This window comes from Xenopus tropicalis, chromosome 2 (genome assembly GCF_000004195.4).
Source record: "Xenopus tropicalis strain Nigerian chromosome 2, UCB_Xtro_10.0, whole genome shotgun sequence".
NCBI classification, from domain to species: Eukaryota; Metazoa; Chordata; class Amphibia; order Anura; family Pipidae; genus Xenopus; species Xenopus tropicalis.
In genome coordinates this window covers 70453579-70525667 of record NC_030678.2, presented here as the reverse complement: position 1 = coordinate 70525667, position 72089 = coordinate 70453579, and the positions used below count along the sequence as shown (strand labels likewise).

At 39.1% G+C, this 72089-nt stretch overlaps 1 protein-coding gene across 1 annotated transcript; it reads left to right on the top strand.

The window, feature by feature from the left end:
- The first annotated feature begins 43610 nt into the window (after positions 1-43610).
- Positions 43611-70905, top strand: prelp (proline/arginine-rich end leucine-rich repeat protein). The gene is given in 3 exon segments (NM_001102738.1): positions 43611-43665; positions 62717-63691; positions 67929-70905. Coding segments are annotated over 2 exon segments (1125 nt in total). The 5' UTR covers positions 43611-43665; positions 62717-62742; the 3' UTR covers positions 68105-70905.
- The last annotated feature ends 1184 nt before the right edge of the window (positions 70906-72089 follow it).

The window sequence follows — 72089 nt, the reverse complement described above, 5'->3', positions numbered from 1 at the left end:
ATACCGTTCCCCACAAACGACTGCTTTCTAAGCTAAGGTCTATTGGTCTTAGTGAAGCCGTTTGCACATGGATAGAAAACTGGCTACAGGATCGGGTACAGAGGGTGGTTGTTAATGGTACATTCTCTACTTGGAATAAGGTCCTCAGTGGGGTCCCTCAGGGTTCTGTACTGGGTCCACTTTTGTTTAATTTGTTCATAAATGACTTAGGGGAGGGTATTATGAGTAATGTATCAGTGTTTGCAGATGACACAAAACTCTGCAGACCAGTCAATTCTATCCAGGATGTGACATCCCTGCAGCAGGATCTTGACCAACTGGCAATCTGGGCAGCTAAGTGGCAGATGAGATTTAATGTGGATAAATGTAAGGTCATGCACCTGGGATGTAAAAACATGCAAGCCCCGTATACCCTTAATGGGACTGCACTAGGCAAATCCATAATGGAGAAGGACCTTGGAGTCCTTGTAGATAATAAACTTGGCTGTAGCAAGCAATGCCAGGCAGCAGCTGCAAGGGCAAACAAGGTTTTGAGCTGTATTAAAAGGGGTATAGATTCACGGGAGGAGGGGGTTATTCTTCCCCTTTACAGAGCACTGGTAAGGCCCCATCTAGAATATGCTGTTCAGTTTTGGTCTCCAGTGCTCAAACGGGACATTACTGAGTTAGAGAGGGTCCAGAGAAGGGCAACTAAGCTGGTAAAGGGTATGGAAAGTTTCAGTTATGAAGAAAGACTGGCCAAGTTGGGTCTGTTTACACTGGAGAAGAGGCGCTTAAGAGGTGACATGATAACTATGTATAAATATATAAAGGGATCATATAATAACCTTTCTAATGTTTTATTTACCAGTAGGTCCTTCCAACGGACACGAGGGCACCCACTCCGTTTAGAAGAAGGGAGGTTCCATTTAAACATTCGGAAAGGATTTTTTACAGTGAGAGCTGTGAGGTTCTGGAATTCCCTCCCCGAATCAGTCGTGCTGGCTGATACATTATATAACTTTAAGAAGGGGTTGGATGGATTCTTAGCAAGTGAGGGAATACAGGGGTATGGGAGATAGCTCTTAGTACTAGTTGATCCAGGGACTGGTCCGATTGCCATCTTGGAGTCAGGAAGGAATTTTTTCCCCTCTGTGGCAAATTAGAGAGGCTTCAGATGGGGTTTTTTTGCCTTCCTCTGGATCAACTAGTAGTTAGGCAGGTTATATATAGGCATTATGGTTGAACTTGATGGAGGTATGTCTTTTTTCAACCCAACTTACTATGTTACTATGTTACTATGTTACTATGTAACTATGTAACTATCTGTTGGTTAAGTATTCATTCATTCATGCCTCTCATAGCAATAAGGTAAAATTGTCTCACTCACAACACTAGATGCAGGGTCGGACTGGGGGGTACAGGGCCCACTGGGGCTGCCACCCCAGGGGCCCACACCCCAAATGGTGCCCCTGCTGGCCACATTCCTTGCAGCGCCCCCTAACACCCCCCAGGGGTCCCGCCCGATGTCCTCTCCTGAGCATGTGTAAGTAAAATGCATAAGGGGAGGTACACCTTTCCCAGTGTCCAGTCCGACCCTGGCTAGATGCTTTAACTCACAGATGCTGCTTCCACTAAGGTATTGGTTTCCATCTATAACTCTGATATCCCAAGTTTTGCAGAAGCTGAGAATAGAACCCACCTATTTAATTGTATTAGCACCTTAACTGCTTTACAGGGTCTTTTTTTTTGTCTGCGTTCATAGTTTATCCAGGCTTAAAAGCTGAGGGAAAATTGTTGTCCTACCTCCTTCGGCAGCAGAGATTAAAGGAAAAGTAACACTAAAATTTTAAAAGGAGCAGCATCCACTATGCAACGATCGATTGATCGAGCCTTCTGTATAGGAAGGAGTCAGGCTAGGCTCGATCAATCAATCATCACATAGTGGATGCTGCTCCTTCCTTCGTCGTATCACCTTATTTCAAATGACCGGAAGCCAAGTTTTAGCAGGTATTTTCTTATAAAGCATTCAAAATACTAAGTCGTTTGCAGGATAAGACAATTATTGGTGCAGGGTAGAATAGATTTTTTACTTAAAAAATGTTAGTTTTACTTTTCTTTAAAATCAGTAATTTGTACTTCTAGTGGTACATTCCACTGTGCAACACTTCCCTTTGTTTTTGTCTTTGAGCTATTTAGTATGTTTAATTTCTGCATCCATCCATTTGCAATGTAAAATATTTCAGTTGGTTCAGTTACGGGTTGTAGTTTTTTTCTTTCTAGCAGAGGGGGTATATATCCTATTGTCTGCATTCCATATTAAAGGTTATTTGAATGTTTAATGGTACAGAATCTAAAGGACTGTACTTTACAGGATGACAAAGAATTATTTCTTCCTGTGCCATCCCATCTAGATGAGTGCTGTCCAACTTTTTACAAGTAGTAGACTTATTATTTCTCATACAGCATGTTCGAGGGTCAGACTGAATTAAAATAATAATGATGATGTTGATGATGGTAAAGTCTATGGAGCCTTCAAGCAGACTGGAGGCCATAAGATCCTTTATTTATAAAATCCTGAGGGCCACATCCAGCCCACAGGCCTCCAATTGGTGCAGTTTTGGTTTCAAAATAGCAGAGCATTGCTTTCCAATTTTTATATATAAGCAGCATGAATAGAATTGAGTACTGCAAATCTGACCTAGGGTCAGTTTTGAACAATTACAAGACCAGTAATGTGTGCATGCCTTCTTATTTATATATAAATATTGAACGTGTAATGTTTCTGTAATGTTTTTAGACATTGTGATTGAGATATTCACTGCTAGATATGTATTTGCTCTGGATACCTAAAAAGAGACACAGAATTACAGTATTGCATTAATTAACCTGTACCTGTTATTGCTTAATCTGTGCTCCTGCCTTGATCAAACTCCACAAATGAAGTGCAGGTCTCTTGGGCTCCCTGGGTTCTGTAGTCAGAGTACTGTGTTAATAAAACTCAGATTTTCTGCAGTAAAGAAAGCCAAACATTCCACATTGCTATAGGATCAGGCAGACCAAAGAAAAATTAGTGTAGCAGAATGGGGAGGGGAGGGAGACAATAATAAAATACAGAAAATTGGGAATTTTAAAGAACAAGGTGATAAAGAACAAGAATCATTAAGAGAACTAGTAAGTGAAAACAGAATTATGAACTTGAAAACACTGAGGGGAAAAAGTGATGAGAATACTTTAGAGTCAAGAGAAAATGTTCAAAGGAGCCTGGCGTGCCTCCGTTTATTTTAAGTGATCTAAATAAATGTTACAGCACTGTCTTTAATTACCTGATCTTCTGCAGGCTGTAAAATAATCTATAAAACTTTCTGTAAATGGTTTATTATACTGTATTATTATACCCCAGTGCTGGTTAAATTCTGAATCAGGAAGCTTAACTGTTTTATTTTCTGAAATTTGTTGCCAACATGGAAACTTGTGGCCACAAAATGTTTGTGCTACCTGCCTATGATTTAATATCTGGCACATTATTACGAGAACAAAATGAGAAGCCTCTGCATAGAAGTATGTATATGTTTATATATTATATATTCATGTACGCAGCTGTACAGCAGATAAATAAATAATAAAAAGTAGACAAGAGGATGGAGGTCCCTGTCCCATAGCTTACAATGTAAATGGATTGAGAATAAATACAGTACTTTATTTAGCACTGGCCATATTCTATATAAGTATAGTTATATGGCATTCTTTTCTCTTAAAGCTATCTAATTTCTAATGTATCTGCCAATACTGCATTTTAAGATTCTTCGTAAATCAGGTGATGGGTCTACTGATGTATAAATCATCAGAGAACATACTAAATAGCACCCTTATATATTTATACATAGTTATCTTATGCCCATATGCATTACCATACATTTATTAACATTGATTCTCATCTCCACTTAAATGCCCAGACCAACAAATTTTTGATCCATATTCTGGATGGAATTAAAATAAATTCTAAATAGCCTGCTTAGTTTTGTCATTGGTAAACACAGATGCATTACTTACAAACCCCTTCCCCAAATTATTTACAAATTAAATAAAAGTGGACACAATTCAGAACCTATTGGCACCTCACTAAAATCCTTACTCCAATTAGAGGTTATACCCATGACAACCAACCTCTGTATATAATCCCTTAGCCTATGGATTTTTTGCAAAGTTCTGCTTTTGCCATTGACAAATATTTCTGCGGAACCACCAAAAAATTTCCACAAAAAATTGCCCATATATTCAGTATATTATGCCACCAAATAAAATCACTGTCAAAAAGTAGCTACTTTTATTGCAATATTAAGACAAACAGATCTTAGCTTAAAAAGTGAAGTTTAGTTAAAAAGCAGTTGTCTATGTGGCACTGTAAGAGAGCACCGCTTAGTGCTAATTTCCTAAGTACACCTCCCACCTGCCCAACTCAGAGGGCAAAGTGGAAAGAAAAAGTCAGATTACAGCCTTTTTATTTTTTATTTTTTTTGCACTTTCCACACTGTGTGGGGCATCGCAAATAAGGCCCAAGATCTTGTATTAGGAGTCTACTGAACCAGGACAACAGAAGTCAGTCTCTAATTTATACAACAAGGCACCATACAGGGCAGAGCCTGGCCAAGTCAGCGATAAAGACCATATCTATGCACATATAACATTAGGACAACATATCCAACATAAAGACCATATCTATGCACATATATAATTAGGACAACATATCCAAATGACATTATAGGACATGAAAAGGCAAAGTCACTTGGGGGTGCCAAAATGTTAGGCACCCCCAAGTGACTTTAATCACTTCCTTTTACCCTGGGCTGGTGCCCCTGTTAAGAGAGAACATCACCAGCCCGCGGTAGCTGCAGCTCTTCCGGCTTCCTGGTTCGCGAGCGCGCGCATGCGCAGTAGAGTGAAAAGCCGAACTTTAACAGAGAAGTCGGCTTCTCACTCTACTGCGCATGCGCCTACCACATAATCGCAGCTAAACGAAGCAGGAAGGAGGAAGCGCATCGCTCCAGGGCTGGTGCTGTTTTCTCTTAACAGGGGCACCAGCCCGGGGTACAAGGTAAGAGATTAAAGTCACTTGGGGGTGCCTAACATTTTGGCACCCCCAAGTGACTTTGCCTTTCTTTGTCCTTTAAGGTATATGTTTGAATATTCTCAAACGCAAACTGTGCTTTATTTAAGGGGGTAGCTGCAAGTCTTTGTGCTCTAAAATGGCGTGCAGACACCTGCACCAATTCTACAACAGAGAAAGATAGTGTGCTCAGTGCAAGAAAAGTTGCACTGCAGCCATTTTTTGCACTTTGCACAATGCCTTAAAGGCTTAAAGGACCCTTTATGTGTTTATTTTAGTTACTAAAAAGTTCAGATATGCCTAACCTCTGATGTACAACATTTGCATGTTTGCATTATTGTTTGTGATTTGAATATTATTCTTTAATTCAGTCTTAAGAATTGCCATTTTGCAGCAGCATTTGGATCACTCCATGACAGTGAGGAGATTATGCAAGGTAGGCCTTACTTGCAATATTTTACAGGTATGGCACCTTTTATCCAGAATGCTCAAGACCTGGGGTTTTCCAGATAAGGTAACCGTACCATACTTTAAATCAATGAAACATTAAATAAACCCAAATGGACGTTTTGCTTCCAATAAGGATTGATTATATTTTAGATGTGATCAAGTACAAGGTACTGTTTTATTATTAAGGCAATCATTTTTAAAAAATTAGAATTATTTGATTAAAATAGAGTCTACGGGAGATGGCCTTCCCATAATTGGGAGCTTTCTGGATAACCGGTTTCCAGATGACAGATCCTATACCTGTAATATGAAACGTAGTTTCTCACTGAGGTATATTCTTTATGGCATCCCCATTTAGTCGCAATAGATTTTGGCATTGAATCCTTCCATAATTCAGGAAAGTAAAATATGCCATGTTTAAGAGATGGAGTACCTGTCTGTAGGAATGAAATGGTTCTCTATGTGTTTCTCTCTCAAAGTGTCTCTTTCATTTCCTCTGACAGAAATAGTTCTTTCAGGAGACAAATTCCATCCAATTTCGCCAGCCCAGACTGTGATGGAAAATAAACAGGATGAATAATATCAGGAGCAGCAGTTAAAATATTCCATTGCCTGCTCAGAGTATGTTGTTCCAGTAAGAATCCTGCCAAGTGCACCTCCTGCTGCACTGTAACACCCTTTGTTATTCCTTTCCTCTACTGTCACTTTCTACTATCTACTATCACAGTAGTCTTCCTAGCCCAGTTTTGAATTCCCTTGTCCTGCAATCAGCCATTTTTCATCCACTTACTGCTCTTGCACATGCACCACCCCCGGGGTCAAAATGTCCCCTATAGATTATATAGCTGCTAAAATATTCTATATCTGAGCTACAAATGTAGAAATAACATATGGGTCTAATGTGGCTTTCACAGTCATCTGACCCTATATATCTGCCAAGAAATCTAGATTCTATTAACTACGGTATGCTTATAAAAAAATTTTCTTTTACTTTTCCAAAAGCTGGGTAAATTGAAAACTAAAGGCAAATAAGACAGCAGGCTGATGGCTGAGGAATCATTAGTTTAGTAAAGTGTTGAGGTAGGACAAAGGTATAACAGAGTAAAATACACTGGTTGATTGCTATGCCATGACAGCAATCTGCCTGTGATTTATTTTATGTAAACAAGCATGGGCAGATTTCAGCTGCTGATTTGGGTCCTTCAGACCGATTCGGCAGCTTATCTGCTCATGTATGGGCACCCCTGATGGGCCTGCCTGACTGATATCTGGCCTAAAATTGGCCAGATCTTGATCAGGTAGGTTTGATTTTCCCGTTGGATCGGGGACTACATATACCCACCCGATATCGCCCACCATGGGGAGATGATCCGCCCACCGTAAGTCACAGGAGACATTAGCCAAACGAGCGGATTGCACAGAGTATGGCCACCTTATTGAAACCTTCCTGAAAGCCAGTTTAGCCATACACTGCCAGATTTAAGCTATCCTTTAGATTCTGCAGTTTATATCTGCCATTGCATAGGGACCCCCGATGGCTCTACCTAACCGATATCTGGCTGAAAATCAGCCAGGTGTTGATTGGGCAGGTTTGATTTTTTAAGTTGGATTGGGGACTTTATCGGCTTATTGAAAGAATCTCTTGTTTGGTGACCTTGCCAAATCTTACCATATATGACCTTGTAATTTCACAATTGAACCTTGCCATATCTGATGCATGGTATGAGCTGTAGCTCTTATATGGACACATTAGTTAGGGGGCTTTCATTAGCAGAGACAAAACAGCTACAGTTATGCTGTGTGTACTGATTTGCAAAGCAAGTGCAAACAAAACAATCTGCATAAACTACCTTTTAAAGTGAAGTGGTAAAAAAACTTCAAATGCAGCTGCAGCAATCCTTTTACTAAGTAAGTCTATGTTTCTAAACTGGGCTCTTATGGTTTTAGTAATGTTGTTTGTACATACCTCCTAACTGTCCTGATTTTTGTGGGACAGACCCTGATTTTTAAAGCTCAGTGTGCAGTCCAGGATTCTTACTGAAAGAATTTCCCTCTGATCTCTTGCTTTTAACACTAAAAAGATACAATGTTTGTGGCAGAGAGCCTAAAAACGTAAGCTACAACTATCTAGTATAAATAAAACTAAAGCAACTGGACTAAAACTAAAACTAAAGCAACTAGTCCAGTTGCTTTAGTTTTATTTATACTAGATATACCATGGCCTTTATAGTCTTAAGCTACAACTACACTTATATACAATTGTAACTAATAACAGGTCTCTTGGGGGACCTGAGACTTGCAACTTAAAGGGCAATTTCACATTTTTGTAGCAAAACTGTAATAACTCATAAAACAAGACCCCCAAAACCCCCAGAAATGTGTTCAAACGTTAAATAACCTCCTAAAGGGTCCATTTTAGGGTGAATTTACTCCTCATCTAACTCAAGTCCACATCAGTACGTTAGGTGTATTTTTGTGGTGACATCACATATTTACTTAAAATTGTGCTAATGCCATTGCAAGCATAATATGCCTACATTTTTCTGGTGTCAATTCTCTGCAAAGGATTGCCAGTGTATTTTCCCCATACAGTTGTAGTGGGGAATTTACACTATAAAGATAATGGGGGATATTAGCATGGGGAATACTAGTCAAGCAGTGCAGTTCTCAGCAGGAAGGGCCAGCAAGGCAATACAATACTATTTATTTACAATTATATTAATTGTATTATTAAGTCATGGGAGGAGAAACTAATTCTTTGCCATTACAAAGCTCAGGCAAAGCCCCATCTAGAATGTACCGTGCAGTTTTGGTATTCAGTGCCAAAAAGGAAAATTACTGAAATAAAGTTCAAGGAAGAGCAACTAAGTTGATGTATCTAAGGTATCCAAGGAAAGAATGACTGGAGAAGTTGGGATTGCTTACAATGGAGAAGAGGCACTTAAAGGAGAAGTAAAGGTAAAAACTAAGTAAACTCACAGAAAAGCTGCATTCAGTTCTCTATCAAAAGAAACACAGGATTTCTTGTCTTCTTTTGCGTAAACATGTTCTTAGGTATCAGACTTCCTCTCCTTTAGGGCTCCTTCAGGTTTGGGGCACGAGTCTGAGCAGTTCTCTCCCCCTCCCAAGAGAATGTATGGTCTGCGCTACAGCACAGAAGTTACTGAGACCAAGATAAAATGGCTGCTGCTATCTTAAACAAAGCTTCAGGAGCTTCTAGGGCTGTTTACTCAGGTATAGTTAAGCTTTCTGCAAAATAAATATAGCTTTCTAGGTGGCACTAATGTGGCGAATCTATTGGCAGGTAAATGCCAAAATGCCTTCCCTTCTCCTTTAAGGGGGGGTATGATAATAAGGGGACCATACAATAATCTTTCTGATGCTTTATTCAACTGTAGATCCTTCCAGCAGACACCTGGGTTTATATGGACATTAGAAGAAAGGAGGTGTGTAAAAAGGTTGAGACGTTGTAGAGTTCACTTACTGAAGTCATTGCACTGGAGGATAGAAAATAAGAGAGAAAATAAACAGTTACTGAGGTTAACTGCAAGTAAAAGTTGATCTAGAACTAACTGTATGTATTTTTTTAATATGCAGTTTTGAATACATTTTCTACTTGAAATGACTATTGATTTTTTGGGGTTTTGGGATACTCTTTTTTTCTTTTTTTAGAGCCTAGTCTAAGTGCCCTCTCGGAGTCAGGAAGGAATTATTGTTCCCCTTATCAGGTAAATTGTTAATGCTGTCAGGTGGGGATTTTTTTTTACTTTACTCTGGATCTTATTTAGACTAAAAGGTTACAATTTATGGACATGTGCCTTCTTCAGTTTAAATTAATATGTTATTATGTAACCTATCTTATAATATGAGCTAGATGCTTTAAAACATTTGTTTTAATTACATTTTTTCTTTTGCATAGTTTAAATTAATTATTATGAATGTTAAAGGTTAATTTGCTTGGGCAGTTGTTCATTGGTAGTTAATTGTGCTGTTCACCTTCCAAACACTTTGTTCAGTTGTTTTCAGATAGTACATCAAATAAAGACTTTTTCCAATTTCTTTCTTTTTTTATTTTTGACCATTTATGATGACAAAATCACTAAATTGCATATGTACTGACCATGATTGTGCAAGATAAGACTGGGAATATTGGCAAATGTAGGGACCTGTAGGGTTTAATCCCTCTACTGGCTCACAAAGTCCTGGTTATGTTACCTATGCCTCGTGGTATGGATTGTTCCATCTATTGTCCCAAGGCAGGGCCAGAACTAGGGGTAGGCAGAAGAGGCACCTGCCTAGGGTGCAAAGATTGGAGGGCGGCAGGCAGGAACCTCTCCTGCCTACCCCTAGTCCGCGCTCCCTTGTCATTGCCCTCGCCAGTTGTCATTATGTGGTGGGGCAATGACCAAGCCTCCGACCCCTGGGCTTGACAGAAGCAAAGCGAGGGGTGGGGGAGGTGCAGGGGCGAAGGGGTCGACCGGGTTGCCTAGGGTGCCCGGTCGGCTTGGCCCGCTCCTGGCCCAAGGATCTTGTGACTGTGTCTTGCCCTCAGTCTATATAAGTGGAGGGAGCACACTGCTCTTTCTCTTTTCTTAGATTTCATCTTAACAGAATATGGATTTGTCCGAATGCCTGAGGTAAAGGTAGGTATCATTAAAGGAGTCCAGTCAAGTTTAAGTTAAAGAAAAGTTGTAGAACAGAGACACAGAAAGTGGATAGTAGAAAATTATAAAATGAGCACGTTTTTGACAAAAATGCAAAGCTCTCCAGGTTTTAGGTCCAATACCTGCTTGTGAGTATTTTGCAGTAAGCCAGACAATACCTTTCTAAAACACAGAGTGCAACCAGGGAACTCTTTTTATCAATCAGCTGCCCAACCATGTTTGACGATAAGTAAATCTGCAACATTTTTTCACCCATTGAAGTCTATGGGTGCTTTTTTGCGGCAAAACCTAGTGAAAAATAGAATACCTGCTACAGTTAATAAATCCTGTAGCTGGTTTGCTATTTAAAACAGGGACAGAATTTAGGAAATCTATTTTTCACACCAGTGTATTGCTAATCAGAAGTATGTACCATAGGCACAAAGGTTGGCAGGTTTTCATAAAACTATTATAGCAATTTGCAACCAGATTTGCTTTGTAGAACAGCACTAATGTTAGACACTGTTTTCTTACCACAGAACTGTCATTATTTGATAAATTTAAGCCTACATTAGAACCCCTTCTGTGTCTGTGGAATGTTCCTAAGCACCAGGTCAAACTTAATGGACATTGCAGAGTAGCAAAAAACTCAGGTTTGTGCCAGATGGACTGACTCACTTGTGCTAGGCAGCAGATCATATATCTAAACTTTTATAGATCTTGTTAAAAGATTGTTTTCTTATCCTTGTGCTGCTCCCTGTGGAGGGAAAGTGGTACTCTGCATTGAAGTGTCTGCCAGCATTTCATTATAAACAAAGCATTTAAATGAAATTAAAGTAAAATGAATAATAGGGGTTACAAAATAAAACAGGATTAGAAGGTCCATCTTCAGCAGAACTGCTGCCATTTGATGAGTTGAGAAACATGCCTCAGATGGCAGCACCTGCAAGTTACCAGGGGAGGCAAAAAAGACACTTTTGGTAAAAATTCAGATTTTTGAGGGGAGGGCGTCCTCGACTAGGCCAAATTAGGGCAGCACTGAGCCCTGAAATGCCCCTGCCCATCTTGCAATCACAATTGCAGTTGATCAAAACAGACACAGTTGTTTCGGGCTCCAATTTGTCTTGAAGGGGGATAAAAATTCCTTCCTCGCTCCGAAGAGCCAATTCCTGGATAAACTTTGTACTAGATTTAATTCCATTTATAAACTTAATAGCACTTGTTTCATGGACGACATTAATTGGATTAGATAGTTTTGTGTCATCAGGAAACACAGATACATTGATTACAATGGCCACCACACCATTAATAAAAACAAATAATGGACCCAATTCAAAATCAATGAATTAAAAGATAGAAAAGTGCCATCTCATGCATGGACTTAAGCCATGAGTATGCAATAATCAACTAAATAACAACTTTACTATGCTACACACAAACATTTATTGGTTACAAACAAAAATAAAACAACAAAGCGCATACCATACCAAAAGACCAAGGTGAATTCCAGTACCACATGGCCCCCATGCCCTTCTTAGGGAGCAAAACTATTAAAGTGGTCTTAACATCTTCTATCCTTCATAAAGCCATGCTGATTAACACTTATAATGCTATCCTCCAGAACATACCTTGAACATTATCACTTAACAAACCTTCAAATAGCTTGTCCACAATAGATGTCAAACATACAGGCCAGTAATTACCAGGCTGAGATCATAGTTTATTTTTAAATACTGTATAAAGAACAGTACTGTATAAAGAACATTTCTTGTCTACAACTTATCAAAACTTGGGAGGAGGCCCAGATTTTTTCGTACAGTTAAAACTTGCGCGAAACATCGCGCCTTTTAACGCTACGAAAAAGGCGCGACTTTTCGTGCAAGTTTTAACGCTACGAAAAAATCGCCAGATTTTGCGCAACTTTTGGAATGGCTACGAAAACTCGCGTTTTTTCGCGCAAGTCGTAACGGCTACGAAAAACTCGCGTTTTTTCGCGCAAATCGTATTGGTAACGAAAAAGTCGCAATAATTTCCGAAAACTCATAAAGGCGCCGAAAAAATCGCAAAAAATACGAAAAAGTCGCAAAATGTTCGTTTTCCAATCGGAATTTTTCCAATTCGGATTCGAATTTGTGTCTTAGTAAATCAGCCCCTAAGTGTTGAAATACATAATGCTTAAGGCTGAGTACCATTCAAACTTGTTTTGATTTTACTTTATGCCGTTGATGGGTCACTCATTGAGTGCCTGCCTATCTGCATACGTTTTCTTTTTAAATTCTGAAATTACATCAGTTTTCCTCCATTCCATAGGAGGATAGCATACCTGATAAAAAGTGGGTCTGAGAAAATTAGCTAAAATTAAATTAAGTCCACCAGGACCCAAGCCCATAAGGACCTTTACAGAGTTAACCCTATAACTCTGATGCATTAGTTGCATACTTTGAGGAAAATAACTGATCTTTTTTAAATGGAACCAAACTCTCACTACCTTTTTACTACTGATATACCCTGTACTTCATTACCAGGTTGTTTGTAACACCATACATCCTTTCATGGAGAAGAGCCATTTTAATCACAGTACTTTTTCCTTATATAAACAATTCTGTTACTTCAGGTTATTACAATATGATATGGCTTATAAAATCTCTAGCTGAAATGTATCCATATCCCTTATCATGTCTGAGTAGCCCTTTGGTCGAACCCAGAAAATGGGTCCTTAGTGGAGCAGGGCCCCTGATTGAGTAGGCAAGCTACCAATGTGAGTAGGGCTGGAGCAAAGAGAGAGGTATGTTCCAGCTATAAGAGGTGTTGACAGAGGAGTGAGTTGGTGGTTCTAAGTGCCTGGCGGCAGGGATGGGGTAACTGAGTACTGGAACTTGTGCTAAAGATTCCAGGGTAAGGTAAGTAAAATGGCTTGGTTGTGTCTGTTGGTTTTTTTCCCTGGGCTGGTGCATATTTCTTTTAAAAGGATCACATGCTGATTAAAAAAAAAATTAGCAACTGGATTCACTGGGGGTCCATAGCATATTAGCATCTTTTAGTGAATCTGTTTTTTCTTGTGCAATGGATCCACCATTCACCTGTTTTTTTTGTTTTTTTTATATTACCTTGCAAATCCTAGTGCCTTAGAAAAACATTGAATAAAAACCTCAAATGGATGAAATAATTTGTACTTGATTCCAAGATGAGCTGCCAGATCCTGAAGGACAGAAACTCTGAGCATTTGGAATTTTTGAACTTTGTTTGCAGTGCAAAAGCACACATGATTTCAGTCTGAAAGAATGAGGAATTTAATCATACCTCTTCCTTTGCCACTGAAAAACACATAACTGTCAGAAGCAGAAAACGGATAATTTTTCAGGAGGGATAGCTATTGGGAAGGAAGAATATTTTTATAATATTTACAATGGACTGGCAAGGAATTAACAATATATTCTATTCTATTTTACAGTCATAAATTATAAAATCATGTTCATGATTTAACTTATGTTCACGCATCCACCCTTGGGTAAGACTAGTATGTATAGGTAACTTCAGCACACTTTACACTTCCTTTCTTTGTCAGACTAACCACTCTTGTGGTTATGATTTTTTTACTCTTAAAGGAGGCTAGTAAAGAGTTAATCTCAAGCTGCAGGCATACCTTCGGTTGTCTCAATAGTGCCCTTAAGTCTCCCCATGTTTCACCTGTTTAGATGACCAGAAGCCAAACAGGAAAAAGCTGTGTATTGAAGATTCCCATAATGCAAGGCTCCTGCACAGACACTACGACCAGATCCTTAGCTTGCACATGCGCACACAGCAGGAGTGTCTGGTTGCCATGGCGAAGCAGAAGAGGACACAGCCGCAGGAGCAGCAAGGCGGCAGGGTGCGGGGAGCAGGGGGTGGTTGTGGCAGAAGTGGGAGACACATGCAGGCAAAAATATGAAGGGAGACCAGGGTGCAATATAAAAGTGCGGCAGGTGCGATCTAAGCGGGGGGGGGGGGTTTGAGGGTTTGTAATTGTGAGCCGGCAGGTGCAATCAGAGCGGGGGCGGGGGGTGGTTTGTGGTTGTGAGCCAGCAGGTGCGATCGGAGGGGTGGGCGGGCAGGGGATTGTGGTTGTGAGCCGGCAGCAGGTGCGATCGGAACACGGGGGGGGGGCTTTGTGGTTGTGAACCGGCAGCAGGTACGATTGGAGCAGGGGGGGGTTGTGAGCTGGCAGATATGCTGGACAAGATGGCCGCGCTGTTCACTGAAACAAGTATGTAGTTTCTAGTATGTGTATCTCTGTAAATATTTCATTAGGCAAGCCAGGAATATAGCGTTTATACACAGCAATAGTAGTACTATTTAATAGTGTGCTTAATAGATTTTGACTTTCCTTGTCCTTTAAAAAACAGCAGGGATCCGCATAAAACCAACACAATTAAGATGATAAGTATAGGTATATATATGGATATATAAAGGTATGGGTATAAAGGGTATGGAAAGTCTCTGTTATGAAAAAAGACTGGCCAAGCTGGGCCTAGCTCTAATGAAGAGGCACTCATAGGAACAACAAAAAATGACAGTGGTTTAAAGTAATTAAAATATTATGTATTGTTGTCTTGCACTTGTAAAAGTTGTGTGTTTGTTTCAGAAATGCTACTATAGTTTATATAATTAACTGCTGTATAGCCATGGGGGGTAGCCATTCATGACTACACAGCAGCTTATTCATATAAACTATAGTAGTGTTTCTGAAGCAAACACACTAGTTTTACCAGTGCAGGGCAACAGTGCATTATATTTTAATTACTTTAAAACATTTGTTCTGAGATCAAAGCAAAATGAGGGACTTTTCAATAAGAATCTGGGACAGCAGGCTGAGCTGTTAAAAACGGACCTGTCCTACAAAAATTGAGACAGTTGGGAGGTATGTATAAATGTATAACTTTATTTATAAAGTGCTACAAGGACATGCATCACTGTACAATCTTACAACATACACAATTACACACATGAAGGACAAAATAAATAAAACTACATAGAGATTAAGTGCCATGTGGTATGAGACAGTAGGAAGGAGGTCCCTGCCTGTAGAGCTTACAATCCTAGTGTATGCACTACTTCTCCTTGGTGGAGCACAGGACTGCTTTGGTTACTAGCCCTTCTTACACCACTAGCATGTACTATGAGACAAACTTTTTCATCATGTAAAGCAAGTTTGGTGCAAAAGACACATTCCCTTCTTAAGGTTTTCTCTCTCCCTTGTTCATCTTCACGTCTATGTTCGCTATGTCTATGGTGCAGACTCCTATAATAATAATAAAAACTAGAAAGGGAAGTTTGAGAACACACTGATCTATTGTTGGCTCCGCCCAATTTTTCTAACCTTGGACCACAGTTATAAAGTAAAAACCACTGTGCAAAGTTTGGGGACCCTGGTTTTAATGTCATTCATTTTAAGGTCAATAAAAGTGACATTTGATTGGCGGTTGGTGGCTCCGCCCCCTTTTTCTAACCTGGAACTGCAGTTACCCAGTGACTAACTCTGCAAAGTTTAGGGACCCTAGGATTAATAGTTTAAGAACAGTAGCAGTTTAAATTTAAACCAATAAACGTCAATAGGTAAATTGTGATTGGTGGTTGGTGGGTGTGCCCACTTTTTCTAACCTTGAGTCGAAGTTACCCAGTGACAAACAGGGGGCACCCTGGCATAAATAGTGTGAGAATGACAGCATTTTAAATTTAAACCAATAAAATTAATTGGATGAAATCTGATTGGCTGTTAGTGGCCCAACCCACTTTTCCTATTTTTGAACTGACAAACTTTGCAAAGTTTGAGACTGACAGCATTTTACACCATTGAAAGTAAATAGGTGAAATGTGATGAAAATGGCTGCTGGTGGCTCCACCCACTTTTTCTAACTTTGAACGGAAAATACCCAGTGAGTAACTTTGGAAAGTTTAACAACCCTGGAATTAAATAATGAAATATAAACCAATGAAATTTAATGGGTGAAAATGGATTGGCTGTTGGTGGTTCCACCCACTTGTTCTAACCCTGAATATGTATATATATATATAGCGAATGGCTGTGCAAAGTTTGGGAACCCTGAGAAAGGCAGCATTTTAAATTTAAATTAAAAAAAATCAATAGGTGAAGTCTGATTGGCTGTTATTGGCTCCACCCACTTTTTAAAACCTAAAAATGCAGTCCCCTGGTGACCCTGGTGTTAATACTGTGAGAATGGCAGCAGGTTCAATTTCCCTATAGAAAATCAATAGTTAAAATCTGGTGACTAGCTTTGCAAAGTTTCAGGACCTTAGTATTAATATTTATATGAACTTGGAACTTGGAATTTAGTCACCCAGTGACAAACTGTGCAACGTGTGCGGACCCTGACAATAAACATGTGAGAATGGCAGCAGTTAAAATTTCCCCACTGAAAACTGACTGTGCAAAGTTTGGGAACCCTGGCATCAAACTAATAAAATTCAATAGGTTAAATCTGATTGGCGGTTGGTGGCTCCACCCACTTTTCAAAACTAAAACTGCAGTCCCCTAGTGACCAACTGTGAAAAGTTTGGGGATCCTGGTGTTAATACAGTGAGAATGGCAGCAGGTTGAATTTCCTCATTGAAAGTGATAGATTCATTAGATTACGTCAGCGTGAGATCTACCGGATTTTTAAATTAAACACACTACAACCTCATGGTCTAAATATAGAGCTGGATTTGGCAGCATTTTAGTTTAGCCTTTTTTTTATGTACAATTCTGTGTTTTTGTTGTTTTATTTTCACTTATGAGAAGGAAAGGGGTGGAAGGTGAAAGGGTAAAGGAGTAAATGGTAAAGCGAAAAAAGAGTAGGGAAAGAGAAGGAGAAAAATAAAAACTGGCCAGGGGTGACTCATGGGATTTGTATGCAGCTCCTCTATATGGTGGGTGGATCACAATCATATGGGTTTAGGGCACTACTCCATCCTCCTTTCGTCATTGGTTTATGTCTTCCTCCCCATTGGTTTATGCTTAATGTGCACCTATGCTCTTAGGGTCAGCTGTTTCTCATCTTAATTACCATTTTATGCATGTGATTTGCCAGTATAAGATGATGTTTTTAGATCACATTTTTATTTCTCCTGATGAAGCGTGTCGGACACGTGAAACGCGTAGAGCTGTTTGTGATAGATTTTGTTCTTATCCAGATACTGTAAGTAGCCTGTACTGCAGTAGGACTATTTTTAATAAAGGGTATTACACTATATTCTGTTTTTATCTTTTGCTTTCCCAAATTGAATGGAGATCTTGAACCTACCTCTATTAACAGTGGATTTCATTTACCTCTGCATATCTTAACTACCATCTGGTGAGTGTGCAACTACACCACACTGCGATTTGTGGATTTTATGTGCACTTTGTTATTATTTGGAGTTATAGGCACAACCTTTTCACTTTAGTTCCATTAACTTTTGAAACATACTGCACTATTTTTTTATTTGTATTTTTATTTTTCATGGGCTTCCAACACATTGGTTCTGCACATGTTTTAATACCCATTCAAGAGGGGTATTTTCTTTGGAGGAAGCAGCAGGAGATTTGAGCACTGCGTTTATTGTCTACATTGAAGACTGAAAGTAATTAAGCACGAGGACACCTATAGCGCTGAGTATCACTCACAAACTGTACCTGCTAATTCAAGGTCTTTCTGAAGCTCTCCGCGCGTGATCCTTGGATCTTGGACAACTCTTCTTATTATTCTTTTGACTCCTCTGTCAGCAATCTTGCGAGGAGCACCTGGTTGTGGCTGGTTTAGGGTGAAATGCTGTTCTTTCCACTTTCAGATTAAGGCCCCAACGGTGCTTACTGGAACATTCAGAAGTTGGTCTGTAACCAATGCCATTAGTATGTTTTGCAACAATAAGAGCTCTTTGCTTTTACCCATCATGAGATGCTTCTTGTATGATAACTTGGTAATGAGAAACCTTTTTATAGACCATCAGTTAGGACTAAACCAGCTGATATTACTTTGCATTCATAGGGGGCAGGATTGCTTTCTAAATACTGACAGATTTCAGCAGGTTTCTTGGCTTTCTATGCCTTTTTGCACCTCCTTTTCTTCATGTGTTCAATACTTATTCCCACTTTATTACACAAAACTTAATTTAAAGACTTATTTTTTTTTTTAATTTGATTTCTTTGTATCTGTGGATTACTTGGGTTGTTATTAACATCTGGTGTAAAATTCATGTCAATAGCCCCATTATAAATATATTTACTGAGAATAACATTGATATTTTCAATATTTATTTTCCCTCCTGTATATACAGTATAATAATAATCATACATATTTTGTAAATATTTTATTTTTTGTTATACACTTGGTGGCGCCATGCAACTCACTTTACATTCTCCTCTACGAGTGATCTTAGAACTGTCAATAGCAAATCTAATGTGTGAATGTTACAACAATGCACATGCTGTCTGAGAACACAAAATCATTTTTCCAGTAATGAATCAAAAAACAATTTCAAATCAGAACACACAATACTCTTACAACTGTTTGATCATACAAGTTTATTACTAACTTTCTGTAACTCCATTAAAAACCATTATTTACTTGTTGGGCAAAAGAAAACACTTTTGAAACTGTAATTAATGTTAAAAATGTAATGAATCCGCTGGGGTAAGGAGATGCAAAAGATACACATTGCTGTCCTCAGTGTCTAGTACACCTTAAAGTGATACTGACACCAAAAAATTTCTTATAAAAATATAAACCTACTTCCAAACCTACCTATAGGTCATGTTGACTGTTTTTTCCTAAAATTCCTGTTTCTCTACATAAATCCTACTGAAGATCCTGAACCCGACAGTCTAGCAACCTGACTGTAGCTTCTCAATCTGTCAAAAGGAGAACATCATAAACTGGGAGGATTCAGCTTGCCGTTTGCTTCAAAGAGCTCCCCCTGCTTCCCCCGCATACATCACCTGGGGTTGTGAACTAGATAGCAGGCAGGCTTGATCTTCTACTTCAAAGGATTGTGCCCCCTCTCTGCTCTTCCCACGAAGAATTAAATAGCAGGCCAGCTTAAGCTTTCCTGTAGCTGCCTGCCTGCTTCTAAGGGCTCTCCTTCCCCCCCCCCATCCTCCCCATTACACATAGACAACGGAGCTGAGTTTGTCACACACCGGCTGAAAGCCAAAGGGGAGTTGTAGGTTTGTGATTGGGCATATTTATTTAATTGGGAGGCATTTAAATTAAAATCCGGAAGAGGGGAACAAACATGGCTGCTCCATGGGTATGTAATTTGTGCTATCATAATTATGAAGTGAAAAAACTTTGCAGATTTAGTTTATAAGGAATTTAAAGCTGATACAAATTAAAACACAACAGCAGGTGTAAAATAATTTTTAAGTGGCTGTCAGTATCACTTTAAAGCCATCCCTCCTTTCAAATAGGGAGTTCAGAGGTCAGGGGTAGACTAATCCATTGTGAATCGGCTATCTTGAATTTTGGAAAAATGGATTTTAGGTTGTCGGAAAGTATGTGTAGGCAGCCATCTCGATGCACTGTGCCCGATTTTGAGCATTCAGAAGTGCTACATATTAGAAATGCTATTATTTATCCTACTGCCATGTAACTGGAGTAGTCCCAAGCCAGACTTGGATTTCTTACTATTGAGTGTGATTCTAATGTCTACTGGGAGCTGCCATCTTGCTACTTTCCCATTGTTCTGCTGATTGGCTGCTGGGGGGGTAAGGGAGGGGGAGATATCAGTCCAACTTGCAGCACAGCAGTAAAGTGTGACTGAAGTTAATCAGAGCACAGGTCACATGGCTGTAGCACTCTGGGAAATGAAGAATATGGCTAGCCCCATGTGAAATATTAAAATTGAATATTAAAAAATCTGTTTGCATTTTTGAAAAACAGATTTCAATGCAGCATTCTGCTGGAGAAGCTCTATTAAGTGATACATTTTGAAAAAAACATTTATTCCTTTGACATCACTAGTATGGTCAGTATTAGCAGGTTTTCCCAATGAGAACAGGGTTGATTTGCTTTAATTAACCTAAAATCAATTTATTGTCTCAATATGGTGTCTAAATTTGAAAAACCCAACATACTATTCTTCTACTTCAGCTTATTCTTCCGCTTTTTCTTCTTATTATTATTCATAGCGCCCCCCATTTTCTAAACGCTACTCCTCCTACAGTTTTATGGGTACAACACCCAAACTCTCCACACTTCTTTGCCCTATAGCAGAGCAGGTTGCTTGTGATTTTCTAAGCGATCCCAACCCCCATCTTTTTGTGGCACCGCTCTGAACACCCCAATTTTCCCATTGACTTTGACAGGGAAGATTTTTAAACTGCTGCCACACTTACAGCTTTGAAGCTACACCCCCCAAACTTGAATAAAATAATCATGGGGTCATCCTGAATGAAAGAGCAACATTTGTTGGATGACCCAAAGTGGGAGGGGCCAATAACAGCCAATCAAATTTCAATCATTGATTTTAATGGGGAAATTTAAGCTGCTGCCAATCTTACAGCTTTAAAACTACACTCACCAACTTGAATCACATAGTCATGGGGTCAGCCTGAATGAAAATATGATGATTATTGGATGCCCAAAAGTGGACGGAGCTGTGAACAGTCAATCAGATTTTACCTATTGATTTGACGAAAATTTAACCTGTTGCAATTCTCACAGTAATAAAACCAGGGTCCCCAAACTTTGCAGAGTTAGGCACCAGGTAACTGCAGTTCAAAGTTAGAAAAAGTGGGTGGAGCCACCAACAGCCAATCAGATTTTACTTATTGACTATCAATGGAGAAATTCAACCTGCTGCCATTCTCACAGTATTAACACCAGGGTCCCCAAACTTTTCCACAGTTGGTCACTAGGGACTGCAGTTTTAGTTTTGAAAAGTGGGCAGAGCCACCAACCGCCAATCAGATTTCACCTATTGAATTTTATTGGTTTGATGCCAGGGTTCCCAAACTTTGCACAGTCAGTCACTGGGTGACTATATACTCAAGGTTAGAAAAAGTGGGTGGGGGCTGCCAAAAACCAATCACATTTCTTAATTGCTTCAGTGAGGACATTTTAACTGCTGCCATTCTCACATGTTTAATGTCAGGGTCCCCAAACTTTGCTCAGTTTGTCACTGGGTGACTAAATTCCAAGTTTAGAAAAGTGGGCAGGGCCAACAACAGCCATCTGATGTCACCTATAGACTTCATATGTTTTAATTTAAACTGCTGATATTCTTTAAATATTAATACTAAGGTCACCAGGTAACTGTGGTTTAGAGTGAGAAAAAGTGGGTGGAGCCACCAACAGCCAATCAGATTTTACCTTTTGATTTTCAATGGGGAAATTCGAACCTGCTGCCATTCTCACAGTATTAACACCAGGGTCACTAGGGGACCGCATTTTTAGGTTTTAAAAAGTGGGTGGAGCCACCAACAGCCAATCCGACTTCACCTATTTTTTTGCTTTAAATTTAAAATGTTGACTTTCTCACACTATTTATGTCAGGGTTCCCAAACTTTGCACAGTCAGTCACTGGCTGACTACGTATTCAGGGTTAGAAAAAGTTGGCGGAGCCACCAACAGTCAATCCATTTTCACCCGTTAAATTTCATTGGTTTATAGTTAAACTGATGCCATTATTTAAGTAGTAATTCTAATGTTATTAAACTTTGCAAAGTTAGTCACTGGGTATTTGCGGTTCAAAGTTAGAAAAAGTGGGTGGAGCCACTAACAGCCAATCACATTTTACCTGTTTACTTAAAATGGTGAAGTGTAAAATGCTGTCAGTGCCACAATGTTTATGTCTGAGTCCCCAAACTTTGCAAAGTTGGTCACTGGGGGACTGCAGTTCAAAAATAGGAAAAGTGGGTTGGGCCACTAACAGCCAATCAGATTTCATCTATTGTATTTTATTGGTTTAAATTTAAAATGCTGTAATTCTCACACTATTTATGCCAGGGGGCCCCCTGTTTGTCGCTGGGTGACTTCGACTCAAGGTTAGAAAAAGTGGGCACACCCACCAACCACCAATCACAATTTACCTATTGACTTTTATTGGTTTAAATTTAAACTGCTGCCGTTCTTTAATATTAATCCTAGGGTCACTAAACTTTGCAGAGTTAGTCACTGGGTACTGCAGTTCCAGGTTAGAAGCCACCAACCATCAATCAGATGTCACTTGTTGAATTTCAGTAGGGAAATTCAAATTGCTGCCATTCAGACACTATTAAAACCAAGGTCCCCAAACTTTGCATAGTGGTTTTTACTATATAACTGTTTCAGATTTCCCTTTCTAGTTTTGTGTATGTTGTTAACATAGACCTATGTGTCAGTATAACATTTAATCCTTTCACTGCCAGCCATTTTGGACCAAAGTGGAACTTCTACTGCCAGACAGTTTTTGAACATTTTGCACATTAGGGGCCTCTCCTCTGGGGGACTTTTAGTTTACCCAGGAAAACAATATATTGTTTTTTTCAGGACAACCTAAGCTTTCAAAATATGGTAGAATTTTGGTTTCCAATTATGTAACAAGATATAAGCTTCTAAGGGCCTGATTCACTAAGGTGCGATAAAATGTGCGCTATTTTTAGTGTGCACTATAAATTTTACCGCGTCTTAATTTTGGCGATTTTTCGCACGATTCACTATAAGCATACTTGCGCTTTTTTACGCGCGATATTGCATGCGTTATTTAACTCGCAAAGGCTATTTCAATGCAGTATTTGCCGGTACATGCGCTAAATAGAAATAGTGTATAAAAATTGTCGCCACATATAAATGGTGTATATAAATATTAGCCACATATAAATGGTAGCATATAAATGGTATCATATAAATAGTAGATGCTTATAAATAGTAGCCACTAGTGATGAGCAAATGTGTTCTGGTTATCTTTAGTGAAAAATTAGCAAATCTTTCGAAAGATCCACGAAACGGCAAAAAAATTTTTGCCCGTGACTATTATTTTTTGACGCTTGTATAAATTTTTGGATGTGCGTTGAATTTTTGCGTGGCGAATTTTTTCATGCGTTTTGCAAAACAATCCGCCAATGGCAAAACGCATGAAAAAATCCGCCGCGAAAAAATTCAATGCACCTCCAAAAATTTGCTGCGAATCCATGCCTGGCGAAACATTTCATCACTTGTAGCCAAATATAAATAGTCGCGCAAATGAACGCACGCCATGTTAGCCATACACGCCAATACTTGCGGAAAATTACTGTATAAAAAATGAACATTTCTCTGCAAAATGGCGGCTGCGTCACTCTAGGGGAAACACAGACTTCAATAAATAACACTGTAAGTCCATATTTTATTGCAAAAAAATCATTTACTGTACTTTTCTATAATTTTTCGCCTGCCTGTAGTAGGAGTTAATTTTCGCATAACCGAATGCGATATTTAGCGCGCAAAAGTTATAGTGAATCATGCGATCGTATTCTTTTCAGCGCGGAAATTAACGCATGCGGTAAAACTAGTGTGCGCAAATTATCGCGTCTTTTTTACCGCAAAAAAGCGTGCGATAATTTTTATCACACTTTAGTGAATCAGGCCCTAAATGTCTAAAAAATGTTTACAAAAATCACATTTTCCATAATATAAACACACATACCAGAAACAAAAATTATTTTATGCACAAAAATACAGCTGATTTGGAAAGTCCCATATCTCCTGAACGTGACAATACCAAATATATATAGTTTTATGAAAATTTCTCACTTGTATAGGTCAAAAACTCCCAGCAGTACACTACCAACTTTCCAAAGCACTGCTTCAGAAAGCTGCATACTTTATATTTCAAGGCCAAAAAATCCACTAACAGAAGGTTTATCCTATAAAATTATAAAATTACACATTTATGGAAAGAACAGATTTTGGGGAATCCAGAATAGGCACAACTGTCTGTCTACTCCAAACTATCAAGTCGCAATGCTTTCCTAAAGTTATTGGTTTTTATCAAAATTTGTGAAATTTTAAAAAAAATCACTTCAAAGCTTCCAGTCTATAGTATCTGATCTCCTATAGGTCATAAAGTAACCAAATAAAACGCTCTAAATATGAACACCAAGGGGCACATTTACTAACCCACGAACGGGCCGAATGCGTCCGATTGCGTTTTTTTCGTAATGATCGGTAATTTTGCGATTTTTTCGGCATCTTTACGATTTTTGCGTAAAAACGCGAGTTTTTCGGCGTCTTTACGATTTTTGCGTAAAAACGCGAGTTTTTCGGCATCTTTACGAAAGTTGCGCAAAGTCGCGATTTTTTCGCAGCGTTAAAACTTGCGCGAAATGTCGCGCCTTTTAAGTTTTAACGCTACGAAAAAGGCGCGACTTTGCGCGCAAGTGTTAACGCTACGAAAAAATTGCGACTTTGCGCAACTTTCGTAAAGACGCCGAAAAACTCGCGTTTTTAGGCAAAAAACGTAAAGACGCCGAAAAAATCGCAAAAAATACGAAAAAGTCGCAAAATGTTCGTTTCCAATCGGAATTTTTCCAATTCAGATTCGAAATCGTGTCTTAGTAAATCAGCCCCCAAGGGTCCACAGTTTGATGCACAATATGTATAGGTTTACCAAAGTATGTGGCATGTAGGGGTCCCAATGTGAACATACCCCCATATGTACTGTCATTTCTGTTATTTCAGCTCCAGCAAAATCAACACATTTAAATCATTATATGTGGAATAAAGCTAATAGAAAGTACGCTCACCCCAAAAATCCATATATTTTTGGAAAGTACACATTCTCCCGAATCTAAAATGGGTACCCATGTCTTTCTACTCCAAAGTACCAAGCCGCAAAGTTTTTCTAAATGTAGAAATTTTGATGACATTTCCAAAAATCCCCTCAAAGCTTCCACTTAGCAGCATCTTATCTCCCACATAGCATTAGGTACCAAGATAAAACACCCTAAATTTGAACGCCAGGGGTCCACTGAACAGTATGATACCCAATATGTATAGGTTTACCCAAATATGTGGCATGTAGGGGCCCCAATAGGAACATACCCCCATATGATCTGTCATTTCAGCTCCTGCAAAATCCTGCAACACATTTACATCCTTCATGTGGGATATTGGTACACCCCAGAAAGTCATATATTTTCGGAAAGTACACATTCCCCTGAATCGATAATGGGTACACATTTCTTTTTACTCCAAAGTACCAAGCCGTAAAGCTTTCCTGTTTGCCGATTTTTATGACATTTCAGAAAATTGCCTAAAAATGTTGCAACTTGCCGCATTTATCGCACACAATTTCTTGCGTACAGAGGAAAATCACCCCAAATAGGAACACCTAAGGTCTACTGAACAGTTTGATGCCCAATATGTATAGATATACCAAAGTCTGTGGTATGTACTGACCCCAAAATGAAAATAGCATAAGGATTTCTTGCCGGCCAACTCAGCTTTTGCATACAGAGCCCCCTGACAGCATATTATGTGCCGTAACACCCCCTAACTATACAGAAAAACCCAGAAAACCATATAGTTTTGGAAAGTATACATTCTGACATATCCAACATTGGTAAAGAATCCTTTCTACACCGAAGTACCAATCTGCAAAGCTTTCCTAAAGGAACACCTAAGGTCTACTGAACAGTTTGATGCCCAATATGTATAGATATACCAAAGTCTGCTGTATGTACTGACCACAAAATGAAAATAGCGCATATGGATTTCTCGCCTGCCAACTCAGCTTTTGCACAGAGCCCCCTGACAGCGTATTATGTGCCGTAACCCCCCCTAACTATACAGAGACCCCCAGAAAACCATATATTTTTGGAAAGTACACTTTCTGATGAATTCAAAATAGGTAAAGTTATTTTTCTACACCAAAGTTACACATGGCAAAGCTATGCTAAAAGGTCCCAAGTCCGATGCTCGTTGCCCAGGGGGCTGTCATCACTAAAAACTCTCTGCAGAAGCGGCACATGGAGAGAAAGAAAGGTAAAAACTACGTAAGCTTTATCAGAAAGGTCTATGTAAATAGAGCCATAAGCACTTACAGAAATGCTGCACTGAGTTCTCTGTAAAAAGATTATTTGTGTCTGTTTTCCTCTGCCAGAGACACGAAGCTCTCTGCTTTGTGCTCTCTTCTGCTCCCCCCTCCCTCAAGATTGCTAAGAATCAGCAGGAAGCTGACTCATAGGGGCAAATTCATGAAAACAAGAGTTCGAATCCCGAATGGGATAAATTCAGATTGGATACGATAATTTCTTAAGATCGCAAATATCACGAAGATGCTTACGAAAAAATTGTATTAGTCACGATAATATCATATTGGTGATCCGAAAGTCATGAAATTACCTCAGCGAGGTAATGCAGAACCTGCCTAATATAGAGTCCAGAGTTCGAGTACAGGCAGGTCCTGACAGGGAGACTTAAGGGCACTATTGAGACAACTGAAGGTATACCTGCAGTTTGAGATTAATTCTTTATTAGCCTTTCCTTCTCCTTTAAATCCAGATGATAAAAGTTAATAACCAAATGCCTTTTTTTATATCATGAAAGCAGGCCCGGATTTGTGGAAAGGCCACAAAGGCCCGGGCCTAGGGCGGCAAAAATTGGGGGGCGGCATGCCGCCCCGCCGCACCAAAATATTAAAGTTTTTCGCGCATACGGAGCAATGGGGACCTCTCCCCCACTGCTCCGTATGTGATTGAAAAGGCCCGCGCATGCGCAATCGTGAGTTCGCGCATGCGCGGGGAGGTTCGCCGTTCGCGCATGCGCAGGGGGGCGCGTCAGAGAGGTGGCGGCCTCGGGGCGCCCGGCAAACAAATCCGGCCCTGCATGAAAGGCTATTTTATCATACATCTTAGATCAGGTTATTTGGAAATGTGTATAAAGTTGCTTCAGGTTTATTGTTGTCATTTTATTAGGAATAAAAAAGAGTTTGTCTTTAGTGATGAGCGAATTTTTTCGCCCTGTGTGGATTAGCAGTGATATTCCCCATTTTGCCATCTGCAAATGTTTTTGTAAAACTGCTGCAAAAATTTGCCTCAACAAAAAATGAGCAGAGAAAAAACACCCATTGACTTCTATGTATTTGAAGTGAGAAAAAAGTTGCGTGCATTAAAAACTGTTGTGCAAAATGTGTAAAAATTTGTCAAAAAAAAATGGACATAAAAAAGTCATGTGGTAGTTGTGACAAATGCATTTTACAATTTTTTCTGCAACTTTGCAAATTTTTCGCCAAAGAGAAACGGAACATATTCGCTCATCACTATTGGCCCTCTTTGACTGGAGATGTAACAACCTTCTAAAAAATAGAGTAATATGTTTTGCACAGCCTAAAAATTAAATGATAACAATTTTCATGGAGAATAACTCACCAAACGTAAGACATGGCCCAGGTGCATAAGTCCCGGACAATCAGCAGTGGGAGCAGAAACCTATATAGAACAACACACAAATGGACCTGGGCACTCATAAAACAGAAAAATAAGTTAAAAACAAAAAACTTTATTTAAACAGCATCTCTATTGCCTTACACATTTTGTGCTCCATAAGCACTTAATTATATGCTAATTGAGACAAAAAGAAAGTGGCTTTTTACAAGCAACTAACAATGAAAACACAGATGATAAAAGCTTTAAAAACTTAGGAAGGTTCTTAATGGAAAACTATACCCTTCTTAACGGAAAACTATACCCTTTGTATTAAGTGTGTTTTAGTTAAAACATTCATTTATTTATTCCATAACATTGCATTTACTCACATAGAAAACCTAAAACATACACCTAAGTAACAATATCTGTCATAGACCTTATTAAAATAGAAATTCAAATTTCACTTATAAGGCCCAACCTTTGAATCGTGTGAACTACCACACTTGTACCCCGTTGGGAAAGAGGGGAGTGATGTTTTACTTCAAACAAGGAGTTTGTGGCCACTCCCCTATTATTTGATTGGGCTTTGCCAGCTGACATCACCAGTGCTCACCGCTTGCAAAATCTCTCCACAGGAGCACTTGTCCAAGTTCATTACTACTAGGCCCTTGTTCCAGGGGGTGATGACCCCACATGGGTGAAGCAGGAAAAAATAGGCATGTGCCTGCACAGCCCTGTACTGTTCACACCCATTTAATCCCTGTTTTGTTCACCCCAATTCAGGCTCAGACTGTAAGCACCCACATTGTTCACCTGTTCACACCTCAGACAGACTGTAGGACCAGTGCCAGCATTGTGTCACAGTATGCTGCCTGTGTGTGCTATACTCTGCCTGCCCTATGCTGTCTGTGTGTGCCATAACAGAGGAGGAAATAGTGAGGCGCTACAGGCTAAATAGAGCAGCAATATACAGCCTGTATAAGGTACTGGAGCCTTACCTGCAGCCACTAACACGAAGTAGCCTTGCTGTTCCTGGCATGGTCAAACTTCTGTGCTGCCTGCATTTTTTTGCCATGGTAAGTTTTCAGAAGGTTGGAGGGATCTACAGGGGAGTGTCACAGCCCTCGTTCTCACGGTGCCTTGGCCAGGTCTTGGATGCCATATGCTCGGTGTCTGCCAATTACATTTCTTTCCCCACCACACCATCAAAAGGCAGTTCTATGGTGTGAGTGGCATCCCCAATGTGTTGGGTGCCATAGATTGCACCCACGAGACAGGAACCGGAAAAGTTACCATTCACTGAATATACAAGTGATCTGTGATGCTAACATGAATATCAGGAGCATCGTGTCCGGATTTCCAGGCTCCTCACACGATGCTTACATCCTAAGGTAGTCCGGACTTTATGATGGTTTTCAAACTGGACAATTGCCTCACGGGTGGCTTTTAGGTAAGTATTTGTGTCATGTCTAGTGCAACTTGCCCTCATTTGCTTTCTGTCTCCCACTGTCAAACCAGGGCCTGCCTGCCATGAGCATGGTTTGCAATTGGAAAATTGCCCTCTTTTGACAGTGGGAGAGTCAAAGCAGCTACTTGTAGTATCAGCTCTCAGTCTCACACTGTCACATCTGTTGCAAAAGGGCCCTCTTTTCACAGTGGGATACTGGAAGCAGATTATTTGTTTTCAGCAACTTATTCCATCTTATTTTATTTCAGGAGATGCTGGCTACCCTTGCTCTAGGTGGCTGATCACCCCCGTTCCCAGGCCACGTACACAGACCGAATGTGCTTTTAATTTAAGCACATGTCAGAGCACGGTCTGCGATTGAGAAAACTTTTGGGGTTCTTAAAAGCCACTTCCGCTGCCTGGACAAGTGAGGAGGCAGCCTCATGTACAGCCCCGCTAAAGTTGCCCAGATAGTAGCCTGTGCTGTCCCACACAATGTAGCTAACCGGCATGGCTTACCTGGTTTTGTGGCTGAGGACCTGGATGACCCAATTCATCCCATCCATCCTGTCCAAAGTGCGGATGACAGAAGCAATCAAGTCCGGGCAGAAATCGTTAACAATTACTTTGCCTGTAAGTATCTAAAATCTTTAATAACATAAAAAAGAACCACAAAACAACACCTCAAAAAATACTTTTTTTTATTTACAGTGAAAATAGTTGCACACTAACAAAAGAAATGCTCATTTATTTTTTTTCTCTCAGCAGTAGTGAGTGGCAACTAAGGCTCATGTCCTTTTGAGTGGGTGATTTCCCCCCCAGCGAATAGCAAAAAGAGAAATGTTTATTTACATAGGACTAATGTGTATTAATATTCTTGCTTAATACCAAATTTGCCTATGACAAATAAAAAATTATAAGATTTCTTACAAATCATAAAATAACACTTTGCTTGCAAATGCACAGTGAAGAAGTATAACGAAACAATTGAAACAAATATGTCCCTCAGCACATCAAGAAAACATGGCCATTTATTTTACGCAGCTGTCTAGTTGGAGCTGCAGAAGTGCTTGCTGAACTGTCTGCACTATCTTTAGTAGTAGAGCGTGTTGGCATTACTCAACTTGTTTTTAGAACACTTATCAAGTTTTGGTTCATTTCCTGTTGTGTATGACTCATGTTCTCTAAAAGCGAATTTTGTTTTTCCAACAAAGCAATTTTTTGCAGGTTTGACATAGCTGCTTCGTATGAGGCTTGTTGTGCCTGACTGTCATTGTAAGCTGTTGTGGCAACACACAAGTCTAGGTGTACGATGTGCATTTTTTTTATGAGCAACTTGTGATACTTTATAAGTGACTCATGGAAACAATCTTTTTCACCTTCCATTATTTGGGTGGCAAGCTGAGACATTGGGGTTTTGGCCTTATATGTAACAAGTGGTTGTTGGGGAGTTTCTGAGGGCTCATCATCCAAAAAAGTGCAACATCACTGAAACATTCACCAGACTGTCTTGCACTATCATCATCACTAAACATTGTTTGATCTATTTCAGGATCCTGTCGATGTGGCAAGTGGAGCTGACTTGAGGAGTGTGCAGCCGAGTGTCTTTTGCCACCTTTGTGGAAAATTTTTTTTTAATTTCAATGTTTTGAATTATGTTCAGGATGCCAGGAAAACTTCATGGACAATAATGTTTATCATTTCTATTACAACATTACAAAGTTTATTTTGAAAAAATATTTGTGGACAATGATTTATTCCAAATGAGCAAAAAAATGTTTTGCCATACAGAATGTAAGGGCAAAAACAAGTTGAAAAGATTGAGTGGGCAAAAGTACAAGATGAACTGACTGCACCTAACCCAGCAATACACACTTGTCCAATAACACATCTATCTTATTACCAATACACTGCACTTCTGTAATTGAAACACCTGCAATATACACGGACATAATTCACTCTCATGCCATTGCACAAGCCTGACACAAAACACATGTCCTACAAAATTAGGAAACAATATTACCTGGAATGGGAGCAACTGAGGATTGTCTGCCTTTGCTTCTGACAGGTGGTGGTAAGGATGAATCTGTTTTACAAAACATTGTATTCCATTAATATTAAGCTTCTCTGCAAGAGAAAATACACTTGTATTAATGTCATTACACCTGCTGACATTTCTGTCTGAATCAAAGATCCCTGGCGACACCAGTCACGCTGTCTGCATGGATACAAGGCATAAACTGCTCCTCATAGCTGGTGTAGTACACCTCTTTTGAATGACCTCCTCCAGTTCCAGACCTAAATAAAATACATGAATGCTTTTATTGTGTTGTCAACAATAAGCAATCCCATAACAATGCAGTCACTTTTTGTTACTCATTGTTGCCCCAATCAATCCCCTTTCTTTCAAGTGTAACAATACTAAGGCATGCTCTGACACAAACCCTACAAAAATGCTGCAAGTTGCCTTGCTAACACCCACCACTCTCTCCTTCTTAAAGGAGAGTACAGGGCATTAACTATTTTGGGAAATATTGTTAATGACCCCCCTATTTACTGTCTTAGTTTGTTGTTGTACTCCGCAGCTTTTGGTACATAAGTAGTGCACATAATGATAGGCGTGCATATGTATGTATGTATGTATGTATGTAGGTATGTACATACATACATACATACACAACATACATGTAAAGCTAGGCAGAAAGAAGCCAAAAAAGGAAGGAAAGACAGTAAGCCAAAAGAAAAAGCAGATTGAAGAAAAAAGCAGATGAGCAAGTGTTAAATAGAAATATGAATGTAAGATATTTACCGTTATCTTGATTCTTTCCCAAGTTTTTTCTTCAGGACCCTTTTGATGTCCTGATATTGTTTTTTACAATGTTGAACACTCCTCAGACAGACCCCGACACTGTTCACATGGTCAGCTATGTCGTTCCATGCTCTGTTTTTAACAGCTGTAGCTGTTTTGGATGCATATTTGCCGATTATTCGTACACAGGCACTAGCTTCTCAATTAGAGCCTCATTCTCAAATTCAGAAAATTTCAGATTTCTGAGTCTGCTGTGCTGCTTTTTTTCTTGCTTGGTTTGGGTGAGGAGGGGGGTAGAAGTTCCTCACTTTCCACTTCACTTGCTTCCTCTGGCTGATAATCTTTATTTGTGCCTTCAAGATCAGACAAATCTGGGTTGATAATCTAGCCATGCCTCTCTTCCTCACTGTCACTGCTGGAGACATGTGATGGGGCAGAAGTAGGAATACTTGCAGGTGTTGGTTTTGTAAGTGTCCCTTCATGTACAGCTTTGGTGCTGTGGGATAAAATCTCTCATGTAGAACCTGTTTGGTTCATGTAGGCTTTCAATTTTGCTTTTTGGCCTCTGCTGGTATTTTACAGTGTTCCTTTGCCTCCTCTCAGCTCTCTCATGCCCCAGCCTACCTTGGTGTTCCTTCAGTTTTGCCACCTTTTTCATACTACCACTGCTGGCTTCAACATCGCTCTCATCCCTCCTCTCCATCGCTTGCTTCGCCTTACCTTGCCAATTGCGCACGTGCACCTTCCAGGCTCTCCATCTCAAAGTTGTAAGATTAGCAGCAGTTTGAATCTCCCCATAAAAGTTTGGGGAGTGTAGCCTCAAAGCTGTAAGATTAGCAGCAGTTTGAATCTCCCCATAAAAGTTTGGGGAGTGTAGCCTCAAAGCTGTAAGATTAGCAGCAGTTTGAATCTCCCCATAAAAGTTTGGGGAGTGTAGCCTCAAAGCTGTAAAATTAGCAGCAGTTTGAAACTCCCCATAAAAGTCAATGGGTGAAATTTGATTGGCTGTTGTTGGCCCCTCCCACTTTGCTTTTTTTTTTTTTTTTTTTTTTTAAACTTCAATGCGTAGTCACCCAGTGACTGACTGTGCAAATTTTGGGAACCCTGGCATCAAACCAAAAAAATCAATAGGTGAAATCTGATCCCTTTTTAAAACTAAACCTGCAGTCCCCTAGTGACCAACTGTGAAAAGTTTGGAGACCCTGGTGTTAATATTGTGAGAATGGCAGCGGGTTGAATTTCCCCATTGATAGTCAATAGGTAAAATCTGATTGGCTGTTGGTGGCTCCTCCCACTTTTTCAAACCTTGAACCGCAGTTACCTGGTGCCTAACTCTCCAAAGTTTGGGGACCCTGGTGATATTACTGTGAGAATGGCAGTAGGTTGAATTTCCGCCAGGTCAATAGGTAAAATCCGATTGGCTGTTCACAGCTCCGCCCACCATTGGGCATCCAACAGTTATCATATTTTCATTCAGGCTGACCCCATGAGTATGTGATTCAAGCTTGGGGAGTGTAGCCTCAAAGCTGTAAGATTGGCAGCAGTTTCAATTTCCCATAAAAGTCAATGGGTGAAATTTGATTGGCTGTTATTGGCCCCTCCCACTTTGGATCATCCAACAAATGTTGCTGTTTCATTCAGGGTGACCACATGATTATGTTATTCAAGTTCGTGGGGTGTAGCTTCAAAGCTGTAAGTGTGGCAGCAGGTTGAAAATCTTCCTTGTCAAAGTCAATGGGAAAATTGGGGTGTTTGGAGTGGCGCCACAAAAAGATGGGGGGCAGGATTGCTTAGAAAAGCACAAGCAACCTGCTCCGCTATAGGACGAAGAAGTGTGGAGAGTTTTGGTGCTGTACCCATAAAACTGTAGGAGGAGTAGTGTTAGGAAATGGGGGGCGCTAAGAAGAAGAAGAAAAAGCGGAAGAACAAGCTGAGTCGAAGAACAGTATGTTGGGTTTTTCAACCCAACATAATTAATAGTGCTACCTGAAGTGACAATACATAAATCAATAAAAGTGACTACCCAATTGATTTTACTATATAAAGTGACAGTAAAGGAAGTAAACTTGCACTTACATGTGGATGCTCTAATGAAAGTAAAAAGAATACAGAGGGGCTTGAGGTTGTAAATCAGATGCACAGTAAGAATTGGGAGAAAATCTTGAATGAAGCAAGCAGACTAGCAGGAGTGATATTAAGGATGTGAGACAGAAATTACTGTTGGGGAGCTAGACCTGAATGAACTAAAGGAGTAGTTAAAAGATACAGTGGAGTTTAGTACAGTGGAAAAGGGATACAATTGACTACCAGTAGGATAGAGTGTTTCATTTTAAGAGACTATAGTGGCGTCAGGTTAGTAGAGATTGATGGGACCAGCAGTTCTGAGGGTTCAGATACTCTCTCTAATCCTTTTTTAGACAAAGGTACAGGAGGAAAACAAGGAGAGGGAGGAAAAGAGTAAAGAATCCAGTCCCCTTCGAGATATCGACCAGGAAGAGTACAAGATAATTGTGAACATCAGTAAAAGAGACCTGACAGAAGCAGAGATGTGTGTATTGAGTAAAGGTTTGGGGTATGTACCCACTAAGGTCGGAGGTACACAGGACGGACCTTGGTAAGATGTCACCACATGTAGACCTAGGAGTTTTCTCCACCCATGACAGAAGGTTAATTATCAAATATTGGCCTAGAACATAATATTTGTAATTGGATAGAGAACTGGCTGAAGGATAGAGTACAAAGAGTGGTTGTAAATGGAACATTTTCTAATTGGACCAGTGTGGTTAGTGGAGTACCGCAGGGGTCAGTCCTTGGGCCTTTGCTTTTTAACTTGTTTATTAATGACCTGGAGGTGGGCATAGACAGTACTGTTTCTATTTTTGCTGATGACACTAAATTGTGCAAAACTATAAGTTCCATGCAGGATGCTGCCGCTTTGCAGAGCGATTTGACAAAATTAGATAACTGGGCAGCAAACTGGAAAATGAGGTTCAATGTTGATAAGTGCAAAGTTATGCACTTTGGTAGAAATAATATAAACGCAAACTATCTACTGAATGGGAGTGTGTTGGGGGTTTCCTTAATGGAGAAGGATCTAGGGGTTTTTGTTGATAACAAGTTGTCTTATGCCAGGCAGTGTCATTCTGTGGCTACTAAAGCAAATAAAGTGCTGTCTTGTATAAAAAAGGGCATTGACTCAAGGGATGAGAACATAATTTTGCCCCTTTATAGGTCCCTGGTAAGGCCTCACCTTGAGTATGCAGTGCAGTTTTGGGCTCCAGTCCTTAAGAAGGATATTAATGAGCTGGAGAAAGTGCAGAGACGTGCAACTAAACTGGTTAAGGGGATGGAAGATTTAAACTATGAGGTGAGACTGTCGAGGTTGGGGTTGTTCTCTCTGGAAAAGAGGCGCTTGCGAGGGGACATGATTACTCTGTACAAGTACATTAGAGGGGATTATAGGCAGTTGGGGGATGTTCTTTTTTCCCATAAAAACAATCAGCGCACCAGAGGTCACCCCTTTAGATTAGAGGAAAGGAGCTTCCATTTGAAGCAGCGTAGGTGGTTTTTCACGGTGAGGGCAGTGAGGTTATGGAATGCCCTTCCTAGTGATGTGGTAATGGCAGATTCTGTTAATGCCTTTAAGAGGGGCCTGGATGAGTTCTTGATCAATCAGAATATCCAAGGCTATTGTGATACTAATATCTACAGTTAGTACTAGTGGTTGTATATATAGTGTATGTATGTGAGTGTATAGATTGGTAGGTGTGGGTTAAGTGTGCTGGGTTTACTTGGATGGGTTGAACTTGATGGACACTGGTCTTTTTTCAACCCTATGTAACTATGTAACTAACTATGTAACTATGACCAATCGTTGTGTTGAGGCTTTTGTGCAGGCTGTGGAGAGGGATGTCTATAAGATAATAGGGCCAATTATATCAAATAGAGCTTAGAATTTAAAGGAAAAGTAACACTAAAAAATTTTTAGTAAAAAATCTATTCTACCCTGCCCCAATAATTGCCCTATCCTGCACACCATTTATTATTTTGAATGCTTTATTAGAAAATACCTGCTAAAACTTGGCTTCCAGTCAATATAAACAAGATATTGATAGGGTACTTAAGGAGAATGAAGAGAAGGGAGTGATTACCAGTGATTATCCAATTGTGCCTGCTTTATATCTTCTTCCAAAAATACATTAAGATCTACTGAGACCTCTGGGGATGCCCATTGTTGCAGGGATGTTTTTTAGCTAATGGCTAGTTTACTTGATACAGTAGTGTATTGAATCCTATTGTGGTAGGCACTAAATCTTATGTGAGGGATACCACAAATTTTATTACAAATTGAATATGATTGGTGAAATTCCTGAAAAGATATTTCTCTGCACAATGGCTGTCTCATCACTATACACATCCATCCCACATGACCAGGGCATTGAAAACGTGGCACTGGTCACACGGGAGTTGCAACTTCCTGATGGTGTTGCAGAAATGCTGTATCTTTGAGGGTAAATACTATGAATCCAAGGTACAGAAATGGGCTCTAATGTAGCTCTATTTTATATATGGCACATTTTGAAGATGAGCATATGTGTAAATAGAAATGCTGATTTTTGGACCTATGTCTGTAATTGGCTCCAATTCATAAATTACCTGTTTTTTGTTTGGCAGGGATCAGAAGATCTTTTACTTACCTTCAGAGATAATCTTAATTTCAGAGTTCCAACTATCAAGTTTACCCTTGAATATGATGCGAATCAAGTACACTTTCTTGATGTTCTTGTTGAGTTGAAGGAGGACCAGTTCTTCAGGGACATAAATAGGTAAGCAACAGATAGGGTTACCTATTTGAATCCCAATAGCTTTCATCCTCCTGCCACCACTAGGGAACCTCTCCTATAGCTAACTGTTACGGGTGAGGCGTATTGTCAAAACCGAGGATAGATTTGATGTAAGAGCAGATGTGGGAAACTCTATGTAGGATAAATGACCATTGGAGAACATATGAATGATGTAATGTGACACTTTATGCAAGAAAAACTTTAAGTGAGCCAATTGCGTTTCATGAGTATTGACCTCCTCAAGGAGGCGATAGGTAATTACTCTTAAAACAATGTGAGTTGAAGTGGCATTATAAATTGAACACCCTCTCTCCCAATGGATTGAATAAAGTCAGGGAGTTATCCTTTACATTTTTTAATAACTTTAGCATGTGGTGAAGTGTGGTATTATGTAATTCTGTTTCTTTAATATTGCTTATGTTTATGATTTTTACAGATTAAACATGTACTATGTTGTGTTGGGGAACACATCAGATTAAGACTTTTATGGATTTGAGCTATATGGCACTGAATTGGCGCACTGTTGTTGGAATAACAAGAGATGGAATAATCTGCACTGTCACTTCATGATTATTTTCTGTCATATTATCTGTCATGTTGGGGCATTAAAGCCCATAGAAAGGGTTGGAAAGTCTGGTTGGAATCCACATTTGAGGGAAACCCCTCACAGTAGGGGGTAATTCACAAATACCCCCTAAAAGACACTGAAGGCAGACTTTCTGGCTGTGAGGTGTGAAGGGCCAAATGAATCAACAACGTAACTAAATTATCATACCTGTGCTACAGTGGGGTGGTCTATCTTGGGGAAGATTCTTAGCTAATATTTATTTAGGCCCATTAAATAAATATCTTTTACTAAAGATAAAAATCATGGTGCCCAGCCATTAGCTTGTAACTAGAGCTCCCCACAGACGCCAAACACTCCCATGTTATGATGATCCATCTCGGGATTATCCAATATTCTGATAAAACCAGAATAATATGTGTTAGGCCTGGTGTGTTTGGTGTCTACAAAAAGAGAATTCCATTTCCCACATAATGCTCATGGTTCCATAATTTTGTTGTAGACCCATAAGTATTTGAGGCTAACTGGAAAATAAAAATGTCACCAGAACAGCCAAATGGTGACCCGCCCTCACCTCTCTCATTGGATGGGGGTGTGACCTACCATGTAACCTGTATATCAATGGCCCAGACAACTGGGAAGACATATGCCTTTGGGGACCGAGCTGCTCGGGAGGTATATGTCGCTATTTCTCCGTCCCCCCGGAAACAGGAATTACATAGGATCATTCATAGTAACATAGTAACATAGTAAGTTGGGTTGAAAAAACACATACGTCCATCAAGTTCAACCATAATGCCTATATATAACCTGCCTAACTACTAGTTGATCCAGAGGAAGGCAAAAAAACCCCATCTGAAGCCTCTCTAATTTGCCGCAGAGGGGAAAAAATTCCTTCCTGACTCCAAGATGGCAATCGGACCAGTCCCTGGATCAACTTGTACTAAGAGCTATCTCCCATAACCCTGTATTCCCTCACTTGCTAAGAATCCATCCAGCCCCTTCTTAAAGTTATATAATGTATCAGCCAGTACGACTGATTCGGGGAGGGAATTCCACAACTTCCCAGCTCTCACTGTAAAAAATCCTTTCCGAATATTTAAATGGAACCTCCCTTCTTCTAAACGGAGTGGGTGCCCTTGTGCCAGTTGGAAGGACCTACTGGTAAATGAAACATTAGAAAGGTTATTATATGATCCCTTTATATATTTATACATAGTTATCATGTCACCTCTTAAGCGCCTCTTCTCCAGTGTAAACAGACCCAACTTGGCCAGTCTTTCTTCATAACTGAGACTTTCCATACCCTTTACCAGCTTAGTTGCCCTTCTCTGGACCCTCTCTAACTCAATAATGTCCTGTTTGAGCACTGGAGACCAAAACTGAACAGCATATTCTAGATGGGGCCTTACCAGTGCTCTGTAAAGGGGAAGAATAACCCCCTCCTCCCGTGAATCTATACCCCTTTTAATACAGCTCAAAACCTTGTTTGCCCTTGCAGCTGCTGCCTGGCATTGCTTGCTACAGCCAAGTTTATTATCTACAAGGACTCCAAGGTCCTTCTCCATTATGGATTTGCCTAGTGCAGTCCCATTAAGGGTATACGGGGCTTGCATATTTTTACATCCCAGGTGCATGACCTTACATTTATCCACAATAAATCTCATCTGCCACTTAGCCTCCCAGATTGCCAGTTGGTCAAGATCCTGCTGCAGGGATGTCACATCCTGGATAGAATTGACTGGTCTGCAGAGTTTTGTGTCATCTGCAAACACTGATACATTACTCATAATACCCTCCCCTAAGTCATTTATGAACAAATTAAACAAAAGTGGACCCAGTACAGAACCCTGAGGGACCCCACTGAGAACCTTATTCCAAGTAGAGAATGTACCATTAACAACCACCCTCTGTACCCGATCCTGTAGCCATTTTTCTATCCATGTGCAAACGACTTCACTAAGACCAATATACCTTAGCTTAGAAAGCAGTCATTTGTGGGGAACGGTATCAAATGCTATTGGTGATGTATGTAGTTTTCTGCATTTTTTTATCCCTTTTTATTTTATAACTGTTTTGTAACATGTATGTCATTTTGTAACATTCACTGTTTTTATATAACATATGCACTGTCCACTTTCGATTATTAAATATAACGTTTAATAAGTATGTCTTTGTGCTCTAAATGAACCTTTATGCCTTACGCAGAGAGTGTATGTTAAATGTGTTTTAACCCCTTGCTAGCTATAAGGAAAGTGTGCCTGCTTAACCCTTTGTTTGCTTGCGGGATTGTATTGCTTGCTTGTGTATTGTCTGTAGACTAACTTGCATTGTCTGTTGGAGTGTCTGCTAGAGGGCTTAGCTAGAAAGTCTAGGGTGATTTGCCTCTGTGAAGCGTCAGTGTGCAATAGAACATCTAGACTTGGGTGCTGGTGCCCCTTTAAACGCGGTGGTGGCAGTTATTAAGTTAGGTTGGTTGGGGCTGTTTGTGGTCAATGTGTTAACCTTTACAGCCGCCCGCCTGGTCACGTACGTCTGTGGTGGCGTTCGTGACATTATCCAATTTGAGAGGTTACTGCATTTAATTAGATATGATTATGTATTCTTAAATTTAAGCTGTTACTATACAGATATTGGTCACTGTCACTTTAAGAAATCTTATTATATGCATTGGCACTTTATGATATTAATTGTACTGTTACCTTGTTTTTGATGCACTTTATGTAGTAAAATCAATTGTGTTGTCACTTTTATTGAATTATATATTGTCACTTCAGGTAGCACTATTATTTTTGCCTTTTTTCCATATTAAAATGAAATGCTGTATTAATACGCCATCAACATATTCTGTACAGTACTGTTTTTATGTGTATATCTGAACTGATTTTGTTGAGTACTGAGTGTTCTCTATGGTAGCGTGTTTGGTTGGTTGCTAAGATAGAGCTTCCATATATGTGCATTGCTAGGGTAACAATGAGGTAAAGAACCTGCACCGCTCTATGGAACAGGTGTCCGTGGAAGTGACGTAGGAGGGACATGACTTCATGTACCAGGAAATAGACGCATGTGCAGTATTGAGTAAGGTATTTATAATGCAGGCAACTATTTTTACACCAGAATTCCCCCATGAAAAAGGCTTTACGCCTAAACATAGGGGTAATTCTCATTTCTATGGTAAATGTATCTGTTTTCCTGTATTTTCCTTGTTTGTCAGGATCACATTTGGGTGGTATGTATTTTATGTTCATAACTAATTGTATTGATATATACTGTATATATTAATACTGTGTGAATTTGCATTAGTTATTCACTAAGGTGCATTAAAACAAGCGCTATTTATAGCATGCGTTAAAAGTTTTATTGCGTCTAATTTTTCGCGTCTTAACGCACGATTCCCTATAAGGATATTTGCTTTAATTTAGGCTTGATGCTGTTTGCGTTTGCGTTTAAGTCGCGAAGACTATTTTCATGTGGTATTTGACGCAATGCACGCTAATTAACTCAGCGTGCTACTTGTCACGTGCTAATTAACGCATGTGGGCTACTTATCGCGCGCACGCCTTATTAGCCATACACACCATTACGTTCGTAAAACTACTTTTTTTAAATGACCATTTCCCTGCAAACTGGAGGATGCATCACTCTAGGGCCAACACATACTTGAATAAATCTGCACTGCAAAGTCCTTATTGTGTTGCCAAAAGCTCATGAACTGTACTTTTCTATAATAACCGCCTGCCCCAAATAGGTTTTAATTTTTGCATGGACTAATGCGATATTTAGCGCGTCAAAGTGTTTGTGAATCATGCGTTAGTATTATTTCTGCGCAAGAATTAACGCAATGCGGTAAAATTAACGCATGCGGTTGCACGCTATTTAACGCACTCGATATGCGTCTTAACGCATGCGACAATACAAACCTATACTGACCTGATCTATACACTCAAAAACTTCATGTTGGTTTGAAAAACGAAAAGTCACTGAATAAAATCTGATGTGTTGTTGGCTTGGCCCACTTTTTCCTTGAACCTTGGACCACAGCATAGCAGCAGTTTAAATTTAAACGTATATGTTGTCGATGAAATCTGATTGGCTGTTGTTGGCCCCACCCATTTTTCTAAACTTGGAACGTAGTCACCCAGTGACAAACTGTGTAAAGTTTGGGGACCCTGACATTAAACATGTGAGAATGGCAGCAGTTAAAATTTCCCCACTGAAAACAATTAAAGAAATGTGTATGGCGGCCCCACCCAGTTTTTCTAACCTTAAGTACGTAGTGTTAATGTCAAGTAGTGTTAAAGTCAATAGGTAAAATCTGATTGGCTGTTAGTAACATACATAGGGGCCGATTCACTAAAGGTCGATTTACGTTAAAAAGCATGCGATAAATAAGTCCTGATTCATCAAAGTCATTTCGCATGCGTTAAGACGCATATCGCAATGCGTTATTTACCTCATATTGCGTTAATTCTCACATGTCCATCACGTTCAACCATAATGCCTATATATAACCTGCCTAACTTCTAGTTGATCCAGAGGAAGGCAAAACCCCCCCTCTGAAGCCTCTCTATTATCACTCCAGTTGTCTACCTTTTTTCTTCTTCTCAGGGCTAAAAACTCATTTACTACTTTCATTGCCCCTGACACTGTTCAGATTGCACATTCACTTCTTCCCTCTCCCTCCCTCTGCTCTCATGAACTCTCATTTCTGAGATCTCGGGTGTAACTGTTCTGTCTTTTGTACCCCTCTATTCTGTAAAGCGCTGCGTAAATTGATGGCACTATATATAAATAATAATAATATATTTATACATAGTTATCATGACACCTCTTAAGCCCCTTTCTCCAGTGTAAACAGACCCAACTTGGCCAGTCTTTCTTCATAACTGAGACTTTCCATACCCCCCAGCTTAGTTGCCCTTCTCTGGACCCTCTCTAGTTCAATAATATGAACAAGTTAAACAAAAGTGGACCAAGTACAGAACCCTGAGGGGCCCCACTGAGAACCTTATAGAGAATGTACCATTAACAACCACCCTCTGTACCCGATCCTGTAGCCAGTTTTCTATCCATGTGCAAACGACTTCACTGAGACCAATAGACCTTAGTTTAGAAAGCAGTTGTTTGTGGGAAACGGTATCAAATGCTTTGGCAGAATCCAAAAAGATTATATCTACTGCATCCCCACTGTCTAGCTTCTTACTCACCTCATCATAAAAAGCAATTAAATCGGTCTGACATGACCTGTCCTTCATAAAGCCATGCTGATTACTGCTCATAATGCCATTCTCCAGTACATAATTTTGTATGTACAAACATTTTTTGCACACAAAAGAAAGAAAATTATTTTTAAAAAAATCACAGCAACCAATCAACAGGTAGCATGTTATGGCCACCTGTAATGCAAACCTCTCGCCTTTAATTAATATGGGGTTTGGGCCCCCAGCAATGGTTTGAAGTAAGACAATTTGGGGCCAATTCACTAAAGTCCGAAAAAACGAGTGATATTTATAGCATGCGTTAAAAATATTATCACTTCTCATATTTTGAGAATTAACGATCGATTCACTAAAAGCGATATTAGCGCACGATATTACACACGTAACAGTTACTTTCTGAAAACTTCTGTTCTGAAAATTACCATTTCCCTGAAAACTGGAGGATGAATCACTCTAAGGCAATCACATACTTGAAAAAATCCGACTGCAAACTCCATCTTGTCACCACAGACAATCACCAGTTGCAGTATTGTATAGTAATGCCTACTTCTGAGAGGCGTTAAGTTTCACAGTAAATATCGCCACATTTTATGCTTTTAACGCTTCAAATATGTTTGTGAATTATGCGTTTGTATTATTTCTAATTAAGATACACCTTTCCTACTCTAAAGCCTGAATGGAAGCTAATAACAATTGGCTACAATTTGTACACAAAATAAAGAAATCATCAAAGCAATTAGTAGCTACATTCTGGATATCACTAGCTGCAAGAAATTATATAAAGATACACTTTTCTTGTGAAAACCAACATTCCCTATGAAATTTGTTCTCAGGCAGCAGGGATCTGATCTGCATCAGAAATGTCTGAATCATGTGTTTTTGCTGGATGGTCTGATTTTTAAAGTAGGATTTAGAGTTGGAGAGGGGATGGGTTAGCAGGCTTCCAAATAAAGACCTCATTATACAGCCTTCTCTCCCCTGCACTTTTTTTTATATTTTAGTTCCCTATTTTCTCCCTCCTTTCTTCTTCTCTTTCTGTTCCTCCTCCTTCATTCTCTCCCCTCCTGCACATCTATCCCTCCCTCCTTTCCTGGATCCTGAAGAACTAAGAGCTGTTCACAGGGATCTGGACTCAACAGAGAGATAGAGGGAGGGAGGAGAAACCAAGAAAGGGAGGGAGAGTGAAAAAAATAAATATTTCCTTGGGAAAAAAGCCCACCTGTATACAGCCGGCCACAGCCGTTACAGGCTCCCCAGTAAGGTAAGTAGACAATCTCAGTTTAGCCTGTCTGGTTTTTTTTTCAAGCACAGGGATTGTTCATCAGTGTCTCATGATTTAAGTTCTTTTCCCAGAACTTCTCTTGTTTGTTTATCTACATAACAAATACTGCAGAATTCCCTAAGGAATAGCAGCACCATGAGACATAGAAGTAACCCTTAAAGCATGCTTTCTTCTAAGTCTTGCACAAAAGATATTTAATTCTAATATTCAGCAAACTGACAGAAAATGTAAAAGTGTCCTTTTTGTCTACTTATTGCTCTAACCTAAGCTCATAAAACAGAAGTTACTGTAACAAACACAAAGAAAAAAGTAAATCTCTTGGCTGAATTCAGCATAGGCAGCATACATTGCTAAAGCTAGCATTATTTTGTGAGACAAGAAAAGTTCCTACTTTAAAAGATAGCTTTGTTTTTGTATTAAGATGTCAGTTTACTATAGCACTGCATTGCAGCTTTGTACCACTAGTCAGTTGCTTGACAGTAGTTACTGTCTAGGTTTACAGAATGATTTTTTTATTATACTGAGCCTTGAGATGGCATATGCAGTAGTGTTATGTCTAGTTAAAATGTTCTTTATACAATGTGCAGGCAACTTTTATCAAACCAGTCTTAGATCTGGTTGTCTAAAATTTGATTAGGGGTAGATGTAAACTACCTAATAATATGTGTGCAACAAGTACCAACTTATGTTATACACCCCATATGTTCTCTCTTCATACAATCACTTTACTCATGTGGCCCTTAGCTACTGATGAAAGTGTCCAGAAGGTGAAATTCAGTATATCCAGTAAAATTAACATTTTAAAAGTAAGAGTAGCAAGTACTGCAAATGCAACAGGAGAAGAATATTAGAATGTGATTAGTAAGTAAGTGTGTAGTAAGTACAACTTACTATCCACTATGTGTCTAGAAAAGACAAATATATTAAGAAATTTTAGAATGTTAAGCCATTTTCAAGACTACTAATCCCACTCCCAGTAAAATGACTATACATTTGAAAGCAGCAGTTAACATGTCTTGGTAAATAAACATATTTTATAGAAAAAGTTGGATTAAAACCCCACTCCTGTAATACAGGACTTACACATACTAAACAACTAATAAGCACGGTACATGACTGAACAATATCCACTGCATTCTGCAACACATGCAACATGAATCTAAATTGATAACATGTTGATTTCATATGGGAATATTAAGGGATGGTAACTCTTCAATAAACTCTGGTTATCTGGGGGGGGTCTGCACTTTGACTTTGTGTCAGTTCTTTATAATACTTCTACATGTAGCACTTATATTAAACATATAACCTATATAAAAGCCTGGAGGTTTGCTGTTCTGAATATATTTGTGAACATGGCTGAAAAGAAAAGGAGCTCAGGAGAGTTAAAGAGCTGTTTCCTTGGAAACAGCTAAGCTTCACCCCCCTCCTTTAATACTGTCCACTTCCACTAGAAAGGCATATAAGAGGAACCAGACCCAGACTGGACAACAACGTCAAGCAGAGAAAGAGAGAGCGAGAGATAGTGTAAATATGATAAGATAATCTAAGAAGAGTCTATCAGTAAAAAAATAATTATAATATAAGGAAGTAAACCAGGAAGGGAATAATATTAATGAACACACTGTTTTAGCTGCAAAAGCAAAAGAAAAGAACCCATACATACTCAAGTCCTTCACCACAGGCAATCAAAGCAGCCAGTAACCCCACTTGCTGTGGTTAAGGTTGAACACCAGAAATATTTTTCCAGGGGGATGGGGAGAATTAATGTCTGCAATAAAGGATAGCATATTAAGGAAAAAGTTAGACGTGCAATATTAGCATACATTTGGCCCAGTCTTTTGTGAAGACTGAATCAATCTTTGCATAGTGCTTAAAATATCCATTAATTTACTTGGGAGAAAGCTATAGGTAGCTATAGGTGCATAGGACTGAGTAGGGTTGCTGTGATGACATTTACATGGACACTACCACCAAAATAATTGCAGTTTCTGTGAAGGCCCAGGTAAAATCAGCTAGATGTGTTATTTATTCTCTGCTCAATGATGTAACTTGTGATTTAATTACATGGGTTAAAATCATGCTCACATCAGTGCAAATTCAAAGTGTCTGCAGTAATGAACCCCAATATGAGTTATATTATTTGTATGAAAATGGAAGTTCAGAAAACTTCAAACTAGACACCGCAAGGTTCATGTATTAGACTAGTGGCACTTATCACTGCTTGGAAGTTTTTAGATTTTATTGTCATAGAAGAATCACAGTGAATTTAATTTTGTTATTAAGGCCTGGCCACAAATTATCTATTGAACTGAGGTCTGGACTCAGTGATTCCATGACATTAACACTGTTGTTTTTAAGCAACTTTTGGGGTTATTGTATATCTGAATGATAATCCTTCCAAGGCTCAGGTTTTTTTGCAGACTGCATCACGTTTTCCTGATCAAAATATAACATAAATACTTCTAAGGTGGTGAATACTTTCTACAGGCACTGTATATCAACTATGAAATATGTAGAAGAGAATTCAAGAACCTGTCACCCACCCACCCTTAGTCCCCTTTAGGACTGCGAAACAGAACAAACAGAATCATCTGATTGGAATGTAAAAAAGATGGTGAGGCCAAGAGCTCCCAGACTCTGCAGCTGTATATAAAATCCTCCATCCAGCTGTTAGCAAGTCTGGGTGGGGCTGAGTGGAAAGATGCTGTATCCTGCTCTACTCTACTTCTTTCTAAGCTCATAAAACATACCCATTTTAAAAATATGACCCTACCCTTGATATAGATTTTTAGATTTTAGATTTTACTTTACTTTGACAGCGCTAGATCACCAGATGACTCAGATGAAGATTTTATCCATGTGAACCAGTAAAGTGTCCTGCTTTTTTACTGTTTAGAAATTTTATAGTGTTTTTCTATTGTTTGGGTTTCTATTTCTTGTTTACCTCGATTTATTTGGCTTCAGGAACAGTGTATGAGAATACACTAAATTATGCAAAGATAAGGGTAACTAGGCAGAGTAACCTATAGTAGTATGTTAAAAAGTGAATGTAGTTTATTATTATTATTATTATTATTACTACACATATTTATAAAATGCCAACATATTCCATGTGTATACATCAAACATACAAGAAAACCTATGCCCACCTTGCCTGCATGTAGTAAAACCATTTCACCCCAGGATAGAATAATCCGATTCTGGAACTTAGTTTACAGCAAATGCAAAAGTATATGATATAGTGACTGGGAGGGGAGGTAAATAAGTAATAAATTAATAGCTTTTTGAATTGTAAGTAATAGATTTTTTTCTATCCTTTGCCCTGATGCACATATCTCTAATAAGTATATACTGTCATAATCATAATTTTGCATGTTATTAGCCTTGGCTGCATGACTAGCCTTAATAAAACACCAATTCATACTGTGCCAGGTTAGTTTCTTTCAGTAAACCTTTTAACTGCACTTCATAAGCATTTTTACACTGTTCAAAGGCAGACAAAACTTGAATTAAATAAATAGATAACATTTTTGCCATACACTTAGCTGTTGAACATTTAATTAGCAAGATAGGTTAAAAAAAGTTGAGCAAGCCCTTTGCAAAGTTGCCTATAAGTTGATCCAGAAGAAGAAAAACAGGCCAGCTGCCATTTCAAACAGACAGGAAAAAATACATTCTTTTGCCTGGCTCCCACCTAACAGTTGGATGGATCCATGGAACAGCCAGAGAAGGGTACAAGATTTGGATAATAACTTCATACATGTAAAAGTGTTTTCAGATTTAAAAGTGCTATGGACATAACATTTTATGGGGCAAAACTTTATATTTCCCCATTGAAAAACAAATGAAACCTTTGTTGTTGTGTGCCGTCTGTTTGCAATTAAGAAATAGATGTGTATGGCATGGTATTTCAGTTTCATTTACCACGCATTGGCTGTGAGTGAAATACAATGAAAATTCTATGAAACACTTAGGAGGACACTGATTTACAATGACATTGGGCCCTCAGAATCATTTGCCAGTGTATGTGCACCATACAATGCTTCTTCAGTGGGGTGGTAAACTAATAGTCAAGTCAAGTAACTAATAGTCAAGTGACAGATCACCCACAGGAAGCAACAGGAACACCATACTGACTGTTTCAAAGCAATCTGTTGTCCTATTAGGGAGTTGGCAGATAGTAAGATTAGTCGCCTGCAATAAATCTTCCCTACTGCAGGCGACTAATCTTCCCGAAATGCCATCCCACCAGGAATAATGTAAATGCCAGTGGAATAGCATACAAGTCACTTTGCTTTTCCATAGTCACCAGAAGTTACCTCACAAGGAAACTTCAGGTGACTTTGGAAAACCGAAGCAGCACATATGCCATCCCACCTGTCGGGCGAAGATTTATTGCAGGCGACTAATCTTCCCATGTGCCTCCTCCGTTACTGTACATTTGAATCTCTGCCTGATCAGGTGAAGTATCAGAGGAGGGGCCGGGCAGTACATTGAGGGGGTGTGGGGTTGATGTAGGGTGAAGACACACAGAGCTACTAGTAGCAGCTACTTGTCATGGCTACAGAAATAGACAATGCTGATCATTTACTAATTATTGTCTCTCTGTGATTTTTAGCAGAGGCAATTCTCTGTATTGCCTATGGCATGGTATTTTCTGGCATTAAGTAGCTGTGACAAGTAGCTGCTAATAATTAGCTCTGTGTGTCTTCACTAGAGGGTAGGAGAGATAGAGGTTGATCTAGGAGCAGAGATTAGGGTGGATTAGTAGAGGATCATGGGTGTAGCAAAAAGCAATTATAAATTTATTACCAGGTACATTGCCTGTAAATTTTTAATTCTGGCTGGTATTTTACTAAGTAGGCTGTTGAAATACTGTACAGGTGGCAAGTGCTCTGCTCATGATAGTCTCTCCCAGGCTTAAACTGGCACTGTGGAGAGATATATAAAAATAAAATAATTTCCTATCCGCAACTTTCATAACTTGTAACAACCACTTCTTGGATTTCTTTGTAGAAACACCTCCAGGCTTGCCTAAAAGAATATTAAATGTTAGGCACATTTTAGTAGTGCAATTAACATTCAACAGTTAGTGACACCCATATTCCACTCCTTAAAGGACATGTCAACGCCAAAAATAATTTTTTGCTTAATAAAAGAAAACATGATTCCAAGCAACTTTCCAATGTGAATTTATCGAAAAATTGTAGTGCTATAAAAGTTATTTGTAAATGTTCTTGCTATTATAAGCAGCATTTGCTGAACTCCTGGTTGTTACTTTTTAAACAATGTTGCCAGGGTCAATCTCCTCCAGCAAGACAAGCATGTCTGTCCGCTGACTTGTGTTATATTGTTTCAAGCATTAGGCAAAAATGTATATTTTGGGTTGACTTGTCCTTTAATGTTACAATCACATTGTCTTTTTTAAAGGTAAAGGGAATGTTATGCCTTCCCAGCTGTGTAAGGCAAATATTGGACCAAAGTTCTCAACAGAAATCTAAACCTTTTCTTAGGGTCCTTACAGGGTAAAGTAATAAATGGCTTTTGTTTGCTAGTTGTCTAGTAACCCATAGCAACCTATCAGCATGTAGCATTTCCTGTGAGTGTGTTAGGCAACCCCAGTTAGATGATCTCCTTTAGAAGCCAACCTTTAAAGGAGACATTTTATATAAAAAATAATATTCAGTTATAATACTCATCCTCCCTCAATGTGAAATGATGCAGAAAAAAATAAGATTTGAAAGCATTTTACCTCCTAAAATTGTCATTATATGGTATATAGAAAACAATCACAGCAGGCAGACAAGGGGAGGGAAGGGAAGGGCATGAGCAGGAACTGTGACATCACAAAGCCCCGCCCACCCTTTGCATATTCACTGCACTTTAAGTAGATGCTGCTCTGTTATTGAAGCAGATCAGGGCCAGAGGCTCCCAGCCACATACTGAAGAGTCTAAACCGGAAGCTTGCAAAAGGGGTGGGTAGAGCACAGTTTTCAAGCAGTTATGGGAATATTTGAACCCAAAGGTATTAAAATAAAAGCACTAACTTTTATTTTACATTATATTACATGGTTTAGTGCATTGTAAAAATGTATGGTATATGTCCCCTTTAAACATAGCATATACCCTCTCATAAACCCATAAGGCATATTATAGCTTCATATCTTTTAGATCATAAACTCTTTTGGGCAGGGCCCTCTTTACCTTTTGTATTGATTATTGGTTGTTTTTGGTATGAAAACCTGTATGACTATTGTATACATACATTTATTGTACAGTGCTGCAATATATATTGGCGCTTTATAAATATTGTGGGGGTTCACTCGCTGGTAGGCTGCAAATGAGGCGACTTCACACACCAAGACCGGTGTAAGGGCTTCCTGCCCGCGTTTATTTTTCAGCGGCTGCAGAAGTTTCCCCTCGCAGGGGGTATAAAACAACAGTTTGAACAGAAATATCAAGCCTCCTGGCTAACACAAAAATAAATGCTTCTCTTTCTCCTGAAGCTGAGCAAATCCAGCAGCGTGTCTCTCTCTCACACACACACAGGCTCATCAGCTCCCCTGAACAGCTTCAGGTGTACTACAAATAGGCCTAGGGCCTCCTGAAAAACCTGGCCTATGGATTTGGGAATCCACCCACCCTGCTCTTGCGGATTCCCAGTAAGACCAGCCCCGGATCAACAATTTAAAAAAACTGCAGAGAAACAAAGTGTTTCTATGCCCCAAAACACTGCTGGTCTCACCTCAGTAAAAATGTCTGAGAATCCGTGGCCCAACATACATGTTGTCAATCACTTTTCCCCAGGAAACCGGGGACCTTTTTGTCACCATACCACAATATGTAATAATAAAAATAACCTAAAGTCCTAGTAGTTTACCACTCTCTGCACCCTGGGCTGTGTGGAAGATGCTGGAGTCCACATGTCCTGCTCCTTGCTGGTCTTAGGAGGTGGGGGTTCCTTATATTCTATCCATCCATGAGCAACCTCCACTGTAAACATATTGTTATTGTTCCTTCCTTGTGGATCCTTACATCTTGGGCAGGCCACGCCTGTCATAAGGCAAGGTAAGAACCTTGCCTCAGGTGGTAGGGAGTGACCAGTTACCAGGGGCAACAAGAATCCACATCTGGTAACTTTAAGCACAAAATTTTAATTTATAAAATATATAATGCTCTCTGCATTTGCTATGCAGCCCCATATGGACCTGAACAGACGCTAAAGTTGTAAGCAGGGGGCGGCATCGGGGCAGCTGCTGTCTATGGGTGCTCCTTCCAGCTGGGGACGCACCTAGGACACAGGAAGGTGGGATGTTCACTATTTGTGATTCACTCACACATCTTCCCTCGTTGTGGCAGAGGGCCCATGGTCATTGGTCTTTAATAGGGTACTCCTCCCTCTGAAACCACATTAGGATCTCCTATTGTTACAGGAGGCTCTACTTCATCTCCATCAGAGATGATGGAACACTTTCACAGGTGCAGTTGTAGAACTGGACTTCTTCCTCTCACTGGCCTTTTGAGGATGCCTTTAGCTGGGACATACTAGCTTCCAAGGCCATCACTGCCTACTTGGGGAGATCTTATTTTTAGTCAGGAGCCCCATCCAGCACCTAGTTTGATCAAAATCAGGTGAGGGCTTGGTAGACTTCTGCCTCATACCTGCCACAAATTGGAATTACCCCAATGATTACTTTCCTGATAAAGAATTTAACCCAGTCTCCTACCAGAACCACACTCTTGACATGATAAAGACTCTTGAGAGTATCTCTGTGCAGTTTTAGCACACAGCTCTGCCTTGCACATCCGCTCACTCTAACACACAGCCTACTGTGTGGGGTTGTTCACCTTCAATATCCAAATCTTATTAAACCACCAACAATGCCCTCAGCTTGTCAGAAAATCAATTTTCCATAAAAAAGTAAAAGGTCCACTGTAAAAGCTACTTTCTAAACCTGTTAAATCAGTACTTCTTCTGTCTCTCTGATTAGTTTTCCGAATGATAGAAGTGGCCTACTTTAAACCTGAAACACTCAGAACTTCTTATATACTTACAGCATCACATCCAGGCTTTGTCTTTACTTTTTTCTATTAGACCAATTATTAATTGCTTCTGCACCCTAACCAGTTGCATAAATTGAAAGGTCATTGGTTAATTTCTTCCTTGCAATGGCAAATGCACTGGAATATATTGACTGGCTATACATACCCACATTAGATCAAGAACGAAGTGTTCCTGGGCTTCTTCTAGGTTGATGAGATTATTGGGTTTAAATGCTCCAGGGAAGGAAATATGGGTAGACAGCATAGAAACTTACCTATGGTTATCAATTTTGCTCAGTTCCAAAAATGTTCTTGTAGTTTATTGCTGCTTTATCCAAATCTGATTACCTCAATTCATCAAAGTCATTTTGCATGTGTTAATAGTCATATCGCAAATGACTATACAGTATATATGCAAAAATCTCAGTTATCACAAAGCGCTATGTCCATTGCATTGCGATAATTATCAAATAGAAATAGTTCTACCGCATAATTCACAGACATATTTTAAGCATTAAATGCATGAAATATTGCAATAATTACTGTGAAACTTAACACCTCCTTGGAGTGGGCATTACTAAACAACATTGCAGTTCGTGATCATCTGTGGTGACAAGATGGAGATTGCAGTTGGATTTTTTCTTGAATGTGAACGAGAGAATCAAGTATGTGATCGTCCTAGAGTGATGCATGCTCGAGGTTTCAGGGAAAGATCAACTCTAGATGGATTATTAGAGGAGGAAATAGTGAGGTGCTATAGATTAAGTAGAGCAGCAATCTATTGCCTGTATGAGGTACTGGAGCCTTATCTTCAGCCACTAACACACAGAAGCCATGCTGTACCTGGCATAGTGAAACTTCTGTGCTTCCTTTTTTTTCGGAATCAGAAGTTTTCAGAAAGTTGTAGGGATATACGGTGGAGTCTCACATTCAACATTTTCACCGGTCCTGGATGCAATACATTCAGTGTCTGGGAATTATATCAAGTTTCCCATGAATAGAAATGAGTGGAACACTGTAAAAAGAGATTTCTATTGTGTCAGTGGCACCCCAAATGTCTTAGGTGCCATAGATTGCACCCATGTGGCATTTAATCCACTACAAGACAGAGAGCATATTTTCCGGAATCGAAAAAATTACCATTCTCTGAATATCGTATTTGTGACAGTAAGATGAATATCATGAGTATTGTCTCAGGATTTCCAGACTTGTCACATGATTCTTACATCTTGAAGCAGTCCAGATTATAAGGTGATTTTGAAAGTGTAAAAATGCCTCATGGATAGTTTTTAGGTAAGTATTTGTGCCATGTCTATCAGAAGTTTGCTATAATTGCTTTCTGTCTCCCACTGTGAAACCAGGGCAAGCAGGCCCTGTTTTCACAGTGGGAGACTGAAAGCAGCTTATTTTATTTCATGATCTTAATCTTATTTTATTTCAGGAGATGCTGGCTACCCATGTTATTGGGAGCTAATGACTCCAAAAACCAGGACACATACAAGGGCTGAATCTGCTTTTAATGAAGCACATCTGTGCGCGGTCTGTACGTGAAAGAACTTTTGGGGTTCTGAAGAGCCGCTTCAGATGTCTCGATAAGTCAGGAGGAAGCCTAATGTACAGCCCCAGTAAAGTGTCCCAAATTGTTATAGCATGTGCTGAACTGCACAATATTGCCAACCGTCATGGATTGCCTGGATTTGTGTCTGATGATCTAGATCAGTGCTGTCCAACTGGCGACACGGCCCGCGACCCCCCTCTGTGTGGCCCCCACCTGTCTAGCTGCTTTGATGGCTTACCTTTGTGTAAGATTTAAATGGCATCAGTACTAAGATTAACTGGCCCCCCGCATGGTTCACACCTCAAATTCCATCTGTAATCCCCCTGTATTGTTTAAACATGTAATCCTCTGTACTGTTTACACCTTTTAATCTCTGCAATGTGCAACCCCTGCATTGTTCACACCTCAGGCTGTAATCACCCACATTGTTCACCTGTCCACACCTCAGACTGTAGAAACAGTGCCAGCATTGTGTCATTGTATGTACTGCCTGACCTATGCTGCATGTGTGTATGGCACACACAGGCAGCATAGGGCAGACAGAGCATGGAACACACAGGCAGGGTAGGGCAGGCAGAGTATGGCACATACAGGCAGCATAGGGGCAGGCAGAGTATGGAACACACAGGCAGGTTAGGGCAGGCAGAGTATGGCACACACAGGCAGCATAGGGCAGGCAGAGTATGGCACACACAGGAAGAATAGGGCAGGCAGAGTACTGCCTGTGTGTGCCATACTCTGTGGGAGGTGAACCTGGCAGGGGTTTGTTCTTGGAGTTTGTTAGCAGTTGGAAATAGCCATTAAATGGTTCCTAAGGTGTATAATTATGTGCTGGGGGTTGATGTGCTATCCACAGGGTAGGAGGAGGCATATGGAGTCAAGGGTGTGTCTTAATATGACTTAATATAATTCTTTCACATATGAATGAAATAGTAAAAAGGTAAATGTTGATTTACATAGCACTATAATCACATAGGACTGATGTTCTGATGTTAATGTTTTGTAACATTATTGGTTAGTACCAGATTTGGCCTTGAAAAATATAAAAATAAAATTTGGAAAAAAAATATAAAAATAACTCTGTTTAATGTCTGTGTAAGATTTATCAAATTGTAAAATTAGAGCACAAAACAGTAAATTATCTCAATTAATTTTTAGAATCAAAAGATCTTCTTTACATTCACCCATTGATAAAAACACCTCTACAAATTTCAAACAAATGAATAGATATTGGTGGAAATTTACAGTGATGAACTCTAATTAAACACTTTAAATAAATTTGCCCCTCAGCATATCAACAAAACATGGGAAATGGTTTCTTCGTTGTATTGAAGAAGTGCTTGCTGAACTGTCTGCACTATCTTTCCTACAACAGCATGTTGCCACTACTCGAATGCTATCTATAACACTTAGCAACTTTTTGCTCAAGTCCTGTTGACAATTACTTATGTTATCTAAAATTACATTTTGTTTTTCCAACAAAGTAATATGCTGTTCCTTGACTTTTAAGTCTTTCTCATGCATCTATAACAGAGCTGCCTCGTATGAGGCTTGTCATCCCTGACTCTTGTTGTAACGTGTTGTGGTGATACACAGATCAAGATGAACAACATGCAATTTTTTCATGAGAGATTTTTGATAATTGATAAGAGACTTATGGACTTTGGTGTAATAGTACTATTTGTGGATAATCAGTTACATTTTCAGAACACTGTTTTGCATTATCATCAACAATAAACCTTCTGTCTTCCATTTCAGGATATTATTGGGGTTCACTGAGGAGTTGTCTTGCTGACTTTCCAACTGAGTCAGCTCTTGGACCTCTTGAGTCACCTCTTGCCTACGATTAAGTGCACATGCGCACAAAACGTGTTAGGCGCTTTGTTTTTAAATGGATTAATAAAGACCGATTTTAGCCAACATCCTTGTCCAGTGCACTTGGAATTCTTTTGTCTTTCTACATTTTGCCCTTTCAGCTACGGGTTCGGGGCTCTGAGCACCCGGACCACTTCTGGACAATGGTGAGCTATTCAATGTTGATTTGATTTTCCTTAAGTGCTTTGGGATCCTGAAAGAGATTTGTCTTGAGACAGACTCAGGGTTTATACAGCCAAGTCTCCACTGTTTGCTGGGTACGAATTGATATTATTATCCTAATGTAAGCCATTTTGTTTATTCTTTTATTTATTTATTTACTTATATATAAATATATGGTTTTGGGTATGCTCTTTATGCTGTTCTACCTCTTGGACCTTTATCTAAAAAATTATATATTTTTTTAAGGACCATGTTCATCATGACATGAAACATACAAGTTGATGGAGAATGCTGTTATTCTTTTATTTTTTGAGATTAAAAATGAACGAAAAAACGATAAAACATCTCTTGTGTACATTAATTAAAATTAAAAAAAAGGTGCAGTCTTTAGCCATACACACTGCAAGGCAAAAACAAAAGGTTGAAAGATTGACTGCACATAACTACAAGATTAACTGACTGCACATAACCCAGCAAGACACACATGTACAATAACACACCTATCTCATTGCCAATACACTGCACTTCTCTCATTTAAACACCTGCATTATACAGGGAAACAATTCACTCTCATGCCATTGCAGAATCTTGACACAACCCACGTCTCCTCAAAACTTAGTAAACAATATTACCTGGAATGCTAGAAAGTGACGATTGTCTGCCTTTGCTTTTAATAGCTGTTAGTGATGAATCTGCTTGAAAAAAAATATGATCACATTAACAATGAGCTTCTCTGTAAGTGAAAAGACACTTATATTAATGTAATTGGACCTACCGTTGATTACATTTCTGTCAGAATCAAAAACACCAGCGACACCAGTCACACAGTCTCTGTGAATAAGAAGCATCAGCATTTCTACATTTCTACAACTACACCATGCAAGTCCAACTTGGCAATGATAAAATAGACATTACCCCCAGAAGTATTGAGGAAATAATCTATTAACCAAACCTATCCAGACCAGTATCCCAGTTCTACTCATTACTCAAAAAAACAGGAAACCTAGTACGTAGGCAGAAAGATATCCCTCACTTGACACCTAAAATGTCAACCGAGATCTTATAATCTTGATCTAATACAGTCCTAATCAGCTCAAAAGATAAGATGATCAAGTTTGGATTTCTCCATAGAACCTACCTAACCCCCTTTAGACTCCACTTGTTAAACCCTAATATATTCCTGATATTTGTCCAAAGTGTTCGCATTCCCGAGTCAATTACATTCAGTACATATGGTGCGGAAGTGCCCGCACATTAAAAAAAATAAAAAATATTTAAAGAAATCAGCCGCCTATTAGAACTCATGGTACCCTTAGACTTAACACTACTGTTACTAACACTACTGTTACTAAACTAAGTGGAAGTAACAGCTCCCACTATAGCAGAAAGAATGCTATTATGCTTCTTCTTTATACAAGCAAAAAGGCTAATAGCATTTAAATGAAACTCCCTAAAAAAAGACAATGGACTGAAATTAACATTAGAGGATGTCCCCAAAAATGTGGTAAAGTGTGGACTGCTTGGCTATCTGAACACTTACCGACATTATTACTTTAAATGTGAGTCAGTTTCAATTAGCATAATCTGTATCATAACCAGCATGTGGTCAAGGATCTCATGATGGTAAGGCGTTGATTGTATTAGCATGATTGGAGCTATGTGGTGTTATTAACTCTTTAACTACCAAGCACATACTCCGTACATGCTGGCAGAAAAAGGCTTTATCTGCAGAGCATGTACCCTGTATGTTCTTGGGCAGGTAATGATTTCTCTCTGCAGAGGTAGCATGTATCAGTCAGGAACAATGACAGCCCCTTGGGCAATGAGTCAGGGGTGATGCCATGCCAGTCCTGCGACGATCGCATTGCAGGACATGACAGCCTTTTTGGCATTGAAATCTAAAGTATGCAGCTTTCTGGAGCAGTGCCTCGAAAAATTTGGTAGCGTACTACTGGGAGTTTTTGAGAAAATCTCCATAAAACCAGTAATCAGTATTTGGTACTGACACATTCAGGAGACATGGGACTTTCCAAATCAGTATTTTCATGAATAAAATCATTTATGTTTCTGGTATATGTATATTATAATATGGAAAAAAATCATATTTTAGACATTTAAAAGCCTATATCTCGTTCCATAAGTGGAATTACACAAAATTTCTAGCATATTTTGAAGGCTTAGGTTGAGAAAAAACAATATATGGTTTTCCTGGGTAAATATTCCCCCTATAAAGTGAAAGTTCAGCCATGACAAAATTGACTGCCAGTGAAAGGTTTAAAGCTATCCTTTGTCTGTTCAAAAGACTCAGGCTATAAAGAATTACATTTTGCCAAAAGTTTTAGAAGAAAGTCTACTTTCCCTGCTGGAGCTAGGTTCTTCTTTGCTCAAAAGAAGCATGGGAGTCTTAGAGGTCTGAATAAAATTATTGTTCAAAACCACTATCCCCTTCCACTAATTCCTGAACAGACTAAAAATAAAAAACAAAATCTTCTCCAAGTTAGATTTATGTGGGGGCATACAATCTCATTTATATCTGCCAGAGAGATGAGTGCAAGACAGTATTTAATACCAGGGATGGTCATTGTGAGTATTCATTATGAGTATCTTGGTTTATAGTGTCCTTAGCCGTTTTAAGGACTTCATTGTGGTCTACTTAGATGACAACAAGATGTTTCCCCCCTCTCTGTTTGAGCATGACTTTAAACCTAAAGCCATTCAGCATTCTTGAGGTTTTCTATCTTTTATAGAAGGTTTATTAAAGGGTTTTCACAGATTGTTATCCAAATTACAGCTCTCACTTGATAAGAGTCTAAAGCCTCCTGGTTGCCTGAAGCTCAAAAAGCCTTTTGAACTTTTGTTCAGCTCTGCTCCTGTTTTGGAATCCTTGGTCCTTGTGGGTTAGGTTTACCGGATGGTCCTGCATACCCCAATCTGACACTGGGTGCTACCTTGTCTCAGCGATTCAGTTTCCAAGGTTCTTTACACTCATGTGCCTTCTTCTTTCGGAAACTGTCTCCTACAAAAGAAATTATGATTTTTGCAACCATGAGCTATTGGCTGTGAAATTGATCTTGGACAAGAGGTGCCATCTTTTGAGAGGTTCTATGGAACCTATAATGTTTCTTATTTTCTACAAAAACCTTGAGTAGACTTAATCCACAACAAGCCCACTAAGCATTTTTTTCTCCAGATTAAATTTCCTATAGGCTTCCAAAAATGTCAAAGCTCATGCCTTGTCTTGGTACCTAGTTTCTGAAGAGGTCACTGAATGCTTTCCCTGCCCCATTATCTCTCCTAAGCACGTTATTTCCTCTGTAATTCTGGCTTTGCCTGCTCACTAAAGAGTGTGATCTTCCAATCAGTGCCTGAGGTGAACTTAGACAGGTCTTAATATCTTAGACTACATGCAATACTTGGGGTCATTTATAAACACGGATTTGCACTAGGCAGTGACTCATGGCAACCAGTCAGATGATTGCTTTCAGTGTTCAACCTGCTGCTGGCTGTAAAAATATAACCACTAATTGGATGCTCTGGCTTACTGGCCAGGTACAAATTTGTCCATTGTTTATAAATGAGCCCCATTGTGTGTTTGGAAGCAGGAATGTTTGGTATATAGAGTTTCAAAATCCATAAGGTCTGTGTTTAGGGAATTTTTATGTTGTGTAACAGCATACCAATGTTTGATTATTCAGAGTAATTATATATTCTTTGGCACTAACGTCTTTAAAACTTTTAATTTAATTTTATTTACCTTCAAACACCCTTAATATTTCAACCCTGGAGTGAAGTCTGGGTTGTTTATTACTACTTTAAACAAAGGCATCAGGAGCAAGAAGTTGACCAAAAATCTCCAGAAGGCCAGGAACAGGAAGTTCTTGCTGCCTGATGCCATTCTTTAAGAGTTTTGCTAGTTAGATAAATAGAGGAGGATGTAATTAGTCTAGTTTAAGTACCTAACCAACACCTAGAGCGTAGCGAGATGGGGTTTAATTTTTTTTCTCTAATTGTATCCATTATTTTACTTTTATAAAGATTCCTCTATCGTTTGGCCCCTACAGAGGTATATTTCCATATATTGTATTTTACCCCAGATGAATATCAGGACCTTGTGATTGAATATATTAAAGATTGCGCTGGGGTCAAAAGTAGGAATGGTCTGGATATAAAAGTTAACGTTGATGGTGTTAATTTTTAGTAGGACTGCATCTTAAAGGACATGTCAACCCCAAATATATTTTTTGCCTACTAAAAGAAAACCTAATTCTAAGCAACTTTCCAGTATCAACTTATTAGTGCTTTAAAAGTTATGTGTAAATGTAATTGCTATAGAAAGCAGCATTTGCTGAACTCCTGGTTTTACTTTTTAATCAATGTTGCATGTGCCAGGCTACTCCAGCAAGACAGGGATTTCAAACACCAGAGCCACCAGAGTAGAGAATAGAAAGGACAGGCAGACACTGCTTTTAATAGCAGCTATATATACAAATAACTCAAAAAACATAAAAAATTTGGAATGAATGCATATTGCAAAGTTGCTTGGAATTAAGTTTTCTTTTAGTAGGCAAAAAAAATATTTTTGGGGTTGACATGTCCTTTAAGAGTCCACTTCTCTGTGTCTGTGATGATATTTAGAAAGATTTTTGTGAGTATATAACTTTTCCAACTCCAGTTGGATTAATCTATGTAATAAAGTTGGACTTCCTGATAAAGGGGAAGTTACCTTTTTGTTTTCTTTGTGAGGAAGACAAATCTTCAGCACCTCATGTACAAAGAATTATTAGATTTTAGCAAGAACCTGCCTTTCCAGATCTACAGTATCTAAACTAGGGATTAACATAGTAACAAAGTAGAAGAGGTTTGCTAAGAAGCATACCAAAAAAAAGGAGCATTTTTCTTGGTTATGTCCACAAGTGGACCAGTTTTGGTCAGTGGTTACTACTCTCCTAGCTGAGAACCTAGCTTTTCTGAATTTGTTTACCCCACAGGTTTGCATTCAAAGATGAACTAATCTTCACATATTATGCATGAGTCAAAGATAGAATGTTAATATTCTATGCTAGGGAACTAATTGCAAGGACATGCTATCCCCCTACATTACAAAACTGCATAATGTTGGTTAATCCATCCCTACCCCTTATTAAGCTTACTTTACTGGCCAGGGGTAACCCAAATGTTTTGACAAACTATGAAATGTGTGGCGGGAGGCTTGTTTTGGGAGGCCAGGGCAATTTGATACCACTAAATAATAAAATAATTAGGCCGGAGTCAGATTTTGTTATTAAGAACACTGGCTAATTTATTGTGCAACAACCTATGCAATATACATTAACTCAAATAAGCATTATACTGTTTTTACAGTAAGCTGCAATCTCTAGCTTCTGACTGCTGTCCCAACACCTTATTTTATGTTATTCTATTTTTGTCTTAAGGCTAATGTACCATGGGGAGATTAGTCACTGCGATTTTTAAAAAGCAAGTTCCAGCAACAAGTCGCGAGCCTCTTCCTTCTTCTGTCTTTGTGCCGATTGTGATTGCTCTGCATCAACGATGTGCTTTAGAGTTATTTACAGTGACTTTGTATTCTCTCGCTTTCTAAAAAGGTATTCAGCCCTTGAAACTATCTAGTGTATCTGCCAGCACAACCACTTCAGGAAAAGAACTCCACAGCTTTGCAGCTCTTGGTTTAAATGCAGGGTTGGACTGGGACGCTGGTGCACTGAGAAAAAACCTGGAGGGGGCCTGACGGGTTGTGGGGGCCCCTGCAGGGCGTGCGAAAGCCAAGGCAGGGGCCCCTTGGGTGTGCAGGGACCCCTGAAGCAGCAGTCCCAGTGGGCCCTGCACCCCGTGTAAATGAAAATCCTTTTTATATTGTAAGATGGATCTGAATGAATGCCATAAAGTCTTATTAAAGGATCTAGATTAATAATGCATCAGTACGTATATTTTTTGGTCCCCTTGCCATAGTTATGATATTCCCTATTAAGAACCTTTTCTACAGTGTAAACATTTCTAGCTTGGCCAACCAATCCTCATAACTGAGACTAATTAACTAACTATAAGTTAGATTGAAAAAAGACACACGTCCATCAAGTTCAACCTTAATGTCTATATATAACCTGCATAACTGGTAGGTGATCCAGAGGAAGGCAAAAAAAAACCTCATCTGAAGCCTCTCTAATTTGTCGCAGAGTAGGGAAAATTCCTTCATGACTCCAAGCTGGCAATCAGACCAGTCCTTGGATCAACTTGTACTAAGCAATCTCCCATAACCTTGTATTTCCTCACTTGCTAAGAAGCGTTGTAACCCCTTTTTGAAGCAATCTAATGTATCAGCCAGCACGATTGATTCAGGGAAAGAATTCCACAACTTCACAGCTCCAAATCCTTTCTTAATATTTAGACAGAACCTTTTTGCTTCGGAATGGGTGCCCTCGTGTTAGTTGGAAGGAACTTCTGGTAAATAAAGCATTAGAAAGATTATAATAGGATCCCCTCATATATTTTAAAATAGTTATCACATCACCCCTTTAGCACCTCCTCTATAGTGTAAACAACCCTAACTTGGCTAGTCTTTTTTTTATAACTGAGACTTTCCATACCCTTTACCAGCTTAGTTGCCCTTCTCTGTACCCTCTCTAACTGAATAATGTCCCGTTTGAGCACTGGAGACCAAAACTGAACAGCATATTCTAGATGGGGCCTTACCAGCACTCTGTAAAGTAAAAGAATAACCCCCTCCACCCACAAATCTAAAACAGCTCAAAACCTTGTTGTTTGCCCTTGTAGCTGCTGACTGGAATTGCTTGCTACAGCCACATTTATCATTTACAAGGCCACCAATCCATTATGGATTTGCCTAGTGCAGTCCCATTAAGGGTATAAGTGGCTTGCATATTTTTACAACCCAGGTACATGACCTTAGATTTATCCACATTAAATCTCATCTGCCAGTTAGCCGCCCATATTGCTAGTTTGTCAAGATCCTGCTGCAAGGATGCCCTCTGTACCCAATATTGTAGCCAGTTTCCTATCCATGTACAAACAACTTCACTAAGACCAACAGACCTTAGTTTAGAAAGCAGTCTTTTGTGGGGCACAGTTTCAAATAACATAATTTTGTTAACATGATATAAGCTTTTTGTTATTTATTCATTCTTAGGCTATAGTTTTACTTTAATGATATTTAGCAGACCTAAGGTATGGTGATCCAAACTATGAAAACATCCCATATCCGGAATACCCCAGATCCCAAGCATTCTAGATAAAATATCCTATACCTGTTTTCTATTTAGAAAATAATGAGTTTTGTAAAGGTAAGCACTCATTAAATGTTCTACAATGTACAAGTCTCTAACTAGTAATCTCTTTATTTTATTGCCTCCCTAGTTATAATTGGATCCCAAAAGTTGACTATGAGAGCCCAGGTTATTCTCCTCATTCCTTTGATCTTGATTTTGATCTTTGAGGTGAATGGTCAGCGACGCAAACCACGGCCCACAGTGGTTCGACCTCCTAAGAAGCCTACTCCACCAGCACGAGAACCTGTAGAACCAACTGAGTTGCCTCCTCCTCTTCCTCCAGGACCTCCATCTGTCTTTCCAGACTGCCCCCGTGAATGCTTCTGTCCTCCCGATTTTCCATCCACAATCTACTGTGACAGCCGCAACCTGCGCAAAGTACCAACCCTCCCTAACCGTGCCCGTTATGTCTATCTGCAAAACAACTTTATTGATGATCTGCAAGAGGAGTCTTTTAAAAATGCAACAGAAATACAGTGGATTAACCTGGACAATAATCGCATCAAAAAGGTGGAAAAGAAAATCTTGGAAAAGATGAATAACTTAACCTATTTATATCTAGAGAAAAACCAACTAAAGGAGATGCCATCTTATTTGCCCTCAAGACTAGAGCAGCTTCGCCTTAGCCGCAATCAAATATCCAAGATACCTTCAGGGGTATTCAGCAAGATGGAACACTTGGTCTTACTGGACCTGCACCACAACAAACTGAGTGATGGAGGCTTTAGCAAAAATACATTCAAAGGCCTTAAGAACCTTATTCAGCTAAATCTAGCCCACAATATTCTGAGGAAGATGCCTCAAGCAGTTCCTGAGTCTGTCAATCAGTTATTTCTAGACAGAAATAATATAGAGGACATTCCAGCAGACTACTTTAAGGAACTCCCTAACTTGGCCTTCTTAAGACTCAATTACAACCAGCTCTCTGATAAAGGATTGCCTAAAAACTTATTTAATGTGTCCAGCCTCCTGGTACTGCAGCTTGCCCACAACAAGTTAACAGTGGTTCCACCAATTAGCATCAAGCTGGAACATCTATATTTGAATGACAACATAATTGAAAGTGAGTGGCATGTCTGTCTCTTTATACTAAGTTTCAACAGTGTGAGGAATAAGCTTTCAACAATTAGGCACTAATGCACAAATGAAAATTACTCTAAAATGTAGTAGTAAGATTAAAACACATTTTATGTAAAAGCTTAGTACTTACTAAAAGCACTACTATTTTAGAGTTGTTCCTCAAAAGCAAAACTAATGTCAGCAATTTAATATATCATAAGTAGTTACCTGGTCATCATTGTATGACAAAGAATTTTTATATAGTTACTTTTAAATGACAAAGCCAATTTCCTCCTGCCATTGCAGCTATTTAGTATTCCTGTTTCTGTCCAGGTAGGTAGTGGTCTTTACTTTTTGCTAGCATGCACTTTGAAAACTCTAAAGAAAATGAGCTCAATCGTCTTTCTTTGTACACCACAATTGTCTTCTTTCCCATGACAGCTGTTTACTTGTGCTGCCATCTTCCTTAAATAATTGTCTGTCTGTGTCAATTTGTCTTTCTTTATACATGTTTCTTTTCTTCATGGTCCAATGTATGTATTTATATACTAACATGTTTCTATTGTGTCTGAGTATGTCTCCTTGCATCTTTCTATGTTTGTACCTGTGTATCTTTGTCTAATTTAGTGGTGCTATGTCAAAAAAAGAATGCTAAAAGACATGAACATTAGAAGCACTCTGGATGTGAATAGTTCTCCCATACAACTCAATTCCAAAACCTTACTGAAAAGTGTTTAAAATCAATTAATGTTTACACAATTAGTGCTTGGTGCGCTTCATTTGATGCATTTGGAGTATAGAAAACAGTTTATTGGCAACAGTGAGAATGTGAATATATATTTATGAATCTTAGGGGCGTTTTTTTCGTAATGATCGGTATTTTGCGATTTTTTCGGAAAATTATCGCGACTTTTTCGTTACCAATACGATTTTTGCGGAAAAACGCAAGTTTTTCGTAGCCATTCCGAAAGTTGCGATTTTTTCGTAGCGTTAAAACTTGCGCAAAAAGTTGCGATTTTTTTCGTAGTGTTAAAACTTGCGCAAAACGTCGCGCCTTTTAAGTTTTAACGCTACGAAAAAAGCGCAACTTTTCGCGCAAGTTTTAACGCTACGAAAAAATCGCAACTTTCGGAATGGCTACGAAAAACTCGCGTTTTTTCGCGCAAATCGTATTGGTAACGAAAAAGTCGCGATAATTTCCGAAAAGTCGTAAAGGCGCCGAAAAAATCGCAAAAATACGAAAAAGTCGCAAAATGTTCGTTTTCCAATCGGAATTTTTCCAATTCGGTCGGAATTCGTGTCTTAGTAAATCAGCCCCTTAGTGTTAAAAATTAGCAGAAAGTCTCTTTTATAGGTATTGTAATCAAATGATTCATTGAGCGGAACTTTTATCACATCCCCCCTTATATATGAAGCAGTGGTAGCCCTTATACCATACCAGTCAGTAAGATTAATGGCCATCACCAAGGTGTGCAGTTGCAATCTTGTAATTAAAATTGAACATCATCCACTCATGAACTGGGGACTCTGCTGCCGTCGCCAATGGCTGGCACACCCCAGGAAACCTTGTATTCCCCTACACTTATACTTTTCTGTTCTCTCTGAGCTTTCTTACAGCATCGCTATACACATATATGCAGTCAATATACATTCCATCGGCTTAGCATGGCACAAATTTAAACACAAATGAATTAGCCCTATTTTAATTATGGACTGTACACTCCCCACTTGCATATGCACTTCAAACCATGAAGAATAAGCCACAATAAATGTTAAGGCTGCAGAGGCAAAAAACTTCAACTTACTCTGCCTATTTAAACATGAATGATACACATACTAATACCCACCACATTTAACAACAACATTCGCTCGTCTTTTCTGTGACCAAGAAGGTGCCCATTTAAATAGGAAGAAAGGTTGCATCTTATATCCAACAAGTTTTTTTTCAGCAAGGACTGGGAGATTGTGGAACTCTCTTTCCAAACTGTTGTATTGGCATTAGATAGTTTCAAGAAAGGGTTGAATGACCTTTTAGAAAGTGAGAATATACATAGTTACTGAAATTAACTTTTAGTACCAATTAATCCAGGGACTGATCCAACTAGAGGTCAGAAAAAAAATTCGAACCCCCCCTTCCCCCCCCTCAGGATCATGAATAGACCTCTGAAGGATTGTACTAACAACATTTGTCTTACAATAAAACATTTGTTTATATCTTTTTATAATTCTAATATTTTTATATATATTTATTTATAATTCTAACCTTATTCAGTCAGTTCTTTAAGTACAAATTCTAGAGTTCAAGACCAACAAGTCTAATTTAATCAGTAACTTTCTGTGAGGTAGTGTATCAAAGGGTTTGGAAGACTCACATACACTGCAACCCCAAGGTATAGTGCTCTGCTCAACTACTGTTGGAGTCAGACTTTCAATTTTTGAAGGAAAAATTGCAATCATGTCAAAAACAACAACAATGCAACAAAACTCACACAACCCTTTTTTCAGTCACAGATGTGTTTTGTGACTATTCGAGATTTAAAAAAAATTTCCTGTATATTTGCATTTGTGTTTTTTACAAAAATATTGCAGTATTGAATATTGATAAATCTGCCCTCTAGAATGCAATTACATTTTACAATGGACAGTATCCATTGAGCATAAAGATGTTAAACTAAAAAGCCTATATTTAACTGGCTGGGATCTTTTTGTGAATAATTCAAATTGCCAGAGTCTTGCTACAACACTAGACATCAAAGAACCATGTATGTATGTATGTATAACTTTATTTATAAAGCGCCACAAGGGTACGCAGCGCTGTACAATCTCACAGAATACAAAATTACACACAGGGAGGACAAGTGATATAATACATACAATAAATATATATATATATATATATATATATAAGTGCCATGTGGTATGAGACACAGTAGGAAGGAGGTCCCTGTCCCATAGAGCTTACAATCTAAGTGGCTGGGTAACATACAGGCACAAACTGGAAGGTAAGAGTGCATCAGGTACGGGCATTTGCCCTTAAGCACAGGACTAGGCAAAATAATGTTTTAGTGCTCCAGAAGGTAACAGCTGAGCTTTTTCTTAAAGAGAGTTAGTGTGTTTTCCCTACGGAGGATTCAGGGATAGAGTTCCGGTGGTAAGGAGCAGCGAGATGATAGAAAGGTTTAAGACGAGAGAGCGCAGTGGGTGTGGATGGTGTAAAAAGACGGAGGCTCTGAGAGGAGCAGAGAAGACGACCAGGAACGTGCAGGGAGGCAGGAGAGAGACGGGACGGTAGTTAGATAGGCAGGACGAGTCCAGTGTAGCCTTTTTAAGAATGGGTTTGACACATGCTTGTTTGAAGAGAGAGGGAAAAGTACCAGAAGACAGAGAGGAATTGAATATGTGGGTAAGAGCTGGAGTAAGGGCAGGGGCACACTGTTTTAGTAGGGATGAGGGCATAGGATTCAGTGAGCAGGTAGTAGGCGGAGAGGATCGGAGAAGCTGAGAAACTTCAGACTCTGTTACGAGATTGAAGGAGCTGAATACAGAGAGAGGAGATTTAGGAAGTTTCAGATTACCAGTATCTGAAGGTTGGGAAAATTGATTGCGGATAGAATCGACTTTGCTTTTAAAGAAGTCAGCAAAGTCCTGGGGGGTGTGTTCTTTTCTATCATGTTACTTGAGCAAAATAAACTTTAATGACACTATATACAGTAAATCATTAACATTTTGTTTCCCTCAGGAAATCACAATCTAAGCAAGCAGACAGGTACCATTTTGTGGACACTCATGAGGCATGTATGTACCAGAATGGTGAACCTAAAGCTCATGCATAGGCTACACAATTATAGGCCATGAGGGGAAAGGGGGAACGTGAGGAGTGCAGGGACTGCCCTGTCTCTATGCTTGAGACATTTTATGTATGTCATACAGCTATTTATGTTTGGTTACTAGTTCCCTTTATATAAATTCACCCCACTCAGTAAAGTGTGTAGAGGTGACCTGGTTCCAGAGTCATAAGTGTTTTTCCATGCACGTTAATTTAAAAAAATGTAGTTTTGGCATCCTCAGTAGTACTAATAAAGTACAACAAAACTGGTTGAGGAAGTGTTTATAATAAAAACCTGATCTGAATATCTACGGTATGTCTTATACAGTATTTACACAGAATTCACTTGCATGGTCAACTTTGAGATTTTCAGATATACTGTCATCTATCTTATTATGTTTTCTTGTTTCAACAGAGATTAATGGCACAGAGATATGCCCAGCTCCTCTAGTTCCATTTGACTTTTCATCCAGGGATTTGTCTTCTGTTCCCCGGCTGCGATACCTTAGGCTGGATGGAAATCAACTGAAGCCCCCAATACCCCTGGATGTTATTATGTGCTTCCGTCTCCTGCAATCTGTTGTCATCTGATAAATGTAACACTGCTCAACAATAAACACTGATATATACTCTTTTGTAAAGTAACTCCACAATCCACAATGCTAGACTAACATAAACTCATATTGCAATGCCCAATGCACTAATAACAATGACACCTATTTTCACATTCTGCTTTAAAGCCGCACATTACCAGATGCTGCAGTTCAGGGTTTATTATAAGTGGAGTTATCAGTGTCTGTTGTAAATGGTCTGCCAGGAAGCTGTTACAGTGCTATAAAAATAGGACATAATGGGAAGTATTTGAAATTACAAATTCCCTCTTTTCAAATTTGATGTTGCAGAGCAAGCAAAACAGATTATATTGATTATATGGCAAATGTTGTACCAAAGTTACTGCAGTTAAAAAAAAGCTGCTTTCATTAATGAGTAATTTTTGTGCCATTTTAAATCGAATAAAAAAATGAATTAAAAATGAAATCAAATTAATCATTTTGTGTCATTTCTGTGACACTATTTTAGCATAACATATGTTGCTAAAATGATAATGACCTGACTCATGTGTATCCACAGGTGCAGGGGATTAACTAGGGAGGAGAATCTGAATGTTTTGATGCTCGCGTTTTGAGCTATAAAATGCTCAAGTTACAAATGTGCAGAATCACCCTATCAGTTATTACATTTAGGCTACAAAGAACGCACTACCAATTGTTCTGCAGACAAACCAACAAATTATGGGAATTGAAAACCTGTAGATTTTAAATTAAATATCGTTCCCAGAAATCACTGAAAGTCAGCTGTTCCACACTGGGAGCCAATTTAAAGGTTGATTGGAGACTTTCCTTGTGTCTATTCATGGTAATGTAAGGCTGATGCCACACCATGCGTATGGCATATATTTGGGTGCAGGCACAGGTAGGAGCATATGGTGCGTATGGCGTGTGCCGAAAATATACACCATACGCTAAGTGTGGCATTAGCCTTAGCCTTAACCTAACTAATAGTAGTTACTATTAAAGAACTAATTAAATCTGAACTGAAAGTTATGTCTGTACTAAACTTTGTGCTCTGGCAAGATTTCTTTTCTGGCTGGGGGGTGCATTAAACAAATACATGCTAATTTAGATTAGAACATTTTTTATACTAATGCCTCACTTTTTCTTCTTTAAGAGGCAAGGCACACAGACGTTCAAAATATGCAGTATTTTTTTAATTTAGATTAGAACATTTTCTATACTAATGCCTCACTTTTTGTTCTTTAAGAGGCAAGGCACACAGACGTTCAAAATATGCAGTATTTTTTTAAGCAAACCACATTGATTAAAATGGCCATCCATAGATAGACAATATCTCTGACAGATGCTGCTTTGAAAAAGTTGGTATTTCTTGGGAACACAGTCTAGCAAGTTTTATGTGAATGGGAAGCTAAAATATGGGCATTTTCAAAGCAAAAGTTGTCCATGAGAGCACTTAGGTAAGAAATACTTATATTCCAAGTTGGCTGCTTTTATTGGCCAATGTATGGCCAGCTTAACACACCAAAACAGCACTAATTGAACTTAACCCTTCCCCTAACTCCAGGTCACCTCTATCAACCTTTCTTCCTGCAGCCTTCCCGCACCACCCATACTGTCAAAAGTGTCCCTATCTTTGAACCCATCTTTCTATACAGAGTTGGCATGCAACATATCACGCCGCTTTGGATCCACTTCTGATCTTTGTTTTTGTTTTGTAACTTTTAGTTGAACATTCAAATCTAACTGCTTATTGGTTGCTATGGGCAACATTACCGGTGATGCTGGCTTACACACTGTAATAAATATGGTCCTTGACAGTAAAGGTGGTGTGGGGATGGAGCAAGGCCGGTGGAGGAAGCTTGAGGTTGGGAGGAGGGTTTCATTCTCTTTACCCAAGTCCCATTGTAGTATGCTATTTGATTTATATTTGAGTTATATCATGTCCCTATTATCTCAATACCTTGTATTGAGAAAGAATGTGCCTTCCTCCAGCTGAAGTATGTCTTTACTTGATTTTCCGGCTCTGCAAACTGACTGGGCCCATGATAAAATATAATATTCAACCTGACTATTTGGGACAAACTTGTAAATATACAATCTACAAAGCCAGTAGACTGTTCTGTTCAAATATGCTTACAACTGTACTTTTATATTGCTATGCTATTAATTTTAAAAACAAAAAAAACCTTTTGAATACACTGATAAGATCTCACCATTTATTTATACAGAATACTTAACAATACATTACAATTGGGCATAATCACACACTTACAACAAATTGTTGGCTGCATATATTTCCTCCTCTTCATATTTCTAAAATCCAATGATCATATTTCTTTCAACAACATTTTTTCAAAAGAAATGTACAGTTTTTTTATATTTTTTTGTTACAAAAAGTCTGCTTGTATATGGCACATGTATTTGCATGTAAATGTATATATCCACAATATATGCAATTGTGTTTATCAAATATATAATCTACAAAGTCTGTTTTAGACTAAACAGCTACCTTCCAGCCCCAATATTCACTTGTGACTTGACTCCAGAAGTGATGTGTAAGGGTAAAGAATGGCAAAATCAATAAAGCTTCTGAAATTTTGTTCAAAAAGCAGTATGTACAATCAGGTCCACATAATGGGCATTTTCAAACAACTCTAATAGTGCTAACGTTGGTAAGTAAGTTGCTGCACTGCAAATTTAAAATAAAGAGTCTGGGGTTGTGAAGATAGATTCAATGCTTCTGTAATTCCTGCACTTCCCCCCCAGAAACACCTCTGTTATGTTTTAACAAATTAAACATATACTATTATGATTTTGCATGGTGACTTTATTTTTCTTATTCGTCTGTCAATTCGCCTCTTCTTGGTATAATTAGTGTCCTGCTGAATAGTCTAATGGTGTCATGAAGGGCAGGGGAATGTAGAGCAACAACGAGAATCCCTGTTTTCAAGTCACAGTTTAAAGGAACAGTAACATCAAAAAATTAAAGAGTTTTAAAGTAAATTAAATATAATGTACTGTTGCCCTGCACTGGTAAAAGTTGTGTGTTTGCTACAGTAACTCTACTATAGTTTATATAAATAAGCTGCTGTGTAGCCCTGGGGGCAGCCATTCAAGCTGGAAAAAAGGAGAAAAGGCACAGGTTACATAGCAGATAACAGATAAGCTCTGTAAAATACAATAGTGTTTTATCTGTTATCTGCCAAGTGCCTGTGCCTTTTCTCCTTTGAATGGCTGCCCCCATGGCTACATAGCTGCATTCTTTATATAAACCATAGTAGTGTTTCTGAGGCAAACACCCCAGTTGTACCAGTGCAGAGCAGCAGTACATTATATTGGAATTTCTTTTATACACTTGAATTTTTTGGTGTTACTGTTCCTTTAAGAGCAGCACAGCTCTAGGTTGCCTATCACTATCACAGCTATAGACTGGCTATCACTATGACAGATTATGTTACAGGCATGCTACAAGGAGTATAGGTTTGTTGTGCTAGTATTAAAACTTTCTCTGCTACTCCTAACCACTCCAAAAGAAAGTCAAAGACAATATATTACTTTCAGAATCACAAATAATTGGTGTCTCCCATACCCCTATTTAGGCCAATATAGATAATACCTAACTACTTTGAACTACTTTCCAAATTAGCTTACACGACGTACGTACATTAAAGAGACATTTCTTAAAACAGCCAAAAAAGGAGCCAGCATTTCCATAATGCTGCAACCAAGGAAGGCAGCATCCTAACTTGTACCAAGAGTAATATTAAGAGGGTATTTGCCTCAGTCATAACTGCAACACACTAAGGGGCTGATTTACTAACCCACGAATCCGACCCGAATTGGAAAAGTTCCGACTTGAAAACGAACATTTTGCGACTTTTTCGTATGTTTTGCGATTTTTTCGGCGTCTTTACGAATTTTTCGTTACCAATACGATTTTTGCGTAAAAACGCGAGTTTTTCGTAGCCTTTACGAAAGTTGCGTAAAATCTTGCGATTTTT